This window comes from Chenopodium album, chromosome 13 (assembly GCF_948465745.1).
Source record: "Chenopodium album chromosome 13, dcCheAlbu1.1, whole genome shotgun sequence".
In the NCBI taxonomy this organism is placed as follows: domain Eukaryota; kingdom Viridiplantae; phylum Streptophyta; class Magnoliopsida; order Caryophyllales; family Amaranthaceae; genus Chenopodium; species Chenopodium album.
Genome location: NC_137846.1, coordinates 43,070,774 through 43,142,862, shown reverse-complemented (window position 1 = coordinate 43,142,862; position 72,089 = coordinate 43,070,774). Strand labels below are relative to the sequence as shown.

Genomic DNA, 72,089 nt, shown 5'->3' with positions numbered 1-72,089 from the left:
ATCACTTAGCATTTCAAAGAAGAGGACAAACATACTTAGTATCTGGTGAAACAAGAGTGATCTTCGAATACAGTAGAAGAATGCTTATTATTGTATTGTTGGATGAGGACCGATTTGCATTCAATGAGCAATATACCTAGGAATAACAGATCTTATAGTGTTATTCGTAGTTTATGTTCATTAACTTCAAAGGTGTTGGAAGTGTTATTGTAAAAGCCAATACCTTTGACACAAAAGACGACAAAAATGAAGGTTTCGCCAAGATCAAAACTCTAAAAAGACCTCCCAATCCAATACAATCCTAAAAAAAAGATCGAGATTCTTCCTATAATTGTTCCCCAACTTGATCAATGGTTTCGAGGTGGCCTATAACTTTCGCTGCTCTATGAACCTCCATTTTGTTATTAATTTATTACTTTCAACATTAGTTTATAACATTAGTTTATAACAAAATAATGTTATAAACTAACACGTTAATAACAAAATTACTTTATTACTTTATTAACGTTAACAAAATACGTTAACAATATTAATTTATTCAAATAGCACAATTTAATATTAATATTATTTAGATAAACTAACATTAACGCGTTAATAAAATAGCATTAATAAACTAACATTATTTTGTTAATGTTAAAAAGTAATTTTGTTATTAACGTGTTAGTTTATTATTAATGGTAGTAATGTGAACATTAATGTGTTAAAACATGTTAATAAAATATTGTTAAAAAAATATTTTATTAAAACTTATTATTCTAAAACACATTAATTTATCCAGGGGTTAAAACAGTTTTATTCAAATAATTTAACTTAAAGCATTAGTTTTAAAATTTATGTTTAATTATATCTATTGTTCAATTAATTTGAAAAAAAATTATTGTGTTTTTTACTTTAATAACAAATGGATCCTAGAATCCCAACTTTCTCACCATATTTGAATGATTATGAATCTTCTTTTATCAATTATACTCATATTTTCAGTTTCTTGTAAAGGAAATGTACCTATTTTTTTTCTTCGAACAACCACCTCCCTTCTCTCAAACTTATGAGCACTCTTTTATGTAGTCTTCAATATGTAGTTTTAAACTGGAAACATTTTCTCGTGTGGAAAGAACAAGATATGTTGAATGTCTTTATTAACTTGGGTGTGTTATGTATAATTGATTTGTTTTTGGGCCTATTTGATTGGGCTTTGGTCATGACTTTGTTAGTGGATGATTAGTAGTATATTTATCAAAATACTTACTAATCATATACTAGCCCTAGCACTTTGGCACGTGGCATATGCGCGGTTAATTAAGTAAGTTTAACATTGCCGGTTATGTTCATTTATTTTTAAATTTTTAATTAATTAAATTGATATTTTCGGATAAGAGTATATGATAGTTATTTTGGGATAATTAACTGTTATATTAATCTCTATAAATATATCTTTTGGCAGTGTTAAAAACTTCAGTTTTTTTTATCTTCTTCTTTCTTATTCTACGTTTCCCCAAAATATCTTGTCCATGGAGAATAATGTAAAATTATGCTGTATTTTTCATTCTAAGTAATAGAAGAATCCTGGTGGTAAATTAGTATAATTGTTCCCAACAACATTATCATACGGGAGGGCTAATATTATCCCAAGGACAGAGTAAACTCGTCCTATTTTTTATTTGATTTTGTTAGATTTCCTTTCTAGAAATTGTATTTTTATTAACATAATCTCCACAAGTTTATCAAAAAAAGCAACAATCAATTAATTAAAGATGGCAAAGAAATTATTCTACATACACTTCAATACCTTTCGGTACCCATATTGTCACATCAAATCCATGTGAATGGAAATCAACCTTTTTCTAATTGATACAAAAAACTGTGATTAGTCTAAAAGAGAATATGAAACTTTAATTATGATCTGCTTTCAGAATTACATAGACTTAATTATTGGCAAAGATATAAAATTTGAAGACCTTTGGAGATCTATTCATGATTGTATGTTGCGGCTCAAAAATCTCATCAATTTAAGTTGTAGGAGTGGAACATGAACATGCTGAAGAGTCATTGGAAAAGGATGGTTAGAAACCTAAGCTACTCGTTTAAGCTAGTGCATTAGACGAAGCTACTTCATTAACGAGATATGGGAATAACGATGAAGATGTATGTTATTAAAAAAAATGTGCATTAAGTTTTTTCGATGGTCTTGCAAAAAAGGGATAAGAAACTTCAAATTTCAGAATGTTTGAGAAATGGTGAACAATTATTCATAGTGGAGAATAGTGACAGATCCAATATGGGTTCACTAGGTTCAGCTGAACCCATACAAGATTCGAGAGAAAATCCTTCAATTAGAGAAAAGACAAATATAAGTTGATTATTACAAACGCAAGTACGTACTTTATATGCTATGCACGTCTTCGTGGCTCAGTGGTCAAGTGCTTTAAATGAAATACTCTCACTAGCTTGTCGTGAGATTTTCTTTCACTTCACATTATATATATATATATATATATATATATATATATATATATATATATATTCAGGTGATCGGAGTTATCAAATTCATCTCAACGCCTATTAAATTTTAATAACTTTTGTTAACACGTAATTAAAGATATTTAAATTCTAAAGTATGTGCTGGAAAACGTGCCTATACAAAATGTGTCAACTAATATGAAGTATAAAATAGTGGAAGTTTTTTTATTGTATACATCTAGATTATATCAATTAACTAAATTATCTTATGTTTGATAATTCTCAGAGTTCGAATCCATGAAGGAAAATTCTTGGATCTGCCACTGGTGGAAAAAGTTCACGAGGTAAGTTATGTATAAGGAAGAAAATTGATGCTAAACATAAGACAAAAATGGAGCTTAAAACTAGCAGTGGTAGTGGCAAGAAGAGTAAAGACGATGATAGTGGTAGCTACAAACTTGCAAGTATAACTCGCCCAGATGGTGTGAAGAAAGCCAAGGCCAAAAGAAAAGGCAATATATATCCTAAAAACATATTAAGTTCAAAACTTATTATATACTTTGACCATGTACGTCTTCTCTTCTATTAATTTTATCGTTTTCCTATGCAAGTGATGTTGCATTACACATTAATTAAAGTAATTAACATCATTAATTTTAAATAATATTTAATAAATATCAAAATCCAATAAGTTAAGAATAAAGATGGTCCAATATGTTGAACTAATTAAAGTAAAACAATACATAAAAGTAAACCAACCAATTGGATGATAGATATTATCAAATAGAATAAGATTCAATTATCATGGAGTATATATATAGTTAGTAATTCGTTATAGTAAATGTAGCACATGGCCATACATAAGAGAAAGATAAAAATAATATGCGGGATAGAGTAAGTAAAAGAAGAGAAGGGGGGTATTTTTATGCATTATATGAGTGAAATAATAAGATTTATAGGAAAATTTTTAGGAATCAATTATGTAATTGTTGATTCATAGATGAAAACATTGATAAATGAAGAAATCTTGTTAGTTTTTTTTTATTTAATTGATTGAAGGTTTTATTTATTAAATCACTGATTGAAATTTTATAAAGTTCAGGATTATTTGATTTAGAGGCACTTAATCTATACTATATACTAATATTTAATAACAGGAAAATTTGCAAGTCATACAAACTGCCACGTGTCACCATATAATATTCAATTTTTTTTTATTTGCTTTAATTTGTAAAAAATAATTTATTTGCTTCTTACCTTAATGTCATTTCATACCCTTAATCATCTTAAACTTCCCCTTTCCAATCATTTCTATAGGAAAATTAGGCCATTTCCTTTATATTTAAACCATCATGCATATCTTTTCTTTTTAACTTTATTAGTTTCACATCTCAATTTTTGCAAACTAAAGGCATGTTCTGCTTTACTGAATTAAGCTGAACTAAACTAAACTGAATAGAATTGAAATGAATTGTTTATGAGATAAGGAAATTAGGAGTTGAACTGAATAGAATTGAAATGAATTGTTTATGAGAGAAGGAAATTAGGAGCTAAACTGAACTGAACTGAATTGAAATTAAGCTGAAGAGAACAGGCCTATAACTCATCATCTTACCTTGTTTTAAAAATTTTATTTTAATACATTATTGATAATTATGACCGACAAATTTAAGCTTCACAATATGCCATATTCTAAATTTTCTGTATTTTTGAAATTGCGTTAATCCTTCCCCCCCCCCCCCTTCCCCCCGGAAGGATGTCATTAACCCTTTTTAAGTTTTATTAATTGTTTAATATCTCTATATTCCTTAACCTTCCAAATCTTTATATATGATTTACATCATTTTTCTTTTTAAATAAACAAGATATAATATATGAATTTAAGTTATTTATATTTGAGAATAAATATTATATATATTAATAATATAATATATACTTACATAAGTAAATATTCACTTCAGTCGTGTATTGCACGAGATAAAAATTAGTTGTATTAAAAGATGATGGATAATTTTTTTTGGGCCCTTTTTATTCAGTACTGTATTACAAGCTAAGATGGGTACTAAGCTCTTTTTAGGTGGACACCACAGCCTTCCTTGACATATATAATAAATATTATGTGACTCAACTTGTGATGCATCAACGTTCAAAATCACAAGTCTTTAGAGCTATGGTTTCCTAAGGTTGATGGGATTTGGCTAGAAAATAAAAGAAAAGAACTGAATTTTAATATTATTCTATGTTTGGTATGATAAATGATATGTGATTTTGAAGGAAAGGAAAGAAAGTGGAAGGAAAGAGCCTTTACAAAATTTTCACTTTCCTTTTCTCCCAAAATTGGAGGAATTTGAGAGGAAAGAGAAAAATAAAAGATTTTTCCTTTCTTTTCCCTTCATTTCCTTACATTTACCAAACACCGAAAAATAAAATCACTTTCCCTTCTCTTCTCTTCCTTTCTTTTCTCTCCATTTCCTTTCTCTTCCTTTCCTTTACTAATATTGAACTAAAAAGGGCCTAAATGTCATGATCACTAGTCGTTCTATTTAATTGTATGTAGGTATTATTTTATCGACCGGTCTAGAGACATCATATACTATGACATGTCAACAAGGCTTCTGGCCAAATTTCTTATGCGATTCAAGTGTGTTTTGAAAGATTGGTGAATTGTACTGTAATTTGATAAATAGTTCGAATTTCATTAAACTCCATCATAAGCGTGTCCCTAATGAATAGAAATCCAATGACATGGTCTTGGTTTGACAGATTTTGAACAATCACAAAATCTGGAAGAACAAAATCTGGAAAAACTTAAGGAAAAACTTTAAAGAAAATTCAGAGAAAACTTAGAGAAAAAGTAATTAGAATTTTGTTTTGTATTAAGTGAATGAATAATCTTACATCACTTCTAGGTATATATACTACAACAATAAATCAAAACTTTCTAGAGAAATCTAGAAGTACATAAAGAAATATCTAGGAGTTAGTTATAACATAATTAGGGAAGTTGTTACATCCTATAACTAACTCTAACGAACACAAGGCTAACGTGGTAGCCTCATCTCTGGTGTCCAATATCCCCCCTTAAGCTTGGAGATGGATAAGCATCAGACAGTCCTAGCTTGGACAACAAATTTCGAAATTGAGCAGATGGTAAAGACTTTGTAAACACATCTACCAACTGATGTTGTGTAGGCATGTATGTAAGCTGTAGTAACCCTTCAAGGACTTTGTCCCTAATGAAGTGACACTCGTTCTCAATGTGCTTTGTTCGTTCATGGAACACAGGATTTCGAGCTATGTGTAGGGCTGACTGGCTATCACAATGCAGTATAACAAGCTTCAGATTTATCAGTCCCAGATCTTTAAGTAGCCATACTATCCATTGCACCTCTGATGCGGCTGTTGCCATTGCATGTACTTAGATTCTATTGAGGATTTGGATGTAATCCCCTGCTTCTTAGACTTCCAGGATATGGGTGAGCCACCTAACAATAGGATATAACCAAATACTAATCTTCTTGAATCAGGGCAAGCTGCCCAATCTGAATTAGAAAAGGCCTGTAAACATAGCTGATTTGAAGCCTTTAACAATATACCTTGACCTTATGTGTGAGCCAAGTACCTTAGAATATGCACCAAATCATCGACATGACTTGTTCTAGGATGCTATAAAAACTGACTCAAAACCCTGGACTGAACAAAAGAGATCAAGCCTAGTATGAGTCAGGAAATTTAATTTTCCCACCAAGGATCTGTAGTATCTTTCAACATTAGAATAGGGAGCAACTTCCAAGGCTGAGAGTTTCTCATTCAAAGGCAAGGGTGTAACTGCCTTTTTGCTAATGTCAAAGCCATAGTCACTTAGGACTTCTCTTGTAAATTTCTTTTGACTGAGAATGATTCCAGCTTCTGTGTACCCTACTTCAATCCCAAGGAAATAACTAAGTTTGCCTAGATCCTTGATGCTGAACTCCATGTGCAAAAATCTTTTCAAGGCTTCCAGTTTCTCAATATCAGTCCTTGTAAGTATCACATCATCAACATATACAGCTGCTATGATAACATGCTGATCTTGCTTATGTATGATCAAATTATAATCATGTTTGTGCTGCTTGAATCCCTAAGACTCCAAGGAACTCGTCAACTTCTCATGTTATTATCTGGAAGCCTATTTTAAACCATATATAGACTTTATGAGTTTGCATACTTTCTTCTCTAGATTAGGTACACCTTTAGGTACCCTCATGCACATCTCCTCCTTCAAATTTCCATGTAGAAAAGAATTATTCACATCTAGCTGGAATAATAACCAGGTTTTACTTGCAGCAACTACAATTAAACATCTGATAGTAATCATCTTCACCACAAGACTGAAAGTCTCTTCATAATCAATCCCATATTTCTGATTAAACCCTTTAGCCACCAGCCTTGCTTAACACCTTTCCAATATACCATCAGCTTTCAATTTCACCTTGTAAACCCACTTACAACCTATAGCTTTCTTCCCTGCTGGTAAATCAACTAACTCCCAAACATTGTTCTATTGAAGAGCTAGGATTTCCTTGTTCATAGCTTCTATCCAAAGTGGATCCTGAGAAGCTTAATTGTAACTCATGGGTTCTTTGATATCACATGAATTGGACAGGAAAGCCTTGAAAAGGTTTAGGAAGGCAATGTAGGAAACAAAATTGCACCAATGTTTCTCACAGTTTGTATGCACATGGGTAGAATTAACATGATAGCACATATATTTATCTAAATAAGCTGGAGGTTTGTGTGGTTTGGATAGTTTTCTAAGCTGATCTGTAGTTGAGATACTCAGATCAACTAGAGAATCAGGGCTGGAAAAAGGAACAGGTATAGGAGAAGGAATGTTAGATTGATTAGTGCTATGAGTAGAAGATGAATAAGAAGAATGTAGGGGATGAGGTGGAGTAGAAAAAGATTGAGAAGAATTTGAGGAATGATTAGGAGTAGAAAGAGACTGGAAGGAATTAGATGAAGAAGAATCATGGGAAGGGAAATAGGAAAGATTAGAGGTGTCAATCATAATAGGAAGAAGAGAAGAAGAAACAGGAAGATAGACGGTATTTGAATAATTTGAAGTGGGATACAATTTTTTATTATAGAGATGAAATGAAAAATGTGTTTCATGAAAATGAATGTCTCTAGATACAAACATTTTGTAAGTATCTAAGTCAAGAATCTTATAACGTTTATGAGAACTAGAATATCCTAGAAAGACACAAGGTTTTTCTCTACTGTCAAGCTTAGTTCTTCCAACTTTAGAAGTAGAAACATAACACAAGTAGCCAAATGTTCTCAAGTGAGAAAGATCAGCTTGTTTCTTATACAGCCTAGAATAAGGTGTCTCCAGATTCAAAACTTTGAGTAGACTTCTAGTTGTTTCTAGGAGATATTTATGCTTCTTTTCAACCACTCCATTTTGTTATGGATTGTCCCTACAACTTTTCTAACTTACTATACCATACTCAAGAAACATCTTCCTCATATCACCCTCACAGAGTTCCCTAGCATTGTAAGACCTTATACATTTCATAGTAACATCAAACTGAGTACTCACCATCCTCAAAAAATCTTTCATTACTGAAACTGAATCACTTTTATTCTTCAACATATAAATCCAAGTGAATATGCTATAATCATCAACTATTGTTAAAAATTGATTACAGCCAGTGGGAGTCTTGACAAAGTGTGGATCCCATACATCAATGTGTAACAATTTAAAAACAGAACTAGTCTTAATGTTGCTATTAGGAAAAGCTAACCTAGTCTATTTTGCAATAGCTGACAAATTGTGTTCTATATACAAGTAGTCACATTACAATCTAGAATAATGTGTTTTATTTGACTAAAAGGTAAGTGTCCTAGCCTCAAATGCCAAAGTTTTGCATCATCAATGGCAGACAAGCAAGTTGAATAGCAAACATGGTCCTATAATTCTCTTGAACTTGACTGTAAGTGTTCTCCCACATTATATAACCCAGACTTCACATTACCAAGAGGAATCAATGTCCCTTTCTAAGAATAAACAAAGCATTTATCATGAGTGAAATGCAATTCACATCCTAGATCCTTACACAACTTATGAACATAAATCTGACTATACTGAAACTCAAGAACATGCAACACATTATGCAGGGTAATTGAATCATTCAACACCACTGACTCTATATGTTTAACAACAACTTTACTTCCATCTGGTATAGTGATGTAATTACCAACACCTTTTACTGAATGAAATTCAGAAAACTAAGCCAAATCATAACAGAAATGATCTGAAGCACCACTATCAAGCAACCATTTATGATTAGAGTGAGAGAGTAGACAAATGTAACTTGCCATCATGGCCAGGCTGTTTTGCTGCTCAGTTTCAGTATTCTAAGAGTTCTAATTCTGCTTAGCCAAAAACTCCATGATTTGTTGGTAGTGTTCGATTGAAACAGGTCCAGTTATATTGTTCCCATCATTGCTTGAGTATTCTGAAATAACAGCAACACGATTACCTTTGAAACCTTTAAATCCAAGAGGATAACCTTTAAGCTCGAAGAATCTGTCTACACTATACCCCGGAATCTGGCAATGAGTGCAGAAGTAATTAGCTCCAGACTTAAAACCAGATTTCCTGCATTGAGTTCCAGCATTAGAACCACTTGCACCAGCATAACCTGAGTAAGAATTGGTGTTCAACACCGTTTGATAACCTTGATTTTGAGGTCTGTAAGACTTGTTGCGCCCAAAATCAGTTTTAAACTTCCTCTTTTCTGCAGCAAAAGCCAATGATTCAGAGTGATCATTAGCCGGTGAGATTTCTTTGTGTCGTTCTACTTGTGCAAACAACCGAAACGCCTTTGTAACCTTTGGCAAATTCTGCATCATCAATATGTTCCTTCTGATAGTTGCATACTGATAAGCAAGCTTCATCATGAACTAAAGCACCATTTTCTCTTGCTAACGCTGAAAGATTTTCTTAGTGAGGTTGCAGGTACAATTATTGCAAGTGTAGTAAGGTAGAGGATGAGCTTCTTCAATAGCATCCCAAGCTTATTTGATCTCAGTAAAGAACTCTGAAATAGATATGTCACCTTGACTAATATCCACCAATTTCTGCTCAAGTGAATATATATGTTCCATAGAAGCATAACCAAATCTTTCCTCAAGATCGTTAGTCCAAATTTCTTTAGCAGATTTGAGAAACATCACACTCTTTGCAATAGTATCATCCAGATTAAACAAAATCAAGGAACACACCAAGTCATTACACCTCTCCTAAGTCTTAGCTTCAACATTTCTAGCTGCAGGTTTACGAATAGCTCCATTGATGAATCCTAGCTTATTCTTTGATGAAAGAGTCAATAGCATAGACCTCTTCCAGCTAGTAAATCCTTCAGCATTAAACTTATACGAAACAAGTTGAACAGCATTTGCATTCTAAGGATGCATGTAATAGATGCTTGCTATAGACACCTACTTTTGACCTCCTGTCCTGATAGGGAGTGCGATGATGTTACAAAAACCCGTTCTTCATGCTATATCAAAGTTGAAGTGTTTATGGACTACGAAATGCATTATAAAGTAAGTTAAAACCTATATTTGAGACCAATTTATCTTAGACCTTGTTCAATTACTAATTAGGCCTAAAACGTGCTCATACATGTTTAAACTTGATTAACAACGGACCTAAATGCGTTAAATGCAATGATTAGATCCAATGGATCTTACATTGTTAAAAACCGAGCCAATTCGATAAACCAACAATCAAATTTCTATGCAAGGCCTATACATATGGATAGCCATTTTAAAGATCTTTCCAAGGGTATATTATAAGCCCAATTTCGAGTAAAAACGAAGAAGTTATGATCAAAACACTAAATCGGGCCCTAAAACCGACACCCTTGCACTCCAACGGCCATATCGTTTGATCCATAACATATTTTAACCTAATTTAACGAAATTGGAAAGTAGACATTCAGAGTTTTCCAATGATATCTCAAACTCCTTAATCCGACTTTGCAATCAAAAGTTATGGAAGTTTTTAAAACGCATTTTTCGTATAAGGCAAAACGCACCGAGCGCAACTAAGTGAGTTGCACGCGCCTGGCGCGCCCAAGTCATTGAGATCCGCGTGGCACCCAGCGCGACTCCTGGAGTTGCGAGAGCAACCTGACGCCGCGACTATAAAACCCTAAACCTAGATTCCTATGCCTATAAATAGAGGTCTTCGTTCAACCCTAAACAGAAGAGAAAAATTAGAATTCTAAACCCTAGTATTTTTGAATCCCTAATCTCTCAATTTCTCTTATTATCATACTACTTTACTTATCTCTTCCCAAATACTTTCCAACCCTTATTAAATCCATTGAATTCCTTGGAGGTACGAAGAAGAAAGAAAGTCCATAAACGCATTAAACGGAGATTTAGCATTAAAGAAGAACGGTTAGTTTCCTGAGCACTTAGATAAATCACTTTTCTTTTCTTGTTTAAATAACTTTAATTAAATAAATAGTATTGTTTGATCACTTTAAACAAACTTTTAGTTAATTTAATTCACATAGCATTCTTGCGTTAATTAAGACTAGAATTTGAATAATTGATTGATTGTTTTATTACCTAACTCAAGGCGAACATTGTTTATTTTTTGTTCTTTTCACGAATTTGAATTAAATAAAGAATAACGACTTTGCAATGTAATTCCTATGTGATTAATGCTTGTAAATCAAATCAACTAACTTAGTTTTTAGGAGCCACTGTTTGTTGCATATATTGTTTGGTGATGAAATTGTGGAAAAGGAAGAGCTAGTAGAGGCCGTACTAGGGCTAGCATAACGATTCTCCCCCCAAAAAGGAACGTTATTTTAGTACTCTCGCTCCCAAACTCATTTCTGGTACAAGTAGACCAATTTGGGCATGGGTAAACTTATGATTCATGCTAAATATCCCTTGAACCTACTTGGGAGAAAGGCATGAACGAGGTTTATGAGTTTTCCTAAAACTCTTTGGCAACTCCTTACTAGGTTCTTACAAAAAAATAATGATAGGATCAACTCTAATTCAAAGGGCTCCTAAAGGAATTCAAATCCTAAAACACCCTAAAAAGTGTAAAGTCCTAGGCTTTTAAAGGGTCATGGGCATAAAGGAGAAGGATCCCCTACGATGGCCTCACCCTCCTTACAGTGGCGACTCCGCTGAGGACTTAGAGGTTACAAGATTAGTTCTTAGTTATGGTCTAAGGTTTCCAACACCAGGTTACCTATGGGTTGTAACGATGGCTAACTTGGATAATCTCTAACTAGAGAGCGAGACTTGAACGCACAATATCTTCCTTTTTTACAAAAGTAAAATCCAAGAAAGCAACATTGCATCGTGCATAATCATAGCACACTTTAACCATTGGGTATTGGCTCATTGACTAGGGGCTGCCAACACCAGGCTTCAATCCCGAAATCAATAACAATCATCCTACCCATATCGCCAACAACATGTTGGGAGGGCTATGTCATGGGTCAACACGTTGAGTGATTGATTCGTGCATCCTCTCTTAAGATATGGTACCTTTGGACACCCAAGCCTTGACCTTAGAATATCATTGTATGCTTTGACGGTTCATTTTATGTGCTTATGTGACTACATGAATATGTGCTTATATGCTTCTTGTCTAATCTAATTAATTCCAACTTGTTACCTAGAGATATTAAAAAAAAATCCGCAAAAAATGTGGTTCGAAAAAAAAAAAAAAAAACAACCGTCAAACCTACCAAGTGGCACGCGCAATTGTTAAAGTTGCGCGCACCCTCCAAGCGCAAGTCAAGAAGTTGCGCGCGGCCACTGTTTAACGTTGACTTTGACTCATTACGAGCAATGTTCTACGGAGAAAACGATATTATAGCTTCAAGGTTAATCGTTAAGTAGGTGCTAATAATATCTCTTTGGTTGACAATGTTGTCTAACTTAGTTGTTTTTTTTATTGTTCTTATTTTCTTTCTTTTTTTTAAAAAAAAAAATCTTTAATCGTTCTTTGTTAAAAAAAAAAAATCCAAAAACATGTCTTTTAATCGTTCTTTTCTTTCTTTCCTTTTTTTTCACAAATAAATAAATAAATAAATAAATAAATTATCGTTCTTTTTGCGTTTTCGTAAATAAAAAATAAAACCGCGTGTGGCAGGAGCTACTCTCGAAGTTGCACTTTCCACATTAGCGCAAGACGGAAAATTACGCGCGATACTATTTTCGATTATGATGATTCATTTACGTACTTTATAATCGAACTAATAGCATTGCTTCTCATGAGGTTCGTCATTAGAAGTTCAAATCTCTTGATAAGACATCATCAATATTCCTATCTTAAACATGTCTATTTTCATGGTCGTCATCTTTTAGTTGTAATTAGTCAACCTTGACTTAAGAGCATAATTTATTTTCCTTTTCTATGGTTTAAAAAAATAATCCCGAGAACCTTACTTGGGATGATTGTCTCACAAAAAAAAAAAAAAAAAAAAAAAAAAGAATAGAGCGAAAAAAAATCAAGCAACCATTCTAAAAAAATAGTATGAGACAAAAAATTTTATTCTCAACCAAAAAAAAAGAGAGAGAATAATGAATGATAAAACCGAGAAAATGATTTACTCATTTCTTGAATTTTACGTTCGGAGGCAATCATTCTTTTTAAACAAATAGTAATTATCCTTTAAAGATGAGCAATATGAGAATCATAATTAAAAAAAAACGATAAAGATCACTATTGTAATCTAAATGATCAACAAATACCATGGTATATTGATCATTTTAAGGAGTATGTTCGGGTTGATTAATATTTCTAAAAATTTTATTAGCATTTTCAATCCAACTTTCTTTTCCTTCTCTTCTACCTTTTTTGAAAACAATTCATTTAAAGTAAAATCCTTAGATGATTGCCTTGTTGAACACAACACAAATCATGACATTCCATTAATGATTGTTCGTGAATTTTTAGACATTTTTCATCAACAAACCTGCTTAAAGTGAATTCATATAACAAGGATTAAAAAAAAATGAAAGAAAACAATCATTTTGACTTTGGTTTATTGTTTGAATTCTTGGTAGAAAAGGTTTAAGTGAACGTGCTTAATTTCTCGTGATACACATTACTAGATCGTCTTCCACATTCGCATACTAATCAAATCATGGGTGACAAAGCAGCATTGAAGAAACTTAGAGAGAAACTCCAAAACCTAACGGCCCTACGAGAAGAAGAAGCCCAAATGAAGGCTCATAAAAAAATCAGAAAAGGCTAATAAAAGCAGAGAAAGAAAAAAGAAAGCATTCTATAAGAAAAAGCAAGAGCTGAAAGATTAGAGGCCTTGGAGAAACTTGTCCTTTGAGCTAGCTCAGGGAATAAGTACTTCAATTATGAGCTTACACCACAACCTAGTGGCAAGACTCTCCCAGAAAAGTTCTTAACTACGGATTTACCAACCTTTAAGGTTACAGACAATCCTAGGACTCACTTAATGAGCTTTATTGGAATTATGGCATTGAAAAGGGTTGAGCATAGCTTATATGCATGTACTTTTCCTCTTTCATTGGACCCAATTGCTAGATCATGGTTTTATAACCTCGATGTAAAACAAACTTCCACTTGGAGTGACATTGTATAAGCGTTTTTAGCCCAATATGGAGACAACATCGAGCTCACAACTACCTAGAGCAATCTTAAATTGCTTAAACAAAGGGAAGAATAAGACTTTATTAACTTCTTTTCTAGTTGGCGATCAAAGGTTGCTCTTCTTTCACAAAGTCCTCCGGATCATGAACTTGTCCCAAAGTTCATAGACAATACGTCTCCAGCATACAAGTGCCATTTACAATACCTTGGTTTAGACACATTTCAAAATGTCTATACTGTGGGAACATTAATTGAAAGGGACTTGATGAATGAAACCATGAATCATATAGATGGACTAGATTTTCAGAGAGGATTTCATCTACGTTGGAAACAGAAAAAGCTCGAAGACGCAATCTCAAGAAGTTGTCAACAATGCAAGATGTAGCACCCTAGGTCTTGTTTTGTTTACTTTTCTTTTGTTTTTTTTTTATGATAGACTAAGAGATTCATGCTGTCGAATCTACTTATTATGTACTCTCATTAATTAATGAATAAAAATTATATTTTCAAGTACATCTATCTTGTTCTATTTTCGATCTCTTTGTTGTTATTAGCTTGAATTAAATGAAATACACCGATAAACAGGCAATATCAAAAAAGGCATACATACTCAACACTTTAAGAATCTTGATTAGCTTTGGCTTACAAGATTTACCGAATGAAAAGAGGCCCCTCTTTTGGCCCACTAAGAAGAGATATGATGATTACACCAACACAGGAGGCAACTTGAAACTCCACATAGATAATCCCATGTTAATGACCTTAGAAGAATCCATCTTTTGTTAGCCCTTTTGAGCTTCGTCAATTGAGCCTTACTTTTTCAACCTACATTATTCCAAACCTTGGGATAAGAATGGTGCAAAGAGATACAAATGAAAAAATTGGGGGAACGAAATATAAGAGGGGGACACAAAGTTAGTCCAAACCCAAAAAAGGAAAGATCGAATGCAAAATTGTTCTAAACCCAAAACCAAAATTGTCAAAAAGGAGAGGAAAAAAAAAAGAAAGAGAGAGAGGGAAGACAAGGAAAAGGCACCTAATGTAGAAGTTGTCACACAAAGTAGAAAGGTTTTAATTTGAGAAGCACCAAAAGTAAGGGATTAAGGGAGTATACTTGAGCCTGCCCATTTTTCATAACCTTGAGCCTAGCCACATTACAACCCTAGAAAGGCCCTCCTTGAGGTAGACCATAATCATGTACCACAAAAATCATCATTCTACAAAAATATGGCCCACCTTAAGCCTTTGCACATATGGACCTACTATTGAGTAGTTATGCCCATGCATAAAATGCATGAAGTGTTGAGTAAATGATTACAAAATCATGTAAAAAAAATTCAAATAATTTGTATGATTTGGTAGCCATTAGTTTGATTAGGTCATTTTAGTAAAGCAATTGATGAATCAAACTAAATTCGATGTTTTCCATATCTTTTGCCAAGAAAAATGATATGACTATCACTTTAAAAAATAATCATCTTATTTTCTTTTAATAATAGGGCTATTTATTACTAAGATGATTCAAGTTCTATATACATTGCCTAGAAAGAAAACGATTTAATACAATAAATTGATTTGATATATTGACAGTCTCGACGTTAACTTTAGATGTCTTTTACAACTCTTGAGCATTGGTCTTCTCACTTATCATGAGCAACTACTATGTCCGCCTGCATGGGATATCGTCATCCTCTCTAAACGAGGAACATTGATTGAACATGATCACTACATGAAAAAATGATCGTTATCGCTATCACACGTATACCTCACTGCCAAATCATCACGATGATTCAAATATTAAGTCAATAATCCTTGCTTTTTGAAAACATGTCTATTTCTCTTTTTTATTCTTTTAGGGGAAAGTTGGATCCCCTTCCTTTTTATGCAAATCCGTCTTTTTGTTCATTTCTTTTTTAGGGGGTAAGTCGAGATGATCCCTCCCATTTGACACCTAAAATACTTGAAAAATAGTATAATTTTTTCGCTCTTTGCCTCAAACTGGGGGCTAAAAAATCCAAGACATCCCTACTTCTCTCTATTTACAGATTTGAAGACGCTATTTATGCTACTAAATCAATGTCATACAAAGCTTATTACGAATCATCTTAATAACTTTAAATGACAAAGCGAAGAATACCTCTTCCTATTATTGGGCCAAGATAATTAATTATGTTACTTGATCAAACAGTTTGTGATAAACATATGCAATATTCCACAAATTCAAAATACAAATATTAGGACTCCAAATAAACATGAGAAACATTACCTAGCATATGTATACATGAATTCCAAAAGCCACCTAAATCTACACTTGGGGGCTACAAAATATAGGTCTCACCTCAACTTTTGTTTTGGAATAATAAGACCATATTTTGAAAAGTGATTTGAATGATTTTATAAATTATTCTAACACTCCATCAAACCTAAGTTTGATAAATATTCACTCTCAAACTACGGTGCTTATTTAATTGGAAGTACTTCACTTTCAATTAGCAAAATATGACAATGATGACAAACACTAAAAAGAAAAACATAAACAAAATTAAATATGCAAAAGTTTGCTCACATTTTCATATCTTTGTTGAAATAAGTTGCAAATTACAACTTACCTTCATCAATCTTGGACAGAAAAGTCACACTCAATTACGAGCTAGACTTTTCTTTCCATTTTGGGTCCAGTTTTGAAAATAACATGATTATGTATTTTGCGTACTAGAAAAAGTTGCTTCATTTTATTTTCAAAACAAAATTTCATTAAAATTATTGGACCTTCTCCAAATTTTGAATTCTAGTTCGAAATAACATGTTTCTTACTCTCTAAATAAAAAAAAAAATATTCTTCAAAATTTCCTTTCTGAATTTTTGTTTCATTTTCTCAAATAAATAAATCTTCAGATTCTCAATAACTTTTTGGATAATACATGTATATACATAAATATTTCCAAAAGGAATGAACTAAGATTCGACTTCTTCTTGACTCGAACTTGTTCTCACCTAATTATCATGCGAACATGGGCTTAGGGATGGTAAACGAACCACCTACAAGAACAAAATCAAAAATTGATAAGAACAATGAAATCATTTGATGTTTTAAATCAACTTTGAAGAATAATATTACCGCAATGATCTCTACGAACATTTTGACATTAGGTAAAGATTACTAAACCTTAACTATAATTGTTTTGGGTTTATAAACAAGCAAAGAACTAACTTGCTTCCTTGAACATGACTTTAACTAAAATGCGTAAGCCATGTCCTTATCTTAAAATGTTCTCAAAACACAAAACATGGGATACATAGGTTCATTCCCATATCATGATTATATGAATGGCCTAAACAATAGCAAGTTATTAGAACTACCCCAAATTGGGGGCTCCAAGACTTGTGAAATAGCAAGAATGCTCATAACCCGACTCATGGGGGCTCCAATGTCCATAATTAACAAAATAAATTATTCATGTCATTCTAGCTACTTTCGAGAATCACCTAAACTATAAATGGTTTACATAGATCTCGAGCCTTACAATTTTCAATTGCATCATAATGATTTAACAATCATTTTGTTCCTTTGAAAATTATGTTTGCAATTGAACTTGGCCATAGAACAAGCTACATATGCAAGCCATTTTCAAGTTCAAAAACTAATCTTAGTGCATAATTGATGTTTCAATACTTCAATTTACCTCAAAGATTAGAAAGTACGACTAGTATAGAGCAAAAGAAACAAAATCATGAGTTTCAAAATAGAATTCAAATGCATACAACATACTTGCTCATACGAAAGTTTAATACTCAAACATTCATCATGAAATTTGTATCAAGACACTTCATTAACATAATACAAACAATTTCATGAGTTAGAATAAAAGACACCTAAATTCTAAATTAAGAGGTCTTCATTTTAAGTTCTCTATTATTGCACGAATAAAAAAATTGAAAACATTGGAATTTCACAAAGAGGATAATATCTACATTCTCAAGCTTCAATCAGTTACAAAATTTGTTCTCAAGAGAAAGAATTCGAGAGTGGCGAGAATAGAGGAAAAAGAAGAGCAACATTTCATTTTTCCTCTTACTTGTTCCAACGAACGACCAATATTACTAGACTTAACAAATTTCATTTGTTAAAACTATGAATGGTCGAAAACCATTTTAACACATACACTCGTTTAAATGTTTCAAAGATCCTAGTTGTTGTAATAATAAGATAAAACACAAGATTTCAAGACCCATTTTGAGCAACATGAAAAGGTCTACTTCTTAAAAAAACAAACAAGTCATCGAAGCTACCCAATGTTGGGGGCTACGTCATTCAAAAATATAAAATGGGGGCTTAAAATCTTGAGATATAGCCAAATTACACCAGTTCAATGATGTCTTCAAGAATTTCCTAAATTTACTAGTTTATGCAAATCTTGAAATCATAGTTTTATAAGTGAATAATAATAACTTTCGGTTATTGTTATCATTGTTAAAACCAATTTTGCAACTTAGGCATGACAAAAATAACATGAGTCGCAAGAACAATTTCATGCCATTATCAAAGTTCAAAATTTCGATCATAGTTTTAGTGCATAATTGTCGTTCTAAATAATACTTAAAGCTTAAAGCTGAAATAAGCTTGTTTAGTGAAAGCTTAAAGCTGAAATAAGCTTGTTTGGTGCACAATTTCACGCCTTATTTGGTGAAAAGCTTAAAGCTGAAAGCTGAAGCTGATTGTGTTAGCTGATTTTGACTAGCTAATTGTATTAACTGATTTGACTAACTTATTTTATTAGTTGATTGTATAAAAGTGTTTGGTGAATAGCTGGTTGTTTAAAGCTGATTGAGTATGTGAAATTACCAATAAGCTAATTGTGGGGTAGGTAGTTCATAAAGGATTTTAAAGTAAATGAGGGTATAAGTGTCATTTCATCATAATATTTGAATAAGCTATTTGAAAAAGCTCTTTTTAGGAGCTTTTTGTAAAAGAGCTTGTTTAGTGGAATAAGCTCTTTAATTAAGCTTTCCATTAAACACTTTAAGTTAGCTTATTTAATAGTCAATAAGCTAATATTGGTCAAAGAAGCTAATTTTGCTCAAATAAGCTGGTTACCAAACACAGCCATTAAAATTTACAAGTATAGTCTACATGAGCAAAAAGGAAAAAGTTCAAGTACAAATTCGAAAATTAAATACGAATATGCTTGTACATGTATATGCTCATACAGGATCAATACTTTACCATTTCACATGAAATTTTTTGCAATACACTCTTTAAACATGTCCCAATGACGTAGAACAAACAAATTTATGAAAACAAATCAGATCAAAGTCCCCAACTTCGAAAAGTTAGAGTTCTTCATTCGGCTTTCTCCATTTAATTGACCAAGTTCAAAGTTTGGTACAATTAAAGGAGCAAGATTTACTTTTCTTAGCTTCAAACGACAACAAAAATGGAAAGATATCAAAAATGGCAAAAGAGGAGAAGAAGAGAGTGAGCTGCAGATCGCGCTTCTCCAACTCTTTTTACTAATTCAAATGTTGCACGCAACTTATCAAGTTGCGCGTGGCATCCCAACGCAACCCAGTTTCTTGTGCGTGCCTGGCCAACGTGACCCACTGAGTTACGCGCTCGGATACTGGTCACTCAAAAGACTGGTACTCAAATTTGATCTGTTTTGAAATTTTCCAACGGTTTTGTGCATTGTTAGACGTAATAACGCACGAATCATCAAAATCTTTTAAATTGCCTGCATTTTGTAGTTTATTTTCTTCTTTGTTAGATTTTTGCATCATCCTGCATGCACACCATGCTTTGTGCCTGCCCTAAGCATATGTTTTAGACGTTTTTCGTGAGTGTGTCTTAAAACATTCCATAGTGGTGCTTTACGTAAAAGCTCCCATAGACAGTTTTATCATTTTACTGTACTAACTTTAGAAATGTCACGTTTTTTCGTTTTTTTTGCGTCCACAACAAAAAGAATGGCATATCTTACAGCGTAAAATTGTATGGCGTATCGTACAGCGTAAAATTGTATGGCGTAGGTGCTGCTCCCAGCAACGTGATCTACCTCTCATAGCGAAAACGGTAGAACTTCTTTTCAAACTTTAGGCGTTAGCATTACGAGTCGCCTGGCGCGCCGAACCATTGAGAATAGACACATTCTCGATTGGATGCAAATACGGTAGTCAGTGAGCTTACTTGCTTACCGGACAGTTAGGGTGTCCGTCCACCCCCTTTATAAAGAGTGACATGATGAAGTCGCACCTATTTAGACACGTGCCCCAGTCCTGAGACGTGTGTTTTCATATTGTGGACAAAACTGCTGAGAGAGTTGCCGATTTTCTCCTCTCTCACTGGATTTGGATATATGCCTCCAGTCCTGAGACATGTATCTCTATCTTGTGGACCCCGAATACTTCGTTTTCGCAAGCGAGAGTCAAAACCTCTATTAACGTGTTAAGCTCCGAATGCCGAAACACCTCTCTTTTTATCATCTTTTACTTTCTTAAAATCATGGACTAAAGTTTCAATGACATATCGAGGGACTTTAGAACAACGATGCCATACAGAAAGGATATCATCCTCTTTACTCTTTTTAAACCGATATCTTCTCACAACATGACATCATCCAAGACAGCCTTTACTTGTAAAAGCGTTCTACACTTGCAAAGGGTCAATCTAGATTCTTTAGCGCACTAAATCTAGAAAATACTTTTTCTAGTCTTAGCAGCTATTTGTCTTGAACATTTAGCGAATCGAGGATAGTTTTGACATTCTCAACACTACTGAAAGATTCCTTATTTTTATGGAACTTCGCAGAATGAGTCTCGAATTTATTTCCTTGGCTACTTTGATCATCGTCTATTCTATACTTAATCAAAGTGGGGGCTAACTGTAGAAACCTACTTTTGGCCTCCTGTCCCGACAGGAAGTGCGATGATGTTACAAAAACTCGTTCTTCATGTTAGATCAAAGTTGAAGTGTTTATGGACTAGGAAATGCATTATGAAGTAATTTAAGACCTATATTTGAGACCAATTTATCTTGGAGCCTTGTTTGATTACTAATTAGGCCTAAAACGTGCTCATAAAAGTTTAAACTTGATTAATAACATACTCAAATGCGTCAAATGCAATGATTAGATCTAAGGATCTTACATTGTTAAAAACCGAGCCAATCAGATAAAACAACCATCAAATTTCTATGCAAGGCCTATACAAATAGATAGCCCTTTAAATGATCTTTCCAACGGTATATTATAAGCCTAATTCTGAGTAAAAACGAAGAAGTTATGATCAAAACACTAAATCGGGCCCTAAAACTGACACCCTTGCACTCCAACGACCATATCTTTTGATCCATATCATATTTATACCTAATTCCAACAGCATTGGAAAGTAGACATTCATATCTTTCCAATGATTTCTTACACGCCTTAATCCGCTTTGCAATCAACAGTTTTGGAAGTTTTAAAAACGCGTTTTCGTATAAGGAAAACCGCACCGAGCTCAACTCAGTGAGTTGCGCGCTTGGCACGCGCAAGTCATTGAGATGCGCGCGGCACCTAGCGCGACTCCAGGAGTAGGAGTCGCGCGCCACCTGATGCCGCGGCTCTAAAACCCTAAACCTAGATTCCTATGCCTATAAATAGGGATCTTCATTCAACCCTAAACAGAAGAGAAAAATCAGAATTCTAAACCCTAGTATTCTTGAATCCATAATCTCTCAATTGCACTTATTATCATACTACTTTTCTTCTCTCTTTATAAATACTTTCCAACCCTTATTGAATGCATTGAAGTCCTTGGAGGTACAAAGAAGAAAGAAAGTCCATAAACGCATTAAACAAAGATTTAACGTAAAATAAGAATGGTCAGAGGCAGTGTTCTGTCTATGGTAATGCCATGTTTAGAGTTTGGTGTAAGCTCAAAACAGTTTAGACAACTTTTAAAAACTTGAATATTCAGAAATTTGGGGACATTACTGAAAAAATTGAAGTTGCACAGAACTCTCTTTCTGATATCCAAACCCAGATTAATTCTGATTTGCATAATGCTGCTTTTACACTCAGGAAATGGAAGCTATTCAGAACATTAAGCATTGGCTTAGTGTTCAAGAAAGTATTTGTAAACAGAAGTCCAGAGTTGAGTGGTTACAGCTTGGTGACAGTAATAATAAGTTTTTCTTTTCTGTCATGAAGCATAGGCAAGGTAGGAACAGAATTGACACTATCTTTGATGATCATGATGTTTTGTTAAAAGTTCCTACAGATATTGAAGCCGAAATTTTTAATTTCTATAAGAAGTTGCTTGTTACAAGAGCTGATTCTCTCCCTAGTATTGACCTTAGCACTGTTAGAAGAGGCAACCAGCTTTCTAGGATTTCCCAACAGTTGCTTATTGCTCCTGTTACAATTGAGGAGATTGATATTGCTTTGAAAGGTATTGATAGCTCAAAAGCCCCTGGGATTGATGGGTTTAACTCCTATTTCTTCAAGAAATCTTGGGTTATTGTTAAAGATGATGTTTATGCTGGTGTTCTGGAGTTTTTCAGTACTGGTTCCATGTTGAAACAGGGGAATTGCACTATTGTAATCTTAGTTCCTAAGGTTAGTAACCCTTCCTATGCAAAGGATTTTAGACCTATTGCTTGCTGTTCTGTTCTTTACAAACTGGTATCTAAAATCCTTACGGCTAGGCTTGCTAGTGTTCTTGCTAAAATTATTAATGGTTCTCAGGTTCGTTTTATCCCAGGAAAACATATAGGGGATAATATTCTCCTTGCTATAGAGCTTATTAAAGGTTATAGTCATAAGTTTCTCTCTCCAAGATGTATGCTGAAAATTGATTCAAAGAAGGCTTATGTCTCTGTGGAATGGAGTTTCCTTGAGGCTATTATGTCTGAGCTTGGCTTCCCTGGTCAGTTTATTGGCTGGATCATGGCCTGTCTTTCTTCTGTCTCTTTCTCCATTTTGGTAAATGGTATTCCAGCTAAGCCTTTTCCTGCAAAGACAGGGCTCAGACAAGGTGATCTTATGTCCCCTTTTCTCTTTGCAATTGGTATGGAATATCTATCTAGATGCCTTGTTGAGTTTCATCTCAACCCCAACTTTAATTACCACCCAAGGTGTGAGAAAATGATGCTAACTTACTTAATGTTTGTTGATGATCTCTTATTGTTCTCCAGAGTTGATAAAGATTCTGTTACTTTGCTCTTTCAATTTTTTACAAAATTTTCTACAGCTTCTGGTCTTTCTACAAATTTAGAAAAGAGTGAAGTCTATTTTGGTGGACTTCCTGCTATTGAGCATGATGCTTTGAGAAGCTTGATCGGGTTAGTTCTTGGTTCCATCCCTTTTAAGTACTTTGGGGTTCCCTTATCTTAAAAGAAGGTTACTATTTCTCAATGTAAACCTTTAGTTGATAAAGTTACTGTCATTATAAATGGCTGGTCTGTTGTGCATCTCTCTTATGCTGGTAGATTGCAGTTAGTGAAAAGTGTTCTTTTTGGCATCCAAACCTACTGGGCCCAGATCTTTGTTTTGCCCAAAAAGATCCTTAAAGAAATAGAAAGTAGATTCAGAGTCTTTTTATGGACTGGGAGGGCCAACCCTTCAAAGAAATCCCTGGTTTCCTGGTCTCAAGTTTGTCTTCCTAAGGTCAGTGGTGGGTGGAACCTTATCTCCCTCCCTGAGTGGAATACTGCTGCTATTGCTAAGCTTTTGTGTGATCTTGCCCATAAAGCTGATAACTTTTGGGTTAAGTGGGTGCATATCTACTATTTCAAAGGTAGAAAGTGGTGGTCTAATCCTCTATTATTGATAATCTTGGTGTATGGGATGCTGTTTAGCAAGGTGGTAGAGTTAAAATCAAAAGGGTATACCAATTAATCACTGCTTAAGCTCCCAAAGTTTCTTGGAGAAGAATCATTTGCAATAATGCTGCTTCCCCTAAGAGCTTGTTCATCACTTGGCTTGCTGTAAGAAATAGACTGGTTACTAAGGAAAGATTACTTTCCTGGAATATGCATTGTGATCCTATTTGCTTCTTATGTAATCAGAAGTTGGAAGATGTTCAACATCTCTTTTTTTTACTGTGATTATGCTAAGAGTGTTTGGATGAAATTGCTCCATATTTTTGGGTTTAATAGAACTGCTTGGGCATTTGATGCAAAAGTTACATGGATCTCCAAAGTTTGCAGAAAGTCTAGACCCAAATATAGATTACTGAGTATGTGCTTTGCTGAAGTTGTTTACCATGTCTGGTTGCAGAGGAATGCTTTGATCTTCACTGGTAGCTGTAAACCTCTAAATGTTGTTTTTAGGGACATTTTGTTTGCTGTTTCCTGTAGGTGTAATGCTAGAGATAGGAACTTGCTTATTCTGTAAGTTGTTTCTACTGTTTGTTGGTGTTTTGCCTCTGTTGTCTGGTCCTGTTGTTTGATCTTTTCGAGTCTAGGAGGAGGCTTTTGTTTTCTTGTTGTTTGTCCTGTTACTCTCCTTTGGCACCCTTCCTAGAAGGTGGTTATGGGTGTTAGGGACAGGCAGGTTCTCTGTTCCTATGGTGAACCCTTCTTAGAAGGTGGCATCACAGTAACAGGAACTATGTTGGGTGTTTGGTTACCTGGCTTCCAGGCTTGTGTAGCTTTGGAGTTGCAACTTAGCTTTGTAAGTTGTAATTGTTCTCTTTTGGTAATAAAATCTTTATTTGCCAAAAAAAAAAAAAAAAAAAAAAAAAAAAAAAAAAAAACAGAACGGTTAGTTTTCTGAGCACTTAGATGAATCACTTTTCTTTTCTTGTTTAAATAACTTTAATTGAATAAATAGTGTTGTTTGATCACTTTAAACAAACTTTTAATTAATCTAATTTACTTAGCATTCTTGTGTTAATCAAGACTAGAATTTGAATAATTAATTGATTGTTTTATCACCTAAATCAAGGCGAACATTGTTTATTTCTTGTTCTTTTCTCGAATTTGAATTAAATAAAGAATAACGACTTTGCAATGTAATTCCTACTTGATTAATGCTTGTAAATAAAATCAACTAACTTAGTTTTTAGGATCCACTGCACGTTGCATATATTGTTTGGTGATGAAATTGTGAAAAGGGAAGAGCTAGTAGAGACTGCACTAGGCTATAATAGCGATTCTCCCCCACCAGGGAATGTTATTTTAGTACCCTCGCTCCCAAACTCATTTCTGGTACAATTAGACCAATTTGGGCATGGGTAAACTTATGATTCATGCTAAATATCCCTTGAACCCTACTTGGGAGAAAGACATGAACGAGGTTTATGAGTTTTCCTAAAACTCATTGGCGACTCCTTACTAGTTTCTTACAAAAAAAATGATGATAGGATCAACTCTAATTCAAACGTCTCCCAAACAGTCAGGAATTCAAATCCTAAAACATCCAAAAAAGTGTAAAGTCCTAGGCTTTTAAAGGGTCATGGGCATAAAGGAGAAGGATCCCCTACGATGGCCTCACCCTCCTTACACTTGCTGGATCTTGATTCGGAGGAAGAGTACTTGCTGTCATTTCTTCAGATGATCAACCAAAAAATACAACTCAGAAGATGCAGAAAACAAATACAGAATTAAGAAATTCAACAGATAAACCGAGAATTTCAAGAAAATTAGTGAAATCCAAAGATCAAAACAAAGAATTCCAGAAAAGAAATCAATCAACAATCATAGCAAAAATCAGGGAAAAACAAGTTCAGATTCAGTGCGGAAAGTTTTAGAGAAAAAAGTCACAGGTCAGATCTTTTGCTCTGATACCATGACAGATTTTGAACAATCACAAAATCTGGAAGAACAAAATCAGGAAAAACTTGGAGAAAAGTAATTAGAATTTTGTTTTGTATTGAGTGAATAAATAATCTTACATCACTTCTGGGTATATATACTACAACAATAAATCAAAACTTTCTAGAGAAATCTAGAAGTAAATACAGAAGTATGTAGGAGTTAGTTATAACTTAATTAGGCAAGTTGTTGCAGCCTATAACTAACTCTAACAAACACAAGGCTGGCGTGGTAGCCTCAGCTCTAGTGTCTTGTCCAATATGGTTGTATCAAATTAAAAGGTTGTTCGTGTCTACACCTACTTTGATGTGCCCCGAGCTGTAAAAGTGGGATGTTGTTCCTTTACACCATCAACTATTGTGGGATGTTGTAATGGACTGATTTGCATAGAAAGATATCAAAGTATGCTAGGGAAGTTAGTTTTGTGTAATTCATTAACTTATGAAATTTGTAAGGAAATTTTTCCAGTGAACATAAGAGTTGATTATGAGTCTGATAGCAATGTTGCACCTTATGGATTCAATATGACTGTGTAAGGGGTGAATATAAGGCTGTGAGCATTTAGACTAGCTAGACTGCCTCAAAGGACTATCGACAAGCATGGTAGTAAATGTTTATAGTACAAATACAAATTCATGGAAAGATCTAGCAAAGATTTTTTGTAGTCCAATTACATGATTTGCCCTGGTGTAGCCACAAGCAAAGACATGGTTATATAGTTACTTTCGATCTTTATACAGCAAAAATTAGCAAGATTTCACTTCCGACTAGTAATAAGGGAAATCCATTCACAGGATGTAATTTGATGGTTTCTAATGAATGCATGCATTTTAAATCAAAATCCAAGATACTTGAACCGCCAAAACCCCGTGGTATAAGAAAATGTTTCAAGATAAAACTTGAAAGAAATTGTGGATACACATTGTAAATCATAACAAAGGATAGCTAATCTAGTGCATTTTTTCCCAACTAGTAAAGGGGAGAGGGCATTTGCACCAACATTAATCTGTATTTTCACTTGTGAAAGAAATATTGAGAATGAAAGCAAATATCAAATGGGATTCAGACTAATAGAATAAAACTCCGAATTACATTTGGAGCACCTGTATTGATAATGTACAACAGAAACTGCTACACTTCCATTACGGATGCAGTTCGTTATGTAAAGATATAGACCTCATCATATCCTTTCCTGTTACAAAACAGAAGGATTAGTAAAAGCTTTTTGCTAACTGGAAATGAAAGTATAATATACAACAGGAGCTTACCCTTGCTTGCCACAGTATGTAGGACTGTAATTGTATATGAGATTGTTGAGCACATCCTGCGCAGGTGGCCTGTTAGGAGATTTCCTTGCCTCACTGCAAAGAGAATTAGGCGAAGCATGATGGTGGAGCCATTTGGCAACACTTAAGGCATGACTAGACCATTTCTATTGATGGAGAAGGATAATTGAAATTATAACATGGTATCCGTAACAACAGGTAATGGAAATGACTGTTGGGACTAATTCACCAAGAGTGCAGTCATGTGGATGATGTAAGAACAAAAAAACAGACAATTTTTACTTCAACATTTATCAGGATGCATATGCAGTTAGATGGCTTAGATCTAGTGCAGATTAGACTAATGCATGGATTTAGGCAAGCAATCCATAATACAGAATTTAATGAGAGATTATCTCCTCCCTTTGCAAGCCAGATTCCAGAGGACTCCCATCTCATTATATCCATCTCATCAGAGATCTTCAGTTGATCAATTATATGAAGGGAAGAATGGGAGCATAGTTTCCCCTTCTGTTATCAAGAAGTCTCCTGGATTCTTCCTAATTGGACCTTAAAAGGTCCTCTCCTTGAAAGACAGAAAAAATCACACTAGGCTGAGATCAATATGGACTAACATGCAATTTACATACTTATGTACAAGTCTGAGAATCTCATCTGAATTATATCTCCTCTGGGATAATCCACTTGGCCAATCGGGAGCCAACCTCAGTAAGTGGCTGAAGCAAGTAGTCATACCAGGGAAAAAAAAAAGAAAAAAAAAAAAAAAAAAAAAAAAAAAGCCTCCCTCTCATTTAGTAACCCTTCTTTTTCTATATTTCATCCCCTTTCAACTTATGAAATGCTTTTCACCCAACGACCAAAAGACAAACTAACATTCAGATGCATCCCTCTGAAAATCTAGATTATTGATTCAACAAGAATGACAGAGCAACAATCACAATTAGCATGTTCCTTGTCAAGGAGAAATATACTGCTCAAATGCTATCCATCTAGAGAAACATAGGGACTACAAACATGGCTAGAAGTCAAGAACTTAAAAAATTAACATGGTTGTGATGTTTCAGCATTTACCTGATAAAAAAATTGGCAACATTCTGAGTAACTTGAACCACATCTTCTGAATGGGGAATCATTGCATAGCCCCATTCGAATGCATTTTTCTGCAGTCAGTACATCATTAATCATATCATTACAGATTGTTTTTATAAAAAACCAGTAGTATTATTATAAATGGATGGCTTAAATGGAGAACGGCCACGGACTCACGGGAGAACCGAAGCATTCCTTTATAGTTGAAGGGGAAATTCTATAGGATTGCCATAAGACCAGTGTTACTATATGGTACAAAATGTTGGGCTTCTAAGCAGGAACACGTTAAAAAGATGGAGGTTACAGAAATGCGCATGTTAAGATGGATCGTGAACACTCTAAGAGATAGAATTAGAAATGAAGTTATTCGCAAGAAAGTGGGGGTTGCAGGCATTGCATACAAACTAAGCGAAAATCACTTGCATTGGATCGAGCATGTAATATGTAGACCCCAGAGTGCACCGGTACAAAGAGTGGAAGAGTCGGATCATGGAGAGATTAAACGAGGTAGAGGAAGACCAAAAATGACTTGGTTGGAAGGAGTTAGGAAGGATATGAAGCATATGGACTTGCATGAGAATGAGTATTTGATCGTAAGGGATGGAGAGGAAGATTTTTGTGGATGACTACACGGAACAATCATTTTTGGTTCATTTAGCCGACCCCACTAATGGGATTAAGGCTTTGATTGATTGATTGATTGGCAAATAAGAGAAATATTCATTCACAAAAACAAATAAGCCCACATCTTAATACTTACGCTAATTTATTTAACATGCATAATTTTATTTCTCATTCTTTTGTTCTTTTTTTTCTGATTTGGCTGATGATTTGCAAATGTGGAACTTTTGGGAAACCCAAAGCAGGGTAAGACAAGAAATGTATTTAAACACTCTCACCCTCTCATTCAACATAAACTTGAATAGTTTCTCTTCACTTGAAATCCATTCATCTTCTCTTAGCTTATCTTCTATTATCTTATACAATGCAAGCCACCAAACCCCATACATTTGCTGATAATTTTTGTTGAACAATCATCATATGCTTGCAAAACTACACAATAAATTTCCCAAGCAATGAGTTTGAAAAGCAGAATTGCAATATCAAAATTATAACCAGTGCATTACATGGGCCACAAATTTAATCTTTAAAATATTATTGGAGATTCAAGATAAACAGCCAATTGAAATTGTGCAATCAACACCAGGGTTGATTTGATGAAGCTGGAGGTTGTAATAATACGTTCACTTTTTAATATGCCATTTCTAGTCCTAAGCAAATTGACACCTTATGTGCTTAATTGCTTATATTATCTTATCTGAAGTTTCTCAACTTATAAGAACTGAAATGAACAAAGTGAAGATGAAGAGAACAGAGCCTTAACGTAAGGCCTAACTGTAGCCAAGCCTTTCCACTTGAGTGTCATATATAAGCCTCCAAATCAATTGAGAGAAAGGTAGAGATGACAGGGGAAAAAATGGCACTACAGTAATAAGATGTTACCCTGAAGACTCTAGAATATTCCGCACAATTTCATCTCGGAGCATTTTCATTTTTGAATATGCCATAGAGAGACAACAGAAAATACTAAAATTATTTGGTATAAAGCTATTCTAGCACTAACCAATAAGCTAGTCACAAACATTCATCCTTTTAAATGGGGGCACTTGAGGACCTCTCTTTTTTCATTTTCACGTTGCCCATTACCATTAAGAATGAAAAAGAGACAGCAAAAACAGCCAACTAAAATGGATCCTGCTGACAGCAAGGGCATGGTAGGTAAATTCTACACAAACACTCCCCATGTTTTTTGGACATGGGCACTCTTGTTAGATGTAGACATGTGTCCAAATGGCAAACTTGGCTGTTTTATCTTCCGTAATGTTGGTCCAAAATGAAGTGTGTTGTGCCCACACAATTAAGAATGTCGAGGATCAACTTGAGTACTAGAGGAAGTGAAAAGTCTAAAAAAATTGGGGCCAAAACTCCAGTTAATGTAGATTTTAAATTGCATATGGGATCAGGTAGTGTTCTAATAATTCATAGTGGATACATACAGCAGCTCTCTTCAGTCCTCAAGTATATTATAAATTATTTGCTAATTTGTAAGCATAGTTTGGTGTCTTAGCTCTTTCGAGACTGCTGATCGTCTTATACTTTGTACTGTTGCTTTGATCTCTATAGAGATGTATATTCATGGGTTTAAATTTAAAAAGATTAGGGATAGGGGTATGGGTATGGGTAAGGGTAAGGGTAGGAAGGACAAAAGAACAACAGAAACTGTTCATTTATGCACGTAGAACCAGAGACAGGCAATAAAAGAGTTACCTCCGGATGCCACTGGAAACCAGTGATAGGGTAGTGCTGTGCTTTTGCGGTTGAGACATAAACCTGAATAGTACAGAAGCTATGAGGCCTCTAAACACAAAAAAGTACAAAAAGAAAGTGTAGATAATCATCACTGAATCAATACTAAAAAGTCACACCTTATCATCTCTGTCTGTGCTAGTTGTTATGATATCAAAGAATTTTGATAAGAGTTGATTCCCTTGAAATGTTTCAGGTGATATACCAAACTGTTGCATTGCAGAAGCAAATCATTGGAAAAGCTATTCAAAAGAAGTGCATGGGCAATACTAGCATCAAAAGGTAAAAAAGGAAATAAAGGTGCAACGAAAGACTATGAAATAAACAAGAAACAAAATGCATATTGACAGCAAGCATAAGTATCCATAACTCCAGTGATCCTTGTCATCATTTTAGAAACTCTTATGCAACAGTACTTAATAGCTTTAATTTTTACATTTGACACACTCATGATGTAAACAAATTAGAGACTATAGTCTATAGTCCTCACCTTAGATGGGATTATAAAATTTGCTTATGTCATCATACTTGCCTCTGAGAGGTCATTAACACATCTCAGACACTGGATTCCATTAACAACATGGGCATTCTAAACCAAAGGTAGTTTTGGCAAAAAAAAAAAAAAAAAAAAAAAAAAGAGAGAGAGATCAGTTTTAGCAAAAAAAATAACGAGCTCTAGAGAATGTCAAAACTAACAATGGTAATTGATACACAAAATGATTGATGTTGGTTTACTAGAAAAGGAAGTGTGAAGTCATTTTGAAACATCCCTATACATAGCCTTAGTCCCAAAATAATTTGGGGTTGGCTACCATGAATCTTTACAAGGGACCGTCAAAATAAAAATAAAAAAATATTAAAAAAAAAAAAACATTAAAACATTAAAAAAAAGGTTCAACATTGTGAAGGGGCATAGGGGTATACTTGCATAAAACTTCTTTTTAACCACATCCTAATACATTCAAAAAATCATTATGAATTCAAGCCACGGGATGAGTTGTGTCATTACCTCTCGTAAGGTTATTCAACTCACACCGGAAAAGGTAAAAATAAAATCCACTTAAAAATTAACTTTGCTGTCCAAGCTACCAATGTGCCAAATATTTTTTATACATCACATGTATGATCTCATTATAATCTAATTTCATATCTTAAATCAAAATTCAATCAGGCACAGCATTAAAAAGAGGTTTAGTTGTCAACTAAGAATGAAACAGCAGTTGCCACCTCGCCACATTGCAAATTCTGCTTATGATAGATTCAATCTGTCATTACTTATTGTGAGCAATGTTACACACACTCAGGTACTCGTGTGGGACACGGATGTCTCCAAATGTCCAGTAGCACTGGCTTGGCTATTTTGGGATTTTAACAATAATTTATACCAGAATGAAGTGTCCAAGTGTCCATACACATATCGGAATATCAAAGATCTGATAAGGGTACTCAATGTCAAATGAAGAGTCCAAATAACAAAGATTGTGTCATTGTGAGCTTATCTAATATTATAGGTGCCAAGCTAAACACCTAGAATTTAGCAGTAGAAATTGAATGGAAAAGCTAAGAACTTTGAAAAGTACACATCATATAATCATAGAACAAAGAAGTCATTTCAAGTAGCATGTGCAACACATTTTTCTGTACAATAAATGCACTAAACACAGAAGTCAGAACACTTGGAATTCATAGAGGGAACACCCAAAAAGAGGAATGAAGCCAAATAAATACTACCCATGTCACTCAAAGATCTGGCCTCCAGTACCAAATGAATATATAATACGACATTAAAACTCCGCAATTGTCCAAATTATACAGAAAAAATACAGTGCCTAGCAATCTTTAGCAATTAAAGATGCATAATTTCCAAATGGAAAATTTGTCACAAACCACCATATAAAATACAAATTATGTCACAAAGCACCTAATAATTTTTTTTTTTTTTTTTGATAAAACGCACCTGATTTAAATTTTACTTTGTCAACAACCACCTTTATCTGTTGACTACCTCACTATCACCACCAGCACCAGCTTAGCCTCCCTACCACCCACCCTAACCACCCTTCCAACCCAAAACAACCCCTCACTAGTCCAAAACCCCACCCTAACCACCGGAAGCCACCCACCCAACCCAAAAACACCCCTCTCTGGCCTAAAACCCCAACCTGACTACTCGGAAACCTTCCACCCAACCCCAAACCACCCCTCTCCGGCCCAATATTTTTTCCGGCTGGGTGGTTTTGAGTGGTTATGTTGGGGAATTTGGTTCTTGAAGGGTAGTATCGGGGTGACAACAATGGATTTCGTCTGGTTAGGGTGGGGTTTTAGCCGGCAAGGATGGTTTCGGGTTGGGAGGGCAGTTTCCGGGTGGTTAGTGTGGGGTTTTGGGCTAGTAAGGGAGTGGTTTTGAGGTGGTGTGGGGGGCAAAGGTGGAGTGAGTAGCGGTGGTAGGGTAGTCAATGCCGAAATAGTGGGTCAAACAATCAAATTTTGGTAAAGGTGTTTGTTGACAAAAAAAAAAAAAAATTTATAATTAGGTGTGTTTTAACAAAAATAAATATATATAAAAAAAAATATAAGGTGGTTTGTGACAAAATTTGTGGTTTATAAGACATCTAAACCTAGTACTTCCTCTATTTTAAGTTCTATCGACTTTCCATTTTCATTGATTTTATCTAGTTACTTTTACTTTATTCCTTTGAAGACAACTTTTTATTGTTTTATACCCAATTTGTGGGACCCAAACATATTTAATAGATCCTTTTAACTCTCTATCTAACCCACATCTTTTCACTTTTGTTAGATTTGCATAGTTACAATAAAAAGTACTTAGGAAAAGGGAGTTTATTATAATAACACAAAACCACAAGCAACATGTGTCCCTGTTCCTTTCCTCCTTCCTCTTCCATCTAAGCTCTTTGATTTTTGCAAGAGAAAAGCATTATTATAAACAACTTACATATTTCTCCAGTTTTAATAATATACTAATAGCTTGTACATCACACGGGGCAAATTCTAGTTCAATTTTCAAATAGCACAGCTATGTAAAGCAAACATATATAGCTGAAATGGAACTTAAGCATCAATACATATCATATAAATAACAGAGATGGTGACACTCACTTTATGGTTTTGCATTACAAGGCAATCTGTGCTTAACTTCCTCAGCAATTCAGGAGGAAAACTGCAGCAACAAAAGAAATTGAACAGGGTTGGTACTCCAATAATCCAACGCGGTTCAGATAGGAGCTTTTTATCTAAGCCCCCATGTCAACAAAGCTCTTTAAATACCGAACCACTACATGTAGTTGATGACCAAGCATGGTTACACTCACTTGGCAAGATTCTTACCTCAGATCCTAGAGGTTTGGGGTTTATATCTTGTCAAGTGAGGATGCTTGGGGCTAGGGATTTCCTTACCCTCCCCTCTACTCTGAAGTGTAAAACTGAAATGAGCTAGAATTATAGGTAAAAGTCTCCCAGTTGAAAATCTAAGTCTTTGTCACATCAAATTTATTTTAGTGACTTGATATGTACTTCAAATTACATTGACATGATAAATTCAAATGAAAGATAAAACAAAACGAATAATGATGTCTCCTTTTGTTTTCTACACCCAGAGTATATAATGACTATCATTAAGAAGTCATGTTTCAATTATTATTTATAATGTTAAACCTGGAAAATTTTAAAGGTAAATAAAAGATTAAGCAGTCAAACTTCACCTTTAAAAATCAGAAATAAAATTCTAACACGCAGCCAAAAACAAAAATTGCTTCATGCTTAGCTTTGAGAATTTCCAACTTACAGAAAAAAGGGAGGAAACTTTTTTTCCCTAACAATATCACAGTTCACAGTTACATAGTGTAACATGTACTTTGAGTATACCTCTGGAATACAGTTCCTTTTACGCCAATACTGTTGACAAACTGAAGAGTAGATGGCTGCAAACTTGCACCGTAATGTTCAAGGATATTGTTGTCCTATAGTTAATAAATATCAAAAAATAAGGAGGATATTTGACCAAAAAGTCGTCAACATGCTTCAATTAATATATACTAGCGAATGTTTAATTTAGCATTGAATCAAAGTAATAATTCATACTAGTGGTTGCATAATTGGCCTATAGAAACCACTCTCGCGCATGGGGATATATATTGGTTGCATTACAACAGCATTGTACAGAATATTAAGCTGACTGCGACTGATTTATTAGGCCTTAACACCCACTTACCACCCGCATATCCCTAAAAGTTGATTCTATGACCATTGTCTGGATCGCAATTACATCCAATAATTAAAACCATGCTCTTATAGAAACAGTTGAACTAACATACTACCTCCGTTAAATGTTTTCTGCAACTTTTGCCATTTCAGGATGATCGGGGTTATGTACAACTTTCCATTTTCTTTCTATTTTTAGTAAATAAAAATGCTGGAAATTACTATTTTACCCTTAATTTTTTTTTTCTTAATCATTACCCTTATTATATCCTAATCTAATTAACCTAAAACTAATCAGATTCATCTAATCTAATGATTCCCTCCCTTTATTTTCCCATCTCCCTCCTTCTGTCATCATTTACTCACTTCCCCAACCACCAAAAATTAAATTCTGATGGTTGGGGCTCCCTTTATTTTCTGGAGTGTTCTTCAGAAGATGAACCCTAGTTCATCCCCTTTCACTTTCTCTCTCCTCTTCTTCTTCGATTCTTCCTCTTCCTCTCTCCATATCTACTCTTCACCACTCCAATTTCTCACCAAAAGAGTCCCCTACGACAATGGTTAACCTCGATCCTTTGAAGGACGCTTACATGGCGACAAATAATAAGGGTGAGGAGAACTTGATCCAGCACTTCATCCATTGCTTTCAGACTAGTTCAGATTTCCCTCGTCGATTCTACGAGTCTGATGAAATAGGTCCATACTGTACTTTATATACCTACAGAGCTTTGGGTCAAGTTCTTAAGAGTATTGAGGAGGAGGAACGAGTGAAGAGGGAGGAGGGTCAAGCTGAGTCCTGGGGCAAGAAATCGCTTGATTTTGCTGATGTTGCTGTAGATCTGGTGGCTGAATCTGCTGAGGGGAGTGCTGTGGCTCCCAAAAAGGCCACATCTAAGAGGCCAAGGCCACCCCCCAAAAGGCGGCGCGTGTCGCTCTTAGGAGAATGCATGGGCTTCCAGACCATGAGTACATCGTCCTTTCTTCTGATGAGGACGAGGAAATGGAGGAGGATTCACCTACTCCTTCCAAGAAGCCCGAATCTGGATGCTCTTCTGTCCTTGTTGTCAAATGCTATGTGAGGCGGATGAACCCTTAGTGACTGCATTCGTAACGATTTCTAACCCTAACCACTTTACATTTAATTTTTGAGTCCCTGATTTATGTTGACTGTTCGAATTTGAATTGATGCTTCTGTTCTGGGCTTGCTAGTTTGTGTATTATTGGATGTTGTTGTTGATTGATGAATTATATGAGTCCTTTTGCGCATATGCTGTTGGATTTTGTTGTTTTGTGCTAGATCTGTTGGATTATCATGCTTGTGGTTGAATTATACTGCATGTGGTATTGGATTGTTATGCATATGTTGTTGGATGTTGGATGTTGGTGATATTTTGAGTCCCCTGTACTCTGTTGCTGGTTGATTACCCTGGATGCTGTTGGGATCTGGTGTATGATGTTTTTTTGTGATGTTGCTGCCTTATGTTGTGTGCGTGGTTGAAAGTTTGTTGTATGCCTCTTTTTAAGAAAAAAAAGGGAACAAGGGATTATGATTGATGAATGATGAGAGCAGAGTATAGTTTGGTGTCTTGGTTTGGATGTGTGGTGTATACAATGTTCTCAGTGATCATATGTTGTAGAGAACACTGCATGTGCCTTTGGGTTTGTTTTTATGTACATTGCAGTGCATTAAAGAGTCCCTCCCTTGTGTTATGTGCAACAGTGAAGGTATGGAGTCCTCCTTCCTGTATGAAATACCACCCAAATTCACTTTAATGGTCCATATGATAAAGGGGCTCCAATGAATTTCATTTCACATTGTAGTTTTGCTCCAACAATCTCTTTTGTGAGATTGTTGTTGAGGTAACAATGTTGTGAAGTGTAGTATTCAATACCATTTAACACCTTCTGATGGACTAGTTTTTTCACACCCAACAATAAGTTTTCCTTTTCATTACATTCATAGGGTGATTACAAAAGTTCATGCACATCATCAAAAGACTTTACATTTGACTGCCTAACATGTTAGCTCAATATAAATCAACAAAATACACCTAACCACCAATTTATTAAGATAAACAGCATAAAAAAAAGAGTTAAGTGGTTATGTGTGGCAGTCCATGTTGTTCTTGTGCATTTGTTGTCTTCATTGGGGTCCCCTAATCTGCATCAACCTCCATATCCTCTGCTGCTTCTTGAGTCCCTTGAGTTGCTGGCCTAAACATTGTGTTTAGGTACTCTACACTGCCGAACACTATATCCTTCTGTACCTTACCTTGTCTGGCAAAATACCCAAATTTTCCAACTTCTTCTTGTTCATGTGAGGAATTATGTACTTGTTCCCCCCCTCTGCCTGCAGTATCTTGATCATGCACTTTTGCAAAGTAATCCAAATGTACTTATTCACCTCAGGTTTGATGCTTGAAAAGACTCAATGACCTTCTGTACTAGCTCATCTAGGTTGCTAGGAAATGATTGATATTGTAGTGACTGAATAGACCTGAATAATCCTAAGTCTAGCACATTCAAATCTGGTGACTGTGGTGGTTGGAACACTAGTTGAATGTTGAATCCATTTGCTGTTGTTGCTGCAATGAATTCTTCATCTCTAGGGATTTGGTGTGGTCTTGCATTGTCCCACTATATTGTGACATTTTTTGGTAAACTTTCTGGCCATTTTGAGATAATTGATGGTATGACTTTTGTGAGCAACATCTCTCTAATGACCTCCCTATTCACATTTTGGACTGCCTTGGTTACCCATGTTCCTGTAGACCTGTTTTTGCTTGATTTCTTAGCCTGCTCCTTCACAGTAAAAAGGAACATGCCATATTTCCCATCATGTAGCAATGCCCCATTTCTATCATACAATGGCTTCCCAATTATTGCCATAAACATTGCCTTAAGTTTGAATCTTCTTGATTGTTGAACCCTATGTGGATCTTCTTCACTTGGAAGGAGATAAAATTTCCTTTTATCTGGGTTGAGATAGAACCATTTCTCATGTATGTGGATTTCATGGTTCATATCTTCAAATGTAGGGTCTTCATTTCCTTTGATTGGATTAATGTGTGACAAAATCCATTTCAGTCTTGCAACTTTGTGGTCTGATGTGAGTGCTGGCTTGTTGCTGCTTATATGTGTTCTCAGCCTGCCTTTTTCTTTTTAAATTGTGAAGAGTAACATGAGAAATCTTCAAAGCAGCTGCATAACTTCTCTGTCTGCCTAAGGTGCAGAGGCACTGACTGTAGGAATTCATCAGAAAATTCCCTTGGTTTAGGACTAGCTCTGCCAAACTTTTTGGGCCTGACATCAATCACATCACCTTGTTCCAACTGTTTTTTGATATCCTTGAATACCCTTGTGATTGTTGACTTGTGTACACTGAATTTGATTGTTAATTCTTGCATGTAACCCCTTGGCAAGTTACCATTTTGCATTTTGAGTGTGCATCAACAATCTCTCTCTTGTTGTGCAAACTGAGTTGTTTTCTGCTTGTAGCTTCACTGTGTACTTCATTTTGTTGCATGTTGGTAGCTTGTTCTTGTGTTCCTTGCTGCCCTTGTTCTGCAAATACATCCTCTTCCATTTCTTCATCATCAGACTCATAATTATACAAGCCATAATCTTGCATGTGTTCTTCATAGTCGTAGTATAGCTCTGCCAGTTCTTCCTCACTTAACAATTGATCAACATCCAAAAACACACCTTCTTCGAATTCTGCTATGTGTTGTGCCTAACTTGAATTTTTTCAGCTTAGGGTTGATGAAACAGGGCTGGCTGCTTTTTTTTTTTGTGAAGAAGAAGCTGTCCTGTTGGGTTCTGTGGATGATGGAGGTGTCAAGCCAATGAAGCGTCTGATGTGTGAAGATGTGTAGTTAGGCTAATTTTTTGGGTACTTAAGGGGGTAATTAAATGTGTTTAGTGCTAACTTTTGGAAAACTTTGTTATGATTTGAACATTCTCATGGCTTGCACTTTTGGGTAAATATTGAATGCTTGTAGTTAATGGAGGCTGCTTTTATATGCCTCATAATGAAGAATATCACTTGTTGAAACAAGTGAAAAGGCTGTCCTTTTTTTAAAAATCAAGTGGGAAATTTGAAACTCCCAAATTTTCAAAGTTTTTAAAATTCGGTGAAAATTAGAGAGGGAAAACCCATTCCCTCTTTTCATGACAAATTTCCCCACTAAAATGCAAGTGGGGGGGGGGGGGGGGGGGTCCTACATTCTCTCTCCTTAAAAATTAATCAATCCCCTTAACTTTCTCTAATCTTTGCCATCCAAATTTTGCTTCGTGAACCGCGAACTCCTCCAAAGTTGCAGAAAACATTTAACGGAGGTAGTATTACTTTCATAGTTGATAACTATTTTAATTCATCTTGTTATCTGAAAGTTTTGAATGTGAAAAAAGTTATATTCTGACCAATTAGTAATCCAGGTAGGACGTAATTTTTCGGACTAAGGTACATTGTCAGCTATGGTTACATATCCAAGTGCTCAGCTTTTCTTTTCCCTTTATTTTCTGAAATGTCTCCGTGATTTATGTACATAATGAAGTGCCAAGTGTCTATACCCAAATGACATGTTGACTAGCTAACATGGGAACTTGAGGTAAAATGAAAAGTCCTTGTCACATAGTAAAAGGAGGATCTGCAAGGATAAGTGGATGAAGAAAAACATTCATCCAAATTTTAAATTATTAATTTGAGATAACACAATTTAATGTTTAATAAGGCAGATGTTGTAGGCGAATGAAATATAGCTCGCAATTAAAAAAATTAAATTGTGCTGGAAAACTACAGCTGAAATACCTTACTGACGATCATTGTAAGAAGCTCAAAACCCAGGCAGATTGCATAACAAGGAAAATACTGCCCTGCATCATTCTTCTCCAGCACTTTCTGCAGAATCCAGATAACAGAACCTACTGAACAAACCAAAATGCAGCTTTCATCGGAACTATCAATTTAAAAATGGATAGTGAAAAGAAAGTAATGACTCATCCCAAGCCCCTTGGAGTTGGAGCAGACAATATTTGTATTGTTGTCTTCTGAAATTTTACTAATGCTTGATTGTCAATTTTATCAGGCAACTCCATCTAGTTGATCTTTCCACTCTTTCACACATGCATAGAGGGAGAATATTTACCTAAATAACTCACAAAAATAATCTGCAGTGCATTTTAATACACAGAACACATTTTCCCACCTAATTATGTTAAATTAGTCCAGCACTGTTCCACTTTACCACAATGTGTGTTCCAATGCACGTGTTTCCAATACGCAACTCACTGGGTGGGGGGGGGGGAGTATTAGGTTACACTGGGGAAGACATTCAAGGACAACAAAATACACAAACTGAGAAAAGTGTCTCAATTTAGATGTTGGCTTCAAAACCAAAGAGTAATGCTTTTAAAATGTGAGGTCTGGTCCTTGCCTGGGATATTGAAGGATTAATAAAATGAGAATTTTATTTTATTGTTTTTTTTTTTTTTGGGGGGGGTGGGGAGGTAAACTAGATATCAAAAGGAATAGAAGGTATGTCGTTATGGGCTTATGACAGCACAAGAATTGAAGTTGATTCAGCCACTTTCTTTGACCAACCGTGTATTTTGATCGTATCTGCCCCTAACAACATCAAAAGCAGTTATACTCTAGAAACTGATGAGGCGTTTAAAAGTACCCTTTCCTCAATCCTTTATCAGGCAGTGTGAGCTGCAATTTTCTTTTGACCCCCAAATCGAGTATTTTACAAAACAAATGTAGGAAAGTGAGAAAATTGAAACAGTCATACACCAAGTAAAAACAAGTTGCTAACTATCTGCAACATTACTTGCACAAGGAGCGACCTTCCCATATGACAAAGAAGATCTATTAAAATGATACCATCATCACCATGAGTAACTTGACAAGGCATTGAGGCACGAGAATTCAAGATACTGGTTTGAGTCTCTTCTCAAGCTTTAGCTCGATGGAAAGTTGTCAGAGATCTCCCTACATTAATGGTTCAATCTTTTCAACTGATAAACTTCTTAACCCTTATCCATTATTTAAACTAATTAAACCTTACCTAAACTTAAGCTTCCTGAAATTCCATTTTTTAGGCGAATAGAACAAATCATTATAATGTTTAGTATAAACATACTTTACCATGTAACAAACATCCAGAACTTATTTTCGCAGAGAAACAAATAGAAAACCAATAGACTCGTGAAGAGAAGACAACAAACTAACTTCAGCTACATCACCAAACATCAAGTGTGTGTACGCGCACGCACATATATTCTTAAGAAGACATAAAACAACCCAAAAAACAATTAAGTGAGCAATTCAGATTTCATACCTTAAATATCGCCTGCACAACATCAAAGTACAAACCTTTTTTGGCCCATCCACCAGTAAAAAGCACCCCATTCACTAACTCCAGTTTCTGCAGCAACAGAAATAGATAACATACATTAACATAAAAAGAAATTATAAATTAAATAATCTCAAAATACCCAATAAATTTCTAATCATTAAATGGCACAAAACAACCCTGTTTTCCCAATAATTTTAGATAACTGGATAAGGATCAATATACACATAGATAATAAAATTAACATCAAACTAAATCACTATATCTGAAAAATCAAACATCCAGTAACTTAAAAATTAACATCAAACTAAATCACGATATCTGAAAAGTCAAACATCCAGTAACTTTCTAAAAAAAAAAAATAATAATATTCATCTAATTCCACAATCATCAAATAAAACCCAGAAATAAAAAATTAAAAATAAATGAAACTCTTATCTCAAAACAAGTCATTCCATCATATTCACCCCTATTATTCCCTCCATCTCTGAAAGTTCCTCCTGTTCGGACGGGGCAACGACAGATAGAACCTTTAGAGACGGAGAATCTCCGTCCAAACAGGAAGAAACTCTTAGAGACGGAGAAAGTAGTTATTCATCCAAACAAATGATCAAATCAATTCCACTTACATTCATGATAACATCAAGGGGGTCAGTATAAACAAGAGGAATAACTCTAGCACCAGCAGATTCAACAAACTTGACATAAGAAGCAGCAATGTAAGACACATTGGTACCATTCATAAGCCGACCCGAGGCGCCATCGCCGGGGTGGGAAACAATCCCAATAACAGGGTGGTGAAGATCAGGAGCAGAGCAACTATCAGAAGAATGAAAATGGTGGGGTTGAGATGATTTCGAAGGGGAAGAGAAATCTGGGTCAGTTGAAAGCATGATGTTGTTGTGGGAATTTGCAGAAGTAAAGGGGTTGAAGAGTGAGGAAGATAGTAATGGAATCCATAGATAGAACCAGAGGAATGAACGAAGAGGGGAGGAAGAAGATGATGATGATAGTAGCATGATTGAGTGGATTGATTGGAGATTAAATTATTGGAGATGAGATAACAAGGTATTGTAGATTGGATTTTATTTAATTAATTGAGATTTTTAAAGGACTTGTGAAACGCATGGGAGGGAGGCCGTGGTTTGAGGAATTGTTTTACTACGTATTTGTTTTTTAATTACCAAATTTACCACCGTCCAGGATTCAGTCAATTATTTGTGTGTAAGGAATTAAGGATGGAAGGTGGGTATATTGTAGATTTCGCATTTGTATTTGTTTTGATTGGAGTAGGAGTATGTCTTAAATGGGTGTTTGGTTGCATAAATATTTAATAACATCCGATTTACACTAAATTAGTGTAAATCAGGCTGGGCATGCAACTTCATCAACTCTAAGCAATGGAGTCACCGCTGAAATCAGCCGCACCACCGCCGAGAAAAACACCCACCGCCAAACCACCAATCCTGTCGCCACTCTCAGCTGCCGACCGTCGAACTCCCTTAGCTTCTCCCAAGAATCTGGCGTCCCCCCCCCCCCCCGATTTCGACCTTGCTGACCACCCCCATCCCTCGATTCCAGCGCCGCTGACCTCCCCCCATCCCCCAATTCCGGCGTCGCTGACCTCCTTCATCTCCTGATTCGTGTCGAAATCCGATCCCTGCCCCGATTTCGCGTCGAACCCAATATCGAGTTTGGTGGGTTTTCGAATAGTCTTGAGGTTGGCTTGGGTTAATGGGGTTTTGGGTTGGGTGGGTGGGTGGGATTCCGATCTATGTACCTAACTGTTTTGTGACTGACAGGTTTCGATCTTCTTCGATATTCTATTCATCATTCAGCATTATGTACTCTACCCAGCAAGTAAAAAGAAGGAGAAGCTCCCTATTCAAGCCCCAATTTCGGAAACAAGCTAAGTTAATTGTCATTATTTCTTAAGCATACGACATCAATCAAGTATACTTTTGCATGCGTTTGTGTTTATTTTTTGTTGATTTTGATACTCTGTTTGTGAAAAAAAGGGTCACTTTTGTGAAAACATAAGTCACTTTTGTATAAAAAAAGGGTCACTTTTGTAAGAAAAAAGGGTCACTTCTGTGAAAAAAAGGGTCATTTTTGTGAAAATATGGGTCACTTTTGTAAAAAAAAAGGTCACTTTTGTAAGAAAAAATGGTCACTTTTCGCAAAATATTTGATGTACAATAAAATTATTGTAAACCAGGGGCATGCAAAAGTTTTTGGTTTGGTTGATATGGCCCGTATGAGTATCAAAACTCATACTCGTTATGGATAGTGGATATATGGTAGACATGAAATCATATCCACATTAGATTTTTAAAGAAATAATTTTTTTCATCACACCAACAACAAACCAAAAAATTCCCTAACCATTCTCTTTCTTACTTTTCACTATACCCTACTATTTTCTCTCTTTTACTTATTTTCAATTTTTATAATAATTACTATCCATAATACTTCCTACCCATATACTTGGCGATAATTTATAATAATTACTAGGAAAAATTGCTCGAAATAATCTGACCTTTAGGGCGTCCGCCTAAAATAATCCCACCTTTGGATTATTTTTAAATAATCCGACCTTTATACTCAATCTGCTCATATTGATCCCAAGTGACCGGTTACTTGTTAAATATTTTTTTTTTGGTTTAAAGTACATGTGTCACTGTGTAATTTGTCTAAAATTATTAAATTAAAATAGATTGAATTTAACACAAAAACAAAAACAAAAACAAAAAAATCCGGCAGCCACAGCCACCCATTCCCCCAGCCCTAGCCACCAATATCTGTTGAATTGCATTCACCCATCGTGAGATCGAAGCTCACGATACAAGATGTGTCATCGTCGTCGCTACTATTAGTGGTCTGGGCGGCGAAATCGAGGTGGGGGAAGCCGAAATTAGGGCGGGGGAAGTTAGCGGAGGCCGAAATTAGGATGGCAGAAAGGGGGGGACCGGAGTCAGTACAGCGGAAGAGGAGGGAGGCCGGATTTGGAACGGAGAAACGGCTGAGACCAATCATAGGTCGACACGTGTGAGGTAACTTGTTGTAACAAGTTACATGACCGGTTGGGACCATTTTGAGCGAATTGATATCAAAGGTCGGATTATTTAAAAATAATCCAAAGGTAGGATTATATTTAGCGAACGCCCAAAAGGTTGGATTATTCCGGGCAATTTTTCCTAATTACTATCCATAATACTTCCTACCCATATACTTGACGATAATTAAATTCTAATTAATTAAAATTGTGACTTTAATTAATTACGAACTAATTAAATAATAATGATTATTGGAAGACACAAGTAATAAAACTAGAAATGCATTACATTAATAAAAAGTGAAATATGATTACGATACATGATGATTAAAGCGTCGTTAGATTTTAAGGTTTTTTGTCACCAAACGTTTCTTGAATGTGCTCTATCAAGTCATCTTTCAAGGATTGATGAGTTCGTCTATTACACATAACGTCTCTTATCTCCAAGTATTTATTAATGTCGATAGGACATCCTGTTTGAAACTGAAATGTCTCATCATTATTTATGGTGCCACTTGTACTAGCTTCACCTCCTAGACGTGACATTGGGCGATTTGTTTCATAATATTTTCTTGTTACTTCAGCATTCTTATAAGAATCTCGTTCATCCTCTACTATCATGTTATAAATTTATTATACAAGCCTTCAAAATGTCAGCTAGCACATCTTCATAGTAAGCAAGAGCAGGTTGTCGTACAATTGCAAACCTCGCTTGTAGGACACCAAATGCACGTTCAACATCTTTATGTGTAGCAGCTTGTCGTTCAGCAAAAAGCATATGCTTATGAGTTTGAGGATTGGTAAATCCTTGCACAAAAGTAGCCCAACTCGGATAAATACTATCAGCAAGGTAGTAAGCCATGTTGTATTCAAGGCCATTGACATTAAACTTCACTAGAGGTGCTCGACCTTGCAGCACATCAGTAAAAACTACTGAACGGTAAAGTACATTAAGGTCATTACGAGAACCTGGAATACCGAAAAAAGAATGTCATATCCATAGATCTTCATCTTTAACTGCTTCTAAAATGAGGGTTGCGTTCTTATTTCGTCCGCAATATTGACCTTTCCATGAATTTGGGCAATTCTTCCACTCCCAATGCATACAATCCATACTGCTAATCATCCCTAGAAAACCTCGTTGGTCATTTCTATACAAGAACTTTCGTAGGTCTTCATCTATCAGGCTTCGTAAATATTCTGCTTCAAATTCCTTGATTACCCCTTCACAGAAATTTTTTAGACATTTCCGTGCAGTTGTTTGACCTATACGTAGATACTCATCAACTATGTCAGGAGCCACCCCATACGCTAACATTCTCATCGCTGTCATGCATTTTTTGAGTCCAGACAACCCCAACTTCCCAGATGCATTTCGCCTTTGCTGGAAAAACTCATCATTTTCCACAATCTTACAAAACTGAGGTCGTTTCATCCAAAACCTCTGGTGAAACTGACTTTCATTATATACAGGAGGCTCCGCAAAGTAGTCGTTAACAATTGGTTATGCCCTTGTTCATGATTTCTATCCATTTGAACCCGAACATGAGCATTTGTATTATTACGGTGATTTCGAGGTGGAGGTGTTGGGTACAAGTTAGATGGTAAGTGATTACTAACAAGGTCGTCAATAACTTGGTGAAATTCTTCATTACTATCAGATGAAGAACTTGAGCTTGAAGAGCTTTTTTGAAACAACATTTGTGTTAATTTTAGTAAATTTATGTAGATGATGTTTTGAATGTGTATTGCAAACCATTCACATAGTCTTTATATAGAATGAATGAGGCACATTTGTTCATATAATATGATTTAGAAAGCTGGTAAAAAAAATTTCAATGTTATTAAGGTGATTACGACTACACAATGACAACAAATGAAATAGATGTGACAATTCGGAGGCATACATTTCATTGTGCAAATGACTTTACATTTTCATAAAGACTAGGCAATGCCATAAAACATGCATTACAGATTTACAGAGTACTATAAAGATTACACAATGTTATAAATAAGACTATACAATGACATAAGTAAGACTATACAATGACATAAGTAAGACTACACAATGTCATAAACAAAACTACATAATGTCATAAACAAGACTACACAATGCAATAAATAAGACTACATAATGTCATAAACAAGACTACATATTTTCAAAAACAAGACTACACAATGCCATAAATAAAATTACACGGTACCATAAAAAACAACACTACACAATGCCAAGAAAAAATACTAAGGAAAAAAATTACACGATACCATAAAAAATATCACTACACAATGACAAGCCAAAATACTAAGTGTTCACTTTTACCTATACAGTTCCTGGAGTAATTTCTACTTAAACTTCTCTTCTATTTCGTTAAGCGATGTCTTAGACAACAACACTTGTAATGTATCGAATTTTCGATTCAATTTATCTGCCTCCATCTTCTCTTGTTGCAGTTGGAGATTTTTCTCCTCTAACTCTAGTTGTCTTTGCTTCCTAATTTCCTTTTGTATATCAAAATAAGTTTCTTTTGTTTAAAGGTAACCTCAACATCGCGTTTATCATTGTAAACTTTCATCTGTTCACCAACAACAGTGAAATCTTCTGATGCTACCCCTTTGCCTTTTCTTCTGGCCTTGGCTTTCTTAACACCATCAGGGTAACTTATACCTCCAGATACAAAGCAACTAGTAGCATTGTCTCTAGTTCTTTTACCACTACCACTGCTCTCTTCAAGTTCTTTTTCCGCCTTGTGTTCAGCATCAACTTTCTTCCTTTCTTCTTTATTCAGACCCCACCTCATGAACTTTCTCCACTTAAGATATTCGTTCACCTTTCCCAATGCATATTGAAATTTAAAATTCCCTGGTGAATTTTGACAAGACCTTCGAAACAATTCATGGGCATTTTTTACCACATTGATATCATTGTATCCACTTCATGTTATTTTACTAGCTTCTTCCATAACACTTGCCCAGATGATTAGGTCAGCAACCATCCTCCTCCAGTGAGTCTCCAACATGTTCTTGTTCCACTCTGGAATCTCATGTGGTCGAGATAGCTGAGCCGCATGATATTCTCGATGTATATATCTCCAAAGGTCAGCAAATTTTCTATCTTTGCCAATAATTGCGTCTGTGCAATTGTTGAAGTATGCCTCAATTAGAGCTTCTTCTTCTTTAACACATCAATCACGGGTGTTTGTTGCAACTGGAATTGGCTTATTACACTCTAGGGGATACTGTGGTGTCTCTGGAATGGTTTCTTCTTCATCACTAATGAATTGACTATTACTTCCTTGATAAATTTGTGGAGATTGGTTGTAATTTTGGTTAGTTGGTGGAGTTGTTTCTTTTGAAGGTGGTTGATGTGGAGGAATATTAGGAAAATTTCCTCCAAACATTTGAAAAATTGAGAAAATTGTGGATGATTCATAAGTGATGAAGGATCAAAGTCGTTCACATTTTGTGAACGATTGGGATTATTAGGATCCATTTTTACTTTTAAAAAAAGGAACAAAATAACACAAAAATTTAGGGGATAAAATTTGATTAAACACTTAACTAATACATTTAAGGAATTTAAATAGTAAAAAACGATATTTTCATCTATATCAAAATATGGAAAATGGATGTCTACTTTTATAGAGAATTTTTTTTTTCCGTAGGTAATTTTTTTTTTTTTTTTAAAAAAAAAACATAATTTACTGTATACAAAATAGTCATATTACACTAAAACGGTAACATTTTTACTGTTAGAATAAAGCTCTTTCAAAAAATGACACGTGTTAGAAGATCATTGGCAGAGAATATAAACTCACCACAATAGTTGCAATTGTACCATTGAATAATTATTGTATTTTAACTTTTTTGGTGGGCCCCACACAAAATTAATAAAAAAAAGACCAAAACATGCGCCCTACCCCACCACCAGTCAGCCCATAACAGCAAGATGAAAGTTGAGAAATTTTTCTCCAAGAGAAAAAATTCCCAAATTTTCTAGATTTTATTGAGAAATTTCGTTGGTGGGGTACTTTTTGGGGGAAAATAAAATTCTAGAGGAGAAATTTTTCTCTACTGTAAGTGCTCTAAGAACACGAACGACAATGATTATAATTTTACTCTTGAGGAATATTATGAGGAAATTTGGTCAAAATGGGTATCACAACAATGAGCATAATCGTTTTTCCTCATGAGGAAAATTGAGTTTCGAAATTTGTAATGAAATAGTAGCAAGTAGGCCTCACCACCACTTTGCTACGTATTTTTTTTTTTGCCTAATGCACCTCTAAAGGACGAGTTTTAAGGGGCTATATTCTTCCTCGCACCTCAAAACATGTTGTTTTGGAGGTGCATTGAGAAAAAAATTTACTTGGGCACTGACAGGGGCGAGTCAGCAAGCCCAACCAGGCGTTGACACGAGTCTGAGGGTCATTAAGAAAATAGCACTCTTTTTTGCAACGACTAAGTGTTTTAAACCTGATTTTTGTGTTTTAAATTTTTAAATAAAGAAAACACCAAAAATCATAAAAAAAAAATTAACTATAAGTTGAAATCCATTTTGATATACTTTAGTATACTTTAAAAATCATAAAACTCATCCGTATTTAATCATCTCCCAATTCTACTACAAGACAGTTTTCTTTTGTCATCTAAATTATTATTAAAGTTATTTATATCTATTTTATATTAAAGTTGTTATTTTTTTTAGGAAAATTTGTTAAAAGAAACCTTTATGTCTCATTTTGCAAGAAAAAACCTTTTAAACGGATCTTTGTTAAAAAAACCACTACGATGACTTTTTTTGTTTAATGAAACCTTCACTTACTTTTCCGGCATTGACCGCTCAATTCAATCGTTGACTCTTTCTTTTCCCTACTTGTAGCCTACTGTTGGGTACTTTTCGTCCTCTTTTTTTTACTCCCTAATTTTCCCTAAATAAACATCCTAGGGAAAACTTCCCCAAATAAAAACAACTGAAAGGTAATTTAGGGTTCATAATCTATTTCTTCCCCATTGAAGTGCTGACTTCACCATTGTAGGCTTGTAGCACTCAAACCAGCATTCTTCTATCTTCTCTCATAGTTTTGTTCTTATGCATTTTTTTTTGTCAAATTTATCTGTCAAACCCTACCTAATTTCACACAATTTCTACAATTAAGTACGAAATTGAAGAACTTACTTAGGTTTGTACTTTACTATGTAATTAGGAAACCTTGATTTGCGTCCAAACAACCCCTTTCTTCTTCCTTTAGCCATTCATAACAGTAAATACGTGAGTTCCTCCTTTAGACTTACCTTATGTTATTGTTGAAGTATTAATGGCGAGCATCAGAGGATGGAGAGATAGAAACCCAAATTGATGTGATAGATCAAATTGCAGTTTGCAGAGCATCCATAGAAGAAGGAGAGAGAGAGAGAGAGAGAATACATGAGAGACTTTGGAGGGAAAAAATAAAAGGGGAGTGCAAATATATATAAAACCAATTGGGTGTAAGTAGGGAAAAGAAAGAATCAACGCCTGAATTGAGTAGTCAATGCCGGAAAAGTAAGTGGAGGTTTCATTAAACAAAAAAAAAATCAATCATGTTGATTTTTTAAAACAAAGATCCGTTTAAAAGATTGTTTCTTGCAAAATGAGACGTTTAAAAGATTATTTTTTGCAAATTTTCCTTTTTTTATTATTCTTTTACTAATTAATTTTTATATATTTGGTTGTTGTTACGTTTTATTCTAAGTAATTATTATTGTTATTTAATAGTACAATCTAATGGATTCCAACAACCCTAATTACACTCAAATTTCTCAACACTTTTCTAATTTAGGTGATGAGTTCCTCACCAATCTCCAATTTCAACTTTTCCTAGAAAGATTAGGAAACAAATCTTTACAAAATCCTTCACAACAACAAACACTAGTAGAAATTCAACTTTGAAAACACTTACTATGAACAACAAACACCTCCTCTTTATCAAGGAAGCAACTATCAATATGATACTAGTCAAGAAAAAAATGTACCGGAAACACCTTAATACCCTCCACCAGTTCCAAGAATGCAAACCAACTCACCACTCGCCAAAGCAAGTCGCATTTGGTTAGTTGTAGAGGATGAAGCTCTAATTGGGTTGTATTTAGAAATAAGTGAAAATGCAATTGTTGGTACGAGCCAAAATGCATCCAAGAATTGGCAAAAAGTACATGGCATATAACGTTACTCAAGCGGAGAAGCTGCATATACTCCTGCCTAGAGATTTTAAGATTTTGGAGTCAAATTGGAGAAGAATGGCAACAGATATACTACAGTGAATATTGCTATGAGGAAGTGGGTAAACTTCCAGAAAGTGGAAGTGGTTACAACGAAACTGGCCGAATTAAAAATGCATCCAAGTTGTTGCATATCTCTAAAAGTCACACTTTTACTTTTCCTCATGGAGATGAAATGGTTAAGCGAGATCCAAATTGAAGGACAAAAATAAGATGGGATTTGTCGAAGGATGAAAGAAAGCTTGCGGTGTAGGCTGGTGACGAGGAAGATAGCAGTGGAAGTGGGAAGAGGTCTAGGGCTGAAGTTGGGAGTGAAGTCCCCACTGATGGATTTTCATTAGGAGATCTACCATAACCCGACGGTGTAAAAAAAAAGCAAAGGCTAAGCATAGGGGCAAAGCAATGGCTTCTAAGAGTGCAGTTTTGAGCACTAGTGAATAAATGAAGGCGTGTACCGAAGTAAGAGAAAGGGAGACAATTCTGAAACGATAGAGGTTGGAACTTGATAACGAAAAGGAAAAGAGAAAACTAAAGCGAGTTGAATTACAAGAAAGGAAGATGAATTTTAATATGCTACAAACTCTATATATTAGGAAAGACTACACCAGTAACCCCTGTTAAAGAAGCGTATAGTAATAAGATTTAATTCAACTTGCTCGAAGGGTTTAAGTTTAATGTGGTTGTATTTTAAGTTTAATTAATTAGCCTTTTGGCATGTACAAGGCATAGGTTGTTCATCGAAAATTACATTGAGAGATGAGTGAGGAAATATCAATATGTCATTATAGGTATAATGTGTTATAGAAAATATGATCAAAGAAATTAAATTGTTGGAATTTTAATTGAAAATGAGGCTTAAATAAAGGAGGTGGATGAGCTAAAATTAAAGAGAGAAAAGAAAAAGGTTGAATTAAAGAGGGGAGATGAACATGAAGTGTGCATGGAAAATGAAGTACAAGTTTAACAAAAGAGTTAAATAAAGACTTAAAACATTAATAATGTAAGAAGACATGTCGGGCAACGCCCCGAGTCATTATATGTATATTATAAATGAGGTTTTATAATAAAAATTATGTAATAAAAAACAAATATACTACCTCCGTTTCATATTATTTGCAACGATTAGACATTTCTCCTCTCTACTTTATGTCAAATCGTTGTAAATAATATGAAACGGAGGTAATAGATTAAATTAGTTATATTTGCTGTAAATAAAGGAGTAGTTTAGAACAAACAGTATAAAAATATTTAAGTAAGATAAAAAAAGATAATCTCACAAATAATGGAACAATATTGGTGCGTCGTGATGCAAATCACTAACTTGAAAACAAATTTCGGACGCAACTAATGTGCTCAATTGTATTCGCCGGCACGAACCCTAAGGTTAACACACCACTTCCACACAAAAACACTTTTGGGAGGAAGGTTTGAGTCAAGCAACTTATGCCCAATGGAGAATGTGTTTAGACTATTGTGCATGATGTATTTTTCAAGTGTAAAAATCAGGAAAAAAAAAACTTCTTCTATTTATAGTGAAACATGAAAGAACATAAAAGAAGAATCCCAAGCATCAAGGGAAGTGAATAATCACCTTAAACATCCTCTTAAATGGGGAGTTATGAGAGTTACTTATCAAGAGAATAATGGTGGCGATTAATTACCTTAAACATCCTATTAAATTGACATGGCACCACATTATCTACCTAGTCATGATAATACGTGGCGGGCTCATGTCTTTCCGTAGAGTTTTAATATATATATAAAGATGAGATGGTCACTGTGCCTTTTCTTGTTAGAGTTTTTGAATACTAAGTAAAGATGTTTAACTAAAGTTCAAGTTGTATTTTAGTGGTGTGTTAAATTTATGTTTAATATGTATTTTACTAATGTAATAATAATGTAATAAGTTTGTATTAAGTTTTTTATATTACCGTATTAAGTAATATATGTGTTAACAATTTTATTTATTTAAATTTTATAATTTTACTGCCTTGATTTTATCATGTATTGAGTTGTCATATAGGAGTAAAATGTCATATCTGCCTTATATCAGGTACTTGTCTTAGTTTGAATTTAGTCATTTATAATCACGTAGTCATGCATGTACCATTTTAGTAGTTTGTTTATTGCATTGACTAATCATTCATAGTAAAGTAGTCATGTTCCATTTCAGTGTTTAGTTTTAATGTATTGAATAGTCATTCATAGTAATGTTTTAATACATTGAATAGTCATTCATAGTAATGTTTTAATACATTGAATAGTCATTCAGTAGTCATACATGTTCCATTTCAGTAGTTTGTTTTAATACATTGAAAAGTCATTTATATTCTCTTTCATTTCTTAATACTTATTAAATCATCTATCCACAATCACACTAAAAAAATCCAAGTTATCAAACAAATAAATACAATGTCTTCCATTAACACAACCTCTAGCTCATCTGGTTTTGATCAATATGCGGAATTTAAACAAGTAGTTAACGAATTCTTCATAAACCACTTACCAACTATATTGCTTCCCCAACACAAGCCCAACCCGTAATCGAAAATGAATGTGGCCCGGAGCCTCCTAGAGGGGATACAAATAGGAGAGATAAGGAAAAGGGGCATGTGGGATTGTTTAATTATTACTTTGTTGATAATATAATGAAACACCCTAGAAATTCCTTCTCTTTAAAATACATGTTTTTTCCTTTTAAAAATACAAAATAGGGCATTTTGAAGACATTACCGCCACCGAGATAACAGCTAAGACAATTATCAAAGAGACACAACATAAGACTCATTTCAAAAACCATTCAAAATAAAGCTAACTTCAAAAGTCAAACCAAACGAAAACAAATTCAAACCAAAGTCAAACAAAGTTTACCTACAGCTTGGAACCATTGTAGGCCCTTTCAAAACCTAAACCAAATAGTTAAAACATTGCATTAGTCTCACAAGCAAATAAAACACATCATATTCTTATAGAAACTAGACAAGATTTGCTAATATGAATATGTTGCATCACCTAAAAAGCTTTTCTTTAATTTGTCCCACTACTCGCCATAATAAATGAGTCCTCGTAAGGCCGAGATAAAGACAATGGCAAAAAACACGCAAACACACACAATCAGCAATGCTGAGTACATAAGCGTAAACGAAACACACTAACATGCTTATAACCTAACATCACACAACGTAACTTACCTTTTAGCACTTGTTCACAAGCATACAACATACAACTCAAACAATAGATAATTAAATTGCTTATTTATTTGATTACACATGAACGAGGTAGTTAATTAACTAAAGAATTGGGGTAAATTACTCTAGGAGCTAATTAACCAGGTAGGCATAGATGTAACTTGTGAGTGACGGACGTCCTGCGCATAAAATAATAAAAGGAAAGTACAGCATCCTGTACTCCCAAGAGAAGATATGGTTAAATATAAAACTCCATAACTCCCCCTATATGTCCATACTCGAGGTATATACGTTCCAAGAGTTTTGATGCGTATCTCTTTCACTTTACGTTGTTTACATATTTTAAACTTGGTGATGACTCTCAATCCACAACATAATTCATTCAAGTAATCAAACATTCCAATTCAATTCTTGAATATTTAGTGATCACATTTAATTTAATGTTAAGCCCTTTTTAAAACTACCTCAGTGTAGAGACACCTTAAGTGCATAAAGCGCCGCAAATCCTATCCCTCGCTGTTTAGAACACCTTAAGTGCACTTAGGCACCACAATATCTTTTATTCCTATGTACTAAGACACTTAATAGCTCAATTTCCATGGTTAAGGCATCAATAAAAATTATATGAACTATAATAAAACATTTAGTTTAATTATGTTTAAGGCATCATTTATTATTCCCAACCAAATTAAACATTTAGTGAAATCGAACAAGCCTTTAAACATGTCAATAATAAAAGTGTGGTTGTAGAAACCTAAAAATATCCAAAATCAATGACAACCTTTCACCGCCATAATTGGTCGGGTTGAGTATTTAATCTTTGGAGTGCTTAAATGCATATTCAATCTAATACATTTCATAAACTAAACTAATTTATTGGCCCTGTAATATTTATCCAAATATTATTTGGTTGGATAGGTCTTGAAATAATCTTTCCAACGATATATCATATGTAATACCTCGTATTTTTATACGTATTTTATTTAAAATAAGTATTTTGAGAAGTATTTAATTGAATTGAAATGTCTTATTTAAAGTATTTTAGTTATTTATTTTAATAAGTTTGGAAACATTTTATAAAAGGAAAGTTTATTTAATTAATTATTTTAATTAAGTTGGACTTTAATTTAGGAAAGTTTTATTTTAGTAAAGTTTTATTAGGGATGAGATTAGGAAAATTAAAAAGGAAAGTTTAGGGAGAAGGGTCTTAGAGAAGGGATATAAATATCCCACATATGAGGCAAATCAAACTTTGCCCAGAGTGGAGAAAACCCAAGGTAAACTTCTTTCTCCTTTTTCCTTATTTTCTTTCTTTTTTTTTTCTTTCTCCTTTTTCCCCTTCCCCTTTTCTTTTTTTTCGGCTGCCCTTCACCACCACCAGCCGACCACCGACAGCGGTGGCCGCCAGCCACCGGCAGCAGCCTGGTGGCTGTCGGCTGCCAGGTTTTCCGAAAAAAAAAAATTAATCTTTGTTTAAAAAAAAAACCAATTTAATCCTAGATCTAAATATTAATTATGGGTTTTGTGATTTGATTTTTGATGTTTGACTATGAGTTTTATGTTAATTAATTTTCAGATTATGTTTTTAACTAAAAATCCCCAAATTTTGAAACTCTAGGTTCTTGATTTATAAATTATTGAAGGATTATGATATATAATGGTATAAACTTTTGATTAACGTGTTTTAAGACTAAATTACAACAAGTTTTAATTAAAATATAGTGCTGAAATTTTTGGTAAAGCATTAAAAATCAAGTTTCTTTAAGGAATTTTAATTACCCATTAATTGGGATTGAAGTATGATGTTTTAAATATAATTTCAGCTTATTTTAAATAAATTATGAGGGGTTTTATAATAGTATATATTGCTGGAAATTTGTGTAGAGTGGATTTTAATATTTTTCTATGATTTTAAATTGTAGGAGACTTTGAAGTGAGCGATTTTTATTAATAGTGGCGATATTAAGATCGTATACAAGGTACGTTCGCGTACTTAGCATAATTATGTTGATGTAGTAGCATGCTAAATGTGTTTGATTGACTACAAGTAATATCATGCTAGGTTTGGAATGGAAATTATGATTTGGATGTTATTGGTGATTGGATTATGAAGCATGATTTATTTGTGATGGATTATTAAATGGAAAATAATAGCTTGAAATATTATTTATGAACCACATATTTATTTATGGCATGATAGAGAGCATGTTTAATTAAACTAAATGTTTAATTTGGTTTGGAATATTGAAAAGAAATTTTATTATGGTTCATATAATTTTTATTGATGCTGTAAGCATTAGGAAAGAGCTATATAAGTGTCCATGTACACGAGGAATAAATTTTATGTTGGTGCCTTAGTGCACTTAAGGTGTTTTTAACACCGAGGGATAGGATTTGTGGCGCTTTATGCGTTTAAAGTGTCATTGGCACCGAGGTAGAATTAAAAAGGGTTCAACATTAAATATTATGTGGTCACTAATTATTCAAGAATTAAATTGGTGTATTTGATTGTTTGAATAATTATTGTTGATTGAATGATTATGGTTTGAGAGTCATCACCAAGTTTAATAATCGGTAAATAACGTAAAGTGAAAGAGATTGCGCACCAAAACTCTTGGAACGTATATACCTTGAGTATGAACATATGGGGGGAGTTATGTGACTTTATATTTGATCATAACTTCTACTGGAGTACAAGACGCAGTACATTCCTTTTATTATTATTATGCGCAGGAATTCCGCCACCTATGTGTGGTTTTTGATGCTGGCACGGTTAGCTCCCGTATCAGTAACCTCAATTTATTTGGGGGAGGTTAGTGGGAAACCCGTACAATGCATAATCAACGCTAAATAAACTATTTAGTGTCTAGAGAGAACTTTTATTGAATGTTCTATGTTTGAAAAACAGGTGCAACAAGGTAAGTCGTGTGTTGATAGGGAATTGCATGCTAGCGTGTTATTTACGCTTATGTACTCAGCTTTGATGATTGTGTGTTTTGTGTGTTTGTTGACCTTATCTCTATCTTGGCCCTATGATGACCCATTTTTAATGGAGAGTAGTGGAAATAGGTAGAGATAAGCTTTTTAGGTGATGAAGCATTTTCATGAATGGAGAGTAGTGGAAATAGGTAGAGATAAGCATTATCACGGTGGCGGTAATGTCTTAGATATTCCTATTAAAGTTTTAAATATGGAAAAACAGGTATTTTAAAAAGTAAGGAATTTCTAGGGTGTTACATCATAAGCTCAATTTCGATTTAAAACGAAGAAGATATGAATAAAACACTAAAACTCGACCCAAAACCGACACCCTTGCACTAAAATGGCCATATCATAGAATTTACAAAAGATATTGACCTAATTTTAATTGGGTTGAAAATTAGACTTGAAGATCTTTCCAACGATATATTATATGTCTTATTCTGAGTTATGGATCAAAAGTTATCAAAGTTTTAAAAATGCGTAAAACGTGGAACCTACCGCACCACGGCAATTTTGTCGTACCACGACAATTATTGATGTGTACGGCAATTCTACCATGACATGGCAATTTATAGGGTTTTTTTTCTCCGCGGCGGCTCATTTCTAGGGTTTCAGACCTCACCCCTCTCAATTCTTCTGTAAATACGAGGCACATGTCTTAGTTTCGGGGCACTAACACATATTCTACTTCCTCTCTCTCACATTCTAAGCCTTATACCTATCTCCTAGCTAATCACACCCTTCTTTCTCTAAGAACTCCAAGGAGTCCGTACAATACCTGAAGTTCCTTACTTAAACCAAGACGTGAAAGGTAGAACCAATTGAGGGTTTGGACCAAATCAAATCTACTTTAATTTAATTTAATTTCAATTTGATTTATTATTCTTTGAAGTTACTAATGTTTTATTCAAGATGTAGCAATTTAAAGAAGTGCGGAATGTGAGTAATTCATTCAATTACTTACCTTTGTTTTTTTTTTTGGTGAACTCCAACTTTTTAATTTTCTAAGTGGTAAACGTTTTAAAATTTTATTATCAATGGTAAACTTGAATTTTTTATATTAAGTCCACTATAACATTAATGATAAATTTTAACTAGATATTTAACCATAGTTAGTTTTTTTTTTAAGAAATATTTTTGGTTTTTTTTTTCAGTGACACGTGTCACAAGTGAATTGGCTAAAACAATTTATAAAAAAAAAAAAACCGGTCCAAACCCCAAAAACCACCAGCCACCTCTAATCTCGGCCACCAGCCGATCCCCAAAAACCACCTAACCACCTAATTCCAACCACCGCCTAACCCCCTCCCCTTGCACCGGTTTCGTCCTCCCCACGCCGGTGCTGCGAACCCCCATCCTCCCTCTTTATTCTTGGCGACATTGCTCAATCGAAAACCCCCTACCTCCATTGAAACCTCTCCCTCCTCTCGAAAATCCCTTAAAACCACCTCCCCCATTGCCGAAAACGGCTGAAAATCCCTCCCCCCACATCGAAAACCCTAGCCGCTAGGGTTTCAGGGTGGTGGGAGGAAAGATTTGGGGTTTTTGGCAGTGGGGAGGGGTTTCGTTGGTGGTTTCGTGGGGGAATGTAAGGGTGTTTCGAGGAGAGAGGAAAACGGCGACGCTAGGGAGTGGGGGAAACGTGGCGGGTCGGTGAGCGTGGGGCGGTAAGTTGGCAGTGCGATGGAGGTTAGGGTGGGTCGGTGGGTGAAAGGGGGGTTGAGTGGTGGTTTTGTGATTTTTGGGTTTTAGGGTTTGGAATGGGGAAAGGGAGAAGGATGGGTTGCCGGCCGCTAGGGATGGGTAGGTCGCCGGTTTCAGGCTGCCGGGAGGGGGCTAGGTTGGGGGAGGGGGCTGGGCAGTGGGTTAGGGGAGGGGTTGGTTTTTTTTTTATTTTTTTTCTTTTAATATAATTAAAAAATAAAAAACTAACTATAGTTAAGGAAATAACACTTATCAATGGTAATCAATAATTTAGGTTTACCATTGATAATAAAATTTTAAAACGTTTACGACTTAGAAAATTAAAAAGTTGGAGTTTACTAAAGAGAATTTCCCTTTTTTATTGCTAGTATCATGTTAAGGTTTATTATTATAAAGTTAACGCTATTATGATTAAATTGCTTTCAATATTATTGTTTATTCTATTGTTATTGTTGATCACCATATTGCATGTTTAATGGGAATATGTAATTGAATATAACGCCTAATAAGATAACTTGGATGACCGATTTAAGTTCCTTATTAATCTTGTTGTTTAATCAAGTGATCACGATATTTAGAATTATGTGTTGCATTAATACGGGCAAAAAATTGTTAGGAAAGAAACATTTGCAAAGATACATTTCCTTGAGAATTCTATCCTTGAGGTATGAAAGATATATTTTGCAAAGAAAAAAAAAATTGTACATTTGCATCAAAGAAGAATGTTGAACATCTAGGCGAAAAGGATGAAAAAAGTTTACTTAATGTCGAATTTACCCATTCCCAATCATCAAAATTATTTACTTTGTAAAACAAATTTAATCTATCATTATCCAAATGTAGTTAGCAAATTTTAACTTAATTAATACGTTACCCGAATTATACCTTTCCAATTAGCAAAATCGTTGTTGTCGGGTGAATTAACAATAAAAAAATTACACAATCCTTTTTTCGATCACTCTTAATACGGAGTAGTGTCATAATTATTTTATGGTGGAAAAATTCACAAGAATAATACAAACTTTTAGTAACCTTCTTTAAACAAGACAAACTTTAAATTATTCATGAACGAGATAAACTTTGATATGTATTTTCTTTAAACAAGATATAAACAATATGTGACCTGCAATAATAGGTTTTGTACAAATTATATGTATAAATAATTAATAATCCTAATTAGCTTAATTATTTATACAGAATTAGGTTTTTTTTTAGAAAAAGTTAAATTTAATCTTAATTAAAACCTAACAAATCTAATTAAATAACGGTTATAAAAAAAAAAAAAAGTAAACCCCCCACTCCAGCCAGCCCCAACCCCATGGATCCCCAATTTCCCCACCACCTCCACCCCAATCCCGTTGGCGAACCACCCTGACCCCTACCTATCGATGCGATCCCACCAAGACCCTATCCGACGAACCCACGCAACCCACCTTAGTCGGCGGCAAGCCACCCTTGTTGGTGACGACCCTAACCGTGAACCCTCACTTAGCCCTCAATGCCGAATCACCACTTAGCATTGGCCACTCAATGAGGGGAGTAGCGGTTTAGGTAATTAGGCGGGTTTCGGGTGGGCTGTCAATGGGTTATAAGTGAAATTTGCGAGTGGGTTTTCCGATTGGATAGTGGGGTTCATTTGTAAGGGGGTTGCGGGGTTCGTGGATGGAGGTGGTGGGTTGGTGACCTTTAGAGGGGTAGCGGGATGGTGGAATGGGTTTCGTGATTGGATGGATATCTGAGGGTTGGTTTTTTTTTTTTTTTTTTTTTTTTTTTTTTTTTTTTTTAGTAAATTAATTATTTATATGTCATTTTAAAATAAAGTTAAATACCTTGTCAAAAAAAAAAGTTAAATATAATAGAAATACTACATAATACATAAAATACAAAATCAAATAAATAAAAAAACTAACCTATTGAACATGTTATAGGTAATTTTTCTTGTTTAAAGAAAGTACACCTCAAAGTTTATCTTGTTTATAAATAATTGAACGTTTTTCTTATTTAAAGAAGGCCACTTAAAGTTTATATTATTTTTATGAATTTTTCCTTTTTATTTTTTATTTTTTGGTGTTTACAAATACCAAACAAAAACAAGGACATTTATGGAAAGATGAAAGTTTATAATTTATCAATTTACAAATCACCATCCAACCAATTTACATCATAATCTTACCAACGATAACAACAAATAAAAAAAAAATGAACAACATTCCTAAACTAGGTGAAGCAAATCCCTGGACTCCTATATGCTCATTCATGACTCCACCTGAAAACAGTCAATACTGCTTATCATTACGGTAAATAGGGCAAACCAAAACAAATAAGAAATACGGATTAGCAAAATATGCTAAGTACGATAAGTGCAAGATAATGTAAACTCAATGTATTTGCAAACATGCTTTAAAAATCAATTCCAATAAATTCCAAACTCATTATTCAAAAACTGATTCCAATGATTCAATATTCAAAATAATAGTTCATAAAACCAATTCCTTTATTAAGAACCAATTTCTTTTAATCCAATTCCTCACCCAAGTGTGCACACCCCCAAACTAGTCTCCTTATATTACAAGGATATTCTTGAGGAAAGACCCGGTCATACAAAGTCCAAGGCCTTATCAATAAACCAAATCCGCATAGTGGGATTACCAACATGCTTATAAAGCATTAATAATAATAATAATTCAATGGTTCAATAAATTCTTTTAATCTCCAATAAATTCCAATATAATTCAAACTCCTTTTTAATAATTCCACATACTTTCAAAATCAAAACCTTTTAAATAGATACTTGAGAATAAAATCTCATATTAATAACTTTTCCAAAATCAATAACTCTTCCTTGAAAAACCTTTTATTTAATTCAACAAACCTTTTAAAATCAAATCCTTTATTTAAACACCATAAGTAATTCAAACCATTCAAAACATGATTTAATCATTCAAAATTCTTTTATTAAAATCAATATCTTCAAACATAATTTATTTCAAAATCATAATTCAAATCAATTTAATTTAATCACCAATCAAATCATGTAAAACATGTTATTCAAACCAATCACTTTCAAAAGTATCTAGCCACCTAAACGTACCTTGATCCTTGCTAGAAAAACCACACAAAAAGAACCTCAAGAACCTTGATTCCGAATATCAATCAACACTTCGTACTTTCAAAGTTCAATCACGAATACACCTTACAAATAACATAACCATAAGGTTATCACAACATAAACTCAAATCTAATGTGCATGGACTATAAAACTCTTTTAAAATAATACTTTAATATAAAATTATAGCTTTGAAATAGGTATTTGTATTTTAGAAAACTAACCATGAAGAAGATAAAGAATAGGATTAAAGAGAATTGAATTTTCGTTGGAAAGAATAGGCAGAACTTAGAGAGGCCATAACTCCTTCAATATTACTCCGAATTGGGTGATTCTTGAGCCTAACCTCAAGGATTTTTCAATAGGAACAATCTTCTGTGAAACGTTAATACCCCAAAAACTGACCAAAAGTACCCGAAAACTGGCTTCAAAGGTATACATGTATGAAAAGAGGAGAAGAAAAGTATGAAAAGGTTTAGGGAAAAGAAGAATAAGAGAGAAGAAGAGAATTGGGTTTTTGATGTGAAGAATATGAGAGGTATGAAGGGGTATTTATAGGCTAGCTCATGCAAGAATTATGACAAGAGAATGTGAGAAGAATTATGGCAAGTAGGATTTAAGAGATCACTTGGAGAAGTGAGTAAAAGAATTAAGGAAAGTTTGGATATTAAGGTGATTGTGTATAATTGAATGTGGAATGTATGTATGTCATGAAAAATAATAAGGACATTGGAATTACCTGGGGAATAATTAAGAAGAATGAATGGCAAGAAAATATGATGATTAGATATTAAAAAGATAGAGAAATAGAATTAAAGAAAATAAGAGATTTTAAGGAGATAATTAAAAATATAATTTACCAAAATAAGTCACCCAAAAATCTATCATGGTGACTTTAGATATTTAGGGAATTAATTTGCTAGTTTTAAGGAATTAAAAATGATTGCGTAAATAATATATTTTGTATAAAATAATTAATTAGATACCAATTATTCACTAAATAAAATAACTAAGAAAATCAGATTTTCTACACATAGAAAATCCGAAAATCATAGTTAATAATTTAGGAATTTTCGGCCCTTTTAAATAAATAATAAAATATAAATTTTTTTAATTAAAATATCCGGAATATATATAAATAATCCGGTTTTAAAATAAAATAAATGGATAATAAATCTTATCTAAAATCAAAAAATAATAATTAAGTTTTAGGGAATTTTGACTTTTACCACCTCCAAAATACGACTTAATTGATTTTACCACCTTTATAAAAAAAAGATTTATTTTACCACCACATAAAAAAATAAAAGTTGGCTTTTACCACCAATCACCTTCAACTAACGGATCCATCCATAAATCCGTTAGTGGGGCCTACCTTGCACACGTGTCGCCATATTATTAGCCCACAGTAACACGTGTCAGCATTTTATTTGTTAAAAAAAAGAGAAATTAAAAAAAAAAAAAACCTAAAACTACCCCAGCCACCACCACAGCGCCACCCCCGCGCCACCGCCGCCTTCCCCCCAACTCACCACAGCCCTCTCGAAACCACCACCCGCGTCGCACCACCAGCCCCAACCCACCTGAACCCCCCTCCTTTCCCGCAACCATATCGCCCCCAAAACCACCAAACTCAAAACCCTCGTCCCCCCTAAATGGCCACGAATCCGGCCTTAAAAGGCCGAAATCGGTCGGTAACGGCCACAAAGCCCCAAAACCGGCCGATGTCGGCCATTTATGGCCAGATTCGTGGCCGTTTTGGGGAACGAGGGTTTTGGGTTTCGTTGTTTTCGGGGGCGACAAGGTTGCGCGAAAGGGAGGGGGAGGGTTCAGGTGGGTTGGGGCTGGTGGTGCGATGCCGGTGGTAGGTTCGGGGAGGGTAGTGTTGGGTTGGGGAGAGGGCGGTGGTGGCGCGGTGGTTGACATGGAAGATCGAGGAAGATGAAGAAGAAACGTCAAAAAGGTGGGCCCTACTAACGGGTTCATGGACGGAATCCGTTAGTTGGTGGTAAAATCGAATTTTTGGAAATTTTGTTGGTGGTAAAATAAATCTTCTTTTTATGGAGGTGGTAAAATTAATTAAGTCGTTTTTTAGAGGTGGTAAAAGTAAAAAATTCCTAAGTTTTAAAATACTTTAGGCGCTGAAATTCAAATATCATTTTGGCTCTAAAATTCAAATAGTAAAATAAATTACTAAAATACCCTTTTTAAGAGAATACTAATTAGAAAATACGTTTTAAAAATACAGGGTATTACAGTTCTATTTTTCCTTTCAGCAATGCTATTTTGTTGGGGAGTATAGGGAGCAGAAAGTTCATGGATAATTCCATTTTTCTCACAAAGTCCTTTTGAAAAGGTGGTTCCATACTCTCCCCCCCTGTCTAACCTAAGTCTTTTAATCTTACAGTCCAATTGATTCTCAACTTCTACCTTGTAAATTAAAAACATGTTTTCCGCCTCATCTTTGGTCCTTAACAAATACACTTTGGTACATCTAGAATGGTCATCAACAAAGGTAATATAATACCATTTGCCGCCTCTACTTACGGTATTCTTAAAGTCAGCTAAGTCCGTATGAACCAATTCAAGAAATTCAGTTTGTCTACTAATTACAAGTTTGAATGGTTTCTTGGAATGTTTAGCTTTAACAAATTTCACATTTATGACCATTACAAACTAGACTAGGAATTAAAGACATGTTTTGCAAGCGTTTCATAGAACCATAATTTACATGTCCTAATCTAGCATGCTAAAGATCAAAAGTCTCAACAATATAAGCAGAAGTAGAAGCTTTAATAATAGAATAAGCAACAAATCAGTTTCTAAAATAAATAGCCCACCCGACAGATATCCCTTCCCCACAAATTCCCCATTACGAGATAACACTACCTTATCGCCTTCAAAAACAAGTTTCACACCAGCCTTGTTAAGAAGAGCACCAAAAATTAAATTTCTACGAAGGGAAGGGACATACAAAACATTTTGCAAAGATAAAGACTTTCCAGAATTTAATTTAAGGAGAATTTTTCCTTTATCGAGAACTTCAGAACTGCTAGAATTGCCCATGAACACTTGATCAGCTTTGGGAAACTCATGGAACTCGGTGAAAAGGTCTTTGTCTGAATAGAAATGCTTGGTGGCTCTGGTGTCAATGACCCATTTTGCTTTGTTACCAACAACATTGACTTCTGAAACTACGGCAGCAATGACATCATCAGATTCTTCAGCAATATGGGCTTGGTTCTTGTTCTGGTCTGAACTCTGCCCATTGTTAGATGCATCTTTGCGGTTGTAGCATTGCCATGCCTTGTGGCCTTGCTTTCCATAGACATAGCAACCACCATTACTCTTATCTGATTTGTTGTTTTTCTTGAAATTATTGCTCTTTTTGTTTTGAACTCCCAGCGATTTCTGATTTTGGTTCTTCTTGGAATTTGCAACAACTTTGTTTTGTTTGTTGAACCTATCATTTTTTTGGAACAGAAGATTCCACAATGTTAGCTTTAATAGAAAGTTCATAAGGGGAAGAATCCTTATCCTTAAGGCAATTGGCTTCTTTAATCTTCATATGACCAACGAGCTCCTCAAGTGACATATCCTTCTTCTTGTGTTTGAGATGGTTGTGGTAGTTGGACCATGAATCAGGTAGCTTCTCGATCAGAACATTGACTTGCAGCACCTTGCACACCTTCATACCCTCGACCAGAATGTCAGCAACCAGGTTTTCGTACTTATGAACTTGCTCCATGATCGGCTTGTCATCAACAATCTGGAATTTCATCCACTTTCCCGTTGCATACTTCTTCTTTCCCGCATCATCATTCCCATATTTCTTCTTAAGAGTCTCCCAAATAGATTTGGCAGATATGTTGTTGATAAAGAGATCGAATAGCGGGTTGTACATGTGACTCAAAAGATGACCTCGAACGAACTTGTTGTGCTTCTCATATTTAGCGATCTGTTCGTCTATGGCAGAAGATGAAGCAGCAGCGGTACCTCTGATTTCTGGACGAACTGGACATTCACGAATAAGAAGATAAGCGACCACCAATTGCTCGAAGAAAATTAACAGCTTCTGAGACCAACGTTTATAGTTAGTCCCATAAAGGGGTTTAAGTTTTGAAAGATCGGGAAGGGTTTTTGCGATCGAAAAATTCATGATCGAAAAATCCTTGATCTGAAATTATAGGAAAACTAGATGAATAGAGAAAGAGGAAGGAAATTGTTTCTGTGTATTCCTAAAAGCCAAAAAAAGATCAGTTTTTATAGATGAAGAAAACCCGTAACTGATGGAGAAAATCAAGCCAGAAAATAAATCGTGGGAGAAAAATCAGCGACAGTTACAAATGTTTAAAAAGCTGAGTTAAATAATGCTGTGGGCTTCGTAACTAAACGATCTTATAAAAACTGGAACGTCAGTTACGACTAGGCCCAAAAAGGTAGCCACACCACACCGCGCACATGCCACGAACACGAACATGAACCGAACCGGCCGGACGGTGGTGGCGGCGCGCCCGTGGGGATGCCTTCTTCTAGCCCACAACAATAGGGAAAGCACTTCAAACATCAAAGTATAAACACACATATTTAAACCAAGTAAAACCTTCCTTATCCCACCAATGTGGGATAAAGAGTTTTCCTCCAAAAATAAAAAAATTCCTTTGCATTATATCCAACACTTTCATCTTACCTGCTTTCTGCATACATATCATTCCCCTTATACTCCACGATCTTTCCCTATCTATGTATGTTGAATCGAGTTTGAGTCAAATAATTAACAATAAACATCCATGACTTCCCTTTCCACAACACTTGGTCAAGGAGTGAAGGGCGTTTAATCAAGGACAACACCTTTATTCAAGTACTACTCTTTGATAAACCGATCCGTCAAAGAAGGAAAGCTAAGAAAATGGCTACCCAATAGGAAGTTGATGAATTGAGGCAAAAAATGAATAATCTTACTGAGATGATGAAAACTCTTGTTCTTCAAGTCAATGATCCTTGCAAACAACAACTTGAGCGCATGGAGGAAAGCCTTAGCAAAATTTCCAATGACTATAAGTTTAAGGGAATTAGCTCACAAGGGGTCTTAGTGGACAAGGAACTTCTTTCGCTCCGCAGAAGTTCAACGCCAATGACATCACTAAGTTCAAACCAACCGATAACCCTTACTTTCACTTAAGAGCTTTCGAGACCAAAATGAACATTAAGGCCATTGACAAGAAGGTATTTCCTTCGCTATTCTCACTATCTCTTGAAACCGTTTGTCAACAATGGTTTTTCTCCCTAGATAAGGAGAAGATTGCCTCTTGGGAAACCATTACAAACGCTTTCAAAGAAAGGTACAAGTGCAATATCCAAGTGGAAACTGACCACAGAGAACTCGAGATGTTAAAGCAAAAAGAAAACGAAGGGTTCACCTCTTTTTTCAACAAGTGGAGGGAAACTTCCGCTAAAATGGTTGAGGTCCCTACTGAAAAGGAATATGTAAGGATGTTCATTAAGAACCTCCAAGACAAGTACCAAAAGCACTTGAAATATCAATGCAATTTAAATACTTTCAAAACTGTCTATGACATAGGTATTGATATCGAAGACGATCTTGCAAAACAGAAAGCTACTAACCATAGTAACAACAGTGGCTGGAAAGGAAAGAAGAACGACAATCCTTCTTCCTCCGAAAACACCTACTCTAGCAATAATGTTAGTACCTTTGACCTTAATGAAGTCTAAGCCATGGATAATCAAGGACCTAGAAAACAACTTAGGAAAGAGTTCACCCCTACTGGGATGAGCTACGATACTGCATTCGATCGACTCCATGCCAAGGGACTCATTACTCTCATTGGACCTATTCAAGATCCCGCACCTGAAAAGAGGTTGCCTAATTAGAACCCAAACGCACACTGCAAGTACCATCAAGGTAGGGGACATATTACCGAGAGTTGTTGGAAGCTAAAATAGGCCATCCAATACTTGATTGATAATAACAAGCTTCCTATACCTCCAGCTGGCAAGAAGAGCGAGTTACGATAAAGCACAAAGCACGAGCGCGAGCTTCAATGATAAGATTTCATGATTTCTTTTCTTATTTTTAATTCCCCTTCCCTATTAAGTCTAGCATAGGCACCCTTCATTTTCTTTAGATTTACTTCTTAGCGTTTGAATTTTACTCTTTCCATTTTAATAAAATGAGCCTTTAGATCTTTACATATGATCATTGCATTGCATTATAAAAAATATAAAAAAAAAACACGCCGAGCTAAGCATAAGGTACACCAATGATTTGAGGCACCTCTTGTAGCCACATCATATCACCTTCACCCTTTCAAATATATAATTCCTTTTTTGATAAACCACTTTGAGCCTCGTCTAACGATAAACCTTTCTTTTTTCAACCCACATCTACCTAACCCTGGGATGGGATGGTGTGCAACTTATGCAAGTTCTAAATACAAAAGCTTGATGTCATTTTACCTAAATCTCAAAAATTCAAAAAAGCAAAAAGCAATAAAAGTGTGCAAAAGGGAAAGTGTTCCAATGTCTTTGATATGAACATAACTTTGATAAGAACACGTCTCAGATTGCGTCTCTTATCGAGTGCGTAGTACCGTGCTTGAGAAACATGAATGCCAAGTGAGTGATAGACCGCAAGATCGGGATTGCCCACGCTTATAAAAAAGGATTTGAATTTGAAAAAATGAAAGAAAAAGAAAAAAGAGAGCAAAATATGATAAACAAAAGAGTTCAAATGTGAAAAATCTCAAGCATACGAAATACCAAGATTCAAAAGCAAGGTTACACACCTTGGGGGCTTATCTAGGGTCTTGAGTCTTTATCCCCTTCTTCTTCAACCTTTAGCCTAACCCCGTTACAACCCTTCAATAGACCTCTTTGAGATATACACAAACCTGTGCGAGGTTCGGCTAGAGCTTCGTTCGGCCTGATTCTTAACGGATACGTAGGCAACCTCACATTGGAGTGCGGCCGTAATAATAATGCATTTACATTCATACATGATCACATCAGGGGATCTCCAATGCTCATTCCTATCCATTTAGAGCTAGACTTGGGGGCTTAATCCCTACTTCTTTTTCGGGAGAAAGTCAGTACCCTCCACAAAAATGACGAATTTTTTTTGCTTTTTCTGCATTTTCGAGTTGCACGAGCACGATCACACAATACAATAAACACACAAGTCATGTACGTTGAGTCATGTCATATCACATCGAGTTGAGTTTGCACCTTGAGTCATGACAAGTTATACGTGTCAAACATATTGAATCGAGTTGATTTAAAGCACATTGAGTCGCACAATGAGTCAAATAGCACCATGCCTTAGGTCAGCCCTAAGAAAAGCACAGGTAAAGTCCTACAGTCTAAAAATATTGATGCAAGTACACTAAGAGGCGATTTGATTGAGCGCAAATGAACAAAAGACGACATCAACAACAACAAAGCTAAGAGAAGAAAAAGCTCTGACTTTGATTCAAGCACATTGCAGCATAAACAACGCAGCACGATGACGCAGCGCGATAGACCTGTCATTATGCAATGGCTCTAATTTCGCCTGCGTCAGCCTTTGATGGTCTCACAACTTGGTTGGTTGGTTCGTGACTAATCCATTTGAGCCTCTTGATGAGCACTAGATCCTTTTGAGCAATTGATGGATATTTGATTGGTACGTATTCGGCCCGATTACAGTCTTGATTGATGATCGGCCTAATGACGATCATACTGAACATCTTTGAAATGACACATTTGATTAGTAATCAACCCGATTACAACTTGATTGATGATCGACCTGATGACGATTAAATTATCAATTAGATATTGATTAAGCGGATTTGAAAAATGATTAAGATGATCACAAAGAATTCCTAAGATGGAAGATTTCTATAAAAATCAATTTGAAGACTTTAAGAATCTTAAATATGGTTCTTAAAATGAATTTTCCAAATATGGAAAAGTCAATTACTTCTAGGAGTAAAGACAATGTTGAGTAATTAGGTTTTGATGATTATAAACTAATGATGATTATCTATCTAACATGTTTGTTTAGTTGTGCATAGAAAGAACAAGTTATGCTTGGAACAGGGTACAAGGAACCTGGGTAATGTCAGGCATATATGTAAGGAACTTGAGTAATATATGATAAGCAATATAAGGAACAAGCGCAATAATGAGAGATGGTTGATGAGCATGATGATGGCGAAGGATTCATGAAGGTAACTATGTAAGTAGATGTTTACATATGTTAGCTTCACAAGGTAAGTATCCTATGCATATATAGGTCATGTATGTGTAGGAGTCTTTTAATTTAGTTTAGTTTTCTTTATTGTTTTTATAAATGAAAAAACTAACCTTCTGTTTTACTTTGTTATCCTCAGAAGTTAGCTCAGTTTGTCATCATCAAAAAGAGGCAACTTGTTGACCCTTATGAGGTTTTGATGATGATAGTTATGATTGAGTAAACTTCCATTTAATAAGGATTTTCTAGTGTTGTGATGATTGCAGGTTTAGTAAACTCTAGGACAGAGGAACTTTAGAAGATCCATGAGGATACAAGTAAAGTTAGAAGAAGAGTTCTAGAAATGGAACTTCAAGGTGTTCCCTGACAGGATCATATCAAGGGTTGTAATAACCTGTATCCGGTGTAATGCTGGGGCAATGGTGTGTCCTAACAGGAACATATCAACGGGTTGTAATGACCTGGTTTCGGTGTAATGCTGGGGCAAAACCTGAAATCCAGAATACATCAAGACTACAAAATTCCAGAACAAGAATCTCAGAGAAGCAACATGAAGACGGAGAAATAGAAGTATATTGCTCTAGGATTCATGTAAGTATGTTGGACATAAAGTCGGTCTGGAACAAGTTTATATAGAGCCAAGGTGAACTTCAGACAGTCATTGAAATTAGAGTTACTGACTTGTCAGGAACTCAGAGACTGTCAGAAGTTCCGAACCTAATAGGAACTTAAGTATGCACGTCTTTAAAAGTCGGTTTTAATGATATATATTTATCTAATACGTGCATACCTTTTAGGGATTTGGTTTTACTTAATAAAGATATTTATTTTCTAATAAATCCCTTTTGGAAAAAGATAAGTTAGTTTAAAAAGTATTTTTAAACAAAAAGATAAGTTTTGAATAAAATCTGGTTTTTATGTTAATTATATCTTTATTATTAATGACAGATTTTATTCTTAACAAAAAGATATATTTTCGGAAAACTTATTTTTAGAAAATATCTTTTAAACTTATCTTTTCATAAAACCTATCTTTTTCAAGGTGAAATGAATAATTCGAGTGTACTATAAATATGCTCATATGTATTCATTCAAAGTTGAGGCTGATGAAGTGGAGTGGTCGTGCTTAATGGTTTTATCCTTCACCACGAAGCTAAGTCAGTCCTCCTGGTCAAAGTTCCTATTAGGTTTTGGTTACAGTTCATCCAGTGAGTTCCAGACAGATCTCGAGTGTCCAACATATTAGTTTTATCTCTTTATTCATATATATGTATTTAGAGTTATTCAATTGAGATCTTGTAATGGGAAAAAGGGTTTGAGTATTTTGGGTATTGGGGTGTGATGAGTTTGAATTCTCTAAAATTCGAGTGGTAGTGAGTCACTTCGAGTGTGTCTTGGGGTGCACAGTGGGAAAAAGGAACCTGAGTGTGTCTTAGGTCGAGAAAGGAACCTGAGTGTGTCTTGGGTCGAAAAAGGTGCTTGAGTGTGTCTTAGGTCTGATAGGATAGGTTCTTATCAATTAGCGAGTGTCCATGGAGGAACTTGCGAAGCAAAGGTCTGTGTAATAGGTTGTACTAGGAGAGTTGCCTATTATAGTGGAATTTGTTTATAAGTCCCAATAGCGCCGAGGTTTTACTTCCAGCTAGGCACTGGATGGTTTCCTCGTAAAATTGTTGTGTGCTTTAAGTTTCTTTTGCGTTTTGTTTTTAATTTCCGCTTAAGTTCCGCGATTGGAACCTACTACTATTCACCCCCCTCTTGTAGTAGTTCATCTAAACTAACAGACAAGAAGATTTGAAAAATCAAGATGAAGAAGCCTTCGACAGGAGACTCTAAGATTAAAGGGTCTCTCGCTTTGATTTGAGAAGGGCGGTTTGAGATGAAGCGGTCTTCGGTAGCTTTCGCTATGATAGGGAAGGTTATCATTTGATTTGAGAAGGGCGGTTCGAGATGAAGCGCTTGTCGACAACTTTCGCTAAGATTGTGGGGGTTGTCACCTAGACTTGAGAAGATAGCACGAGATGGACGATCTTCGATGGCTTTCAATAAGATTGTGGGGGTTGTCACCTAGATTTGAGAAGATAGCATGAGATGGGCGATCTTCGACGACGTTCGCTAAGATTATGGAGATTGTCACCCAGATTTGAGAAGAACGGTTCATAATGAGGCGGTCTTCGACGATATTCGCTATGATTGTGAAGGTTGTCACCTTGATTCGAGAAAATAGCTCGTGATGTAGTAGACTTGATGATGTTCCCTAGGATGTGGAAGATTGTCACAGCAAAACTACACCAAAGCATTAGCACAGCGCGC

The 72,089-nt window shown here is 35.0% G+C and overlaps 2 protein-coding genes across 2 annotated transcripts; both read right to left on the bottom strand.

Moving 5' to 3' along the window:
• Nucleotides 1–26,761: 26,761 nt before the first annotated feature.
• Nucleotides 26,762–42,308, bottom strand: LOC145574784 (gamma-glutamyl hydrolase 2-like). Its single transcript, XM_081632641.1, has 10 exons — nucleotides 41,862–42,308; nucleotides 41,218–41,304; nucleotides 39,687–39,776; nucleotides 34,541–34,635; nucleotides 33,776–33,836; nucleotides 30,775–30,864; nucleotides 30,617–30,679; nucleotides 28,271–28,359; nucleotides 27,182–27,274; nucleotides 26,762–27,105 (listed from the first exon to the last, which is right to left on the bottom strand). The coding sequence occupies exons 1-10, from the start codon at nucleotides 42,249–42,251 to the stop codon at nucleotides 27,072–27,074; spliced, it is 1,092 nt and encodes a 363-aa protein (XP_081488767.1). The 5' UTR covers nucleotides 42,252–42,308; the 3' UTR covers nucleotides 26,762–27,071.
• Nucleotides 42,309–44,909: 2,601 nt separating this feature from the next.
• LOC145575540 (uncharacterized) lies at nucleotides 44,910–47,085 on the bottom strand. The gene is made up of 3 exons (XM_081633397.1): nucleotides 46,828–47,085; nucleotides 45,353–45,671; nucleotides 44,910–45,256 (listed from the first exon to the last, which is right to left on the bottom strand). The coding sequence occupies exons 1-3, from the start codon at nucleotides 47,083–47,085 to the stop codon at nucleotides 44,910–44,912; spliced, it is 924 nt and encodes a 307-aa protein (XP_081489523.1).
• Between the last annotated feature and the right edge of the window lie 25,004 nt (nucleotides 47,086–72,089).

Coding starts and splice junctions, on each gene's coding strand:
- LOC145574784 (XM_081632641.1), bottom strand. CDS start 42,251: ATGCTACTATCATCATCATCTTCTTCCTCCCCTCTTCGTTCATTCCTC. Junction 33,837..34,540: donor AAAGGAACTGTATTCCAGAG/GTATACTCAAAG, acceptor TTGTTGCTGCAG/TTTTCCTCCTGAATTGCTGA. Junction 27,275..28,270: donor GTTGCCAATTTTTTTATCAG/GTAAATGCTGAA, acceptor TTCTCTTTGCAG/TGAGGCAAGGAAATCTCCTA.
- LOC145575540 (XM_081633397.1), bottom strand. CDS start 47,085: ATGAGGTGGGGTCTGAATAAAGAAGAAAGGAAGAAAGTTGATGCTGAA. Junction 45,672..46,827: donor ATGATAAACGCGATGTTGAG/GTTACCTTTAAA, acceptor GAGTTTTTCCAG/CAAAGGCGAAATGCATCTGG. Junction 45,257..45,352: donor TTGCCCAAATTCATGGAAAG/GTCAATATTGCG, acceptor TCGGTATTCCAG/GTTCTCGTAATGACCTTAAT.